Consider the following 56,082-nt stretch of genomic DNA (forward strand, 5'->3'; position numbering starts at 1 on the left):
AACTATTAAAACTGGGAATGTAAATTTGCACTTCGGCGTTCGTGACGTCACGTCTGCCAACGTCATTTCCCTGGATATCAAATCCAGCGTCATGACCCAGCGATATAACCCTGCGTTAACCTTGGTTGATGCTCGCCTGTGTCATCACCACTCATATATGCACGCCTGTGTCTACAGCATTGGCGACTTTCATATCTTAAGGGAAACATAAAGTACTGCAGTGTAGGCAAAGGGATATAAACCTCGCATTATGACACACATATTAGGCAATCCAGGAAAAATGTATATACATTATATCAAGGGCCCACAACTAAGTAATAATTTCAGGGATTAGGTTACAGGGACGCATGTTACATTCTAAATATACTAACATTACATTCTAGTTACCACAGAGCTATTTCTTACAACAAAGTTATCAATCAGGAGCAGGGTTGCCACCTGGCCGGTAAAAATAATGGCTGATCCCAATGTTATTAATAAGGAAAACAGATAAATATATAGAAAGGCCGGTATTTTTTTCCAGAAACGGTGGCAACCCTAATCAGGAGATGAATTTTTAAAGGACCAGATAAACCTTTAAGGTTGACCCTTAAAGCTGGATAGATTTTCCTTCACTGCATGTGCCAAAAATGTCCAGTTAAAAACCTAACTGGTCCTAAACCAGACAGACAAGCTGAGTAAATTGAGTGGAATAAGCAGACGGTTCTAAAAAAAAAAAAATCAATTTAGAAGGGCTGCACTGATTATATTTCACTTTAAAGGCATATCCCTGAAATGACCTAGTAACCCCATTTCTATGGCAATATTAGTATTATTTGTGTCAAGCTAGCAGCTTTGGGTATTTCTGTCTCCAGCAATTCCCTTCTTGTGGGTCATATGCTAAAAAGTCACAATGTGGCTGTTACTTCAGTAAAACTTCTCAAATGATAATGTAGAAAATGAAGTGATGTAACCCTGTGACCTATTGCCTCTTAATGTAGCCGCCGTGCTCTTGTGCTGTTTCATTATATAAGGTTTCTTGGAACTTGGAAGCCTGCACTTTGATGGGCGGGTGTGGACTTCGCTCCAGCATTGGGCAGTGTGCTCGTGCACAGCTAAAGTTGCAGAGTCATGCTTTGCCAAGCAAATTTCAGTCAGTCACACAGCCATTTTATTTCTGCTGGAAAACAAAACAACCACGCTGTTAATTCAGATAGAAAGCTTTCTCCTACTCTAAGCTTCACTCTGAGATAATAGATATATTTCTGTGCCCTTAAAACTCGCACCACACGTGACGCTTCCCGGCACGCAAGCACGGGATTGTAGAAAAGTCCAGTTCAACAGCGTCTGACACTTCACCGTATAATAATAATAAAAAGTCAGAGTGCAAGGTGACGTCACGAGAGAAGCGACCACTCAGGCACCTTCACGCGCTCATCTCGAGTTGTGTATACAGAGCTTCAGCGGGTGACAGCTAGGAGCACGTGACCCCGTTGCTGACTCACACGCTGGGGAGGAGCCTCGTGACATACCGGCTGGATACATAGGGGTGAGATGCGCATTCTGTACAATACATTGCTTCTGGAAAGTCCTCGTAACCTCTCTGGCTCTACCTGTATGTGACTTCTGTATTAGGACAGGCAAGTGCTCAGTGACCAAGTAGCCTCTACTTACCGTGTGTTGCGCCGTGTAGCTGCCTGCCTAGTGTGTCTCACCCTTCCTCCAGAGCGTAAGAAGGAAGGACAGAAGGCAGCGCAGCCGCCATGGGTCTGCTGTCACAGGGGTCCCCTCTTAACTGGGAAGAGACCAAGAAGTATGCCGACCATGTCCGGCACCATGGTATCGTCCAGTTCCTGCACATCTACCACAAGTTGAAAGAACGGCAAAAGGACGTGCTGAAATGGGGAGATGAGGTGAGTTGTTTAATGTGCATGTTCCTAGCAGTGCACTTTAGCACTAGTCTCATATCATTATATGCCATCTCCTTTCTGGCAACAGCATGGGATTTTGTTTTCCCTAAAGCGAAACTAGTGAGCCTGAGCTCTTTGGAATATATATATATATATGATGTATTGTACCCCCTACTGTCATTTATAAGGCTATTAAAGGTGTCTTGGAATGCCTTTAACCATATGTCTAGGAATGCCCTAGGATGAATCATTTTATACATTTCATGGAAATCCAAGGTTATACTGATATCATAATTTTTAGTAGGGGTTTATAATCTACATTTATACTATGTTAGTGGCAGTTTGCATTAATATGGGCACTATGATTGTGCACAGGGACAGAACTAGGGGTAGGCAGAAGAGGCACGTACCTAGGGCGCAAATGTGGTGGGGCGCCAGGCACTTTACCGCTTTTGTGCCTTGCCCCTAGTTCGGCTGCTTCTTTCCCCACCTGTAGCATCAATCGCCGTCTTCCTAGACGCACATTCTTCCTCAACATGCACAGACACGCACTCTTCCTAGATGCGCACTCTTCCTAAAGGCGCACAGACGCGCACTCTTCCTAAAGGCGCACAGACGCGCACTCTTCCTAGATGCTTGCCGGCGCTTGTTCATGCACGCACTTCAGAAGGGGGCGATGTAGTCGGTCAGGTTGCCTTGGGCGCCAGGCCGACTTGGCCCGGCACTGATTGTGCACTCTGTCCTACTCACGGAGGGCTATATCTTTATCAAAGAGTGAAGTTAGAGGTTGCCACAGTCCTCTAGAGTGAAATTCTGCCACTCTAGTCATTGCAATGTGATTTTGAAAGGCGTATTTATCAAATGGTGAACTTTCACCCATTGATAAATACTATTAAAAATCCCATAGGAATGAATGGAGAGTGGCGGAATTTCACTCTAGTGGACTGTGGTGACCTCTTCACTCTTTGATTAATATATAGCCCTCCGTGAGTAGGACAGAGTGCACAATCAGTGCCGGGCCAAGTCGGCCAGGCGCCCAAGGCAACCTGACCGACTACATCGCCCCTTTCTGAAGTGATAAATATACCCAGAGACTCGACCCACATGATGAGTTAGTCCAAGCTAGTGGTTGTTTACTGCTTGCCGAGAGGTTTGGAATTAAGTAAATGCAATTGATTTTGGCCCGTTTTTCTTGTTGGGGCTGTTGAAGTGCAGTCAACTTTTCAGCTGGAGAGACCTGTTGCATTGTGATCCCTACTGATTTCCTGTCACCCCTAGCAGCAGGCAGATGGATGGTAAGAGAGTAGGTCAACATGGGGAACAATTGATGGTGAGTGTAAGTCTAACTGGGACGGGGTTTTGGTGCTCTGCAACAATATACATGTTGGAGCCTGTCAACTGTGCTATGGGTGCTACTATAACAAAGTGACCTACACAGCTTTGCGGTGGACACTGCTAACAAGATGACCATCTACATGTGCCATTTCTAAGCATATTGGTCTTTAGAAAAATATAAATTATATGAGAATAAAGATTTGGGTGGCACATGGCTACAAGCTTATTTATATAGAAGCAAATGCTGCATGTTGTTGTTCTTTGTCTTTTTTTTTTATATAGTGGTTAATTTTTCATGTATATTGCAAAGTCCTACCACTCTTGTAGGACTTTGCAAAAGGTGAACATCCCATTTATAAGTTACAAGTGGGGGTAGATTAAGCCTGTAAAAGCAGTGTTTTGCTCTTGGCAGTCTCTCTCTTATAAAAGCTAATGGTGTGGGAGGATTAAGCTTGTAAGACCAGCCCTTGGTCAAGAGACCCTTATCCCTAGCAATGCTACTATGCTAGGAGCTGCCAGGTTATGAAAAATAACCACAGATGAATAGTTATGCCATATTTGGCATGGTATAGTGGCTTGTCAATTTTATGATCATAACTTTAACTAAAAACCCTCTTTCTGAAGGTATACACACTTGCACAGATAATAAATGAATTGTCACCATGGAAAGTGCATTGATCAGTACTCTCTTTTTTTATGTTTGAAATCTGTTGTGAGCATTTTCCCTGAGCCTGTCTGTGAAAACAGTTCTGTTGCCTACTGTTAATGCATTAGTAGACCGAGTAGGTCAGCACTTCTACCATTTGTATGCCCTATAAGACATGAGACCGCAAAGTGGAAAGCAAATCACATGCTGAATGTAAAATTGCACAAAGATCAGATGTGGTTTGGTTTGTATGCATTCAGATGGTCACATCATCCATGCAAGTAAAAATATACTGTATAAAATGTTCATCCTACTGACATTTATATTTATCGATGGAGTACAATCAAATTATGTCTTGCATAAAAAAATAATTAATTTGAGGGATGAAAAAGTCTTTTGCCTCTTTAAAGGCCCCACTTTAGTATGCAGAACAGTTTTGGGCCCCATTCTTAAGAAGGATATAGCTGAGCTGTAAAGAGTGCAGAATCTATTAATGCCTTTAACAGTGGCTTGGATGCTTTGAACAAGCACAATATCAAAGGCTATAGTAAGCTTCAGTTAGTTTAGTATAGGTATGTGTTTTTTTTAACATATGTATATATGCTGGGCTAATTTGGAGGGTTGCAACTGATGGAATACTGTCGTTTTTCAACTCATATTTGTGTGAACTACTGTTATGGTTTGCTTCTGTTTAAAATCTAAACCGATTATATCCTTTGGTAAATAAGTTAACCATGCAGAAAAACTAGCACCTGAAAAGTAAACACGGCACACTTTATGCATGAAATATTTGTATGCACTGACCAACCTGATTTGCAAACACAGAAAGAATGTAAGCTGGTCATTTATAACAACACTTCTAAAAATGATCACATTCAGTTGCATATACACGTACCTGTACTAAACTGTAGATCACTATGGCTTAGGATATTGTGCTTGTTCAGATCATCCCAAGTTAAAAGAATTAAAAAGCATGTTACTATGTTAAAAGCATTAAAGAGGTTGTTAACTTTTAGTGTGATATAGAGAGTGATTCTGAGACAATTTGCAATTATATTTTGCCGGCATATTGCCGTAATTTATTCAGTATGATTTAATATTGGATGAGGCAGTCTAACAAAAAGAGGACTGCCCCTACTATGATACAATGATTAGTTAATTCAGATTTGGCTCTAACTTGCTGGCCAGATCAGGTAAGATCATTTCTTTTGTTGACCTCACCAAAAACATGGAGTTTATGGGTGTAACTAAATCAGAGGTGATTTTTTGTGATGAGGTGATGTACATAGCCTCAAACTAAGAGTGTAGCATAAGAGTATAGGAAATGAGCTGTGCAGGCCTAGGATTTAGAATTTTTTGAATGAGAAATATATGCCTTTTGTACAACTCCAGATAATTTGTGGCAAGTACCTGCAGGTAAATACACACTGCTACTTTTTAAAGGAAGGTTATCCCTGTTTTTTAATACTTTTTACACCTTTTCTTTTTTTTATGCACTTTAATCCATGATGGACAGTTTTCCATTCTTTATAGAATGGTTTTTAAACTGGTTTATTCTGCCATGTAACTATTTCTGTGGCTACAAAGTAGAATCTGTGTCTCTGGGAAACAGACTTCAGAGAGGTATGATGATATTGGCCCTATATAGAAATAAACTGAAACGTTATTTAAAGGATAAAAAGCTGCCGTCAATTTAATCAACTTGCAAATAATAGGTTATGAAGGCCAAAGCTCTAGAACAAACATCCAGATTCATGTGCATTATACAATGAGTTTAGTGCACTCATTTACTAATTTTCAAGTGGGGAAAAAACTCAATCACATTCAAATATATTTTATTATGCAACCATGAAGAGCAGTTGTTTATAGGGTTGAACAGAATATTTTGCAAAAAAAAAACAAACGCCTGTGGACTATAATGGATAGTAAAAAAAAAATGTTGCAAGGTTTAAAAAAAATGTTGCGTGAAGAAACACCCACTGACTTTATTGAGTTTGGTAACTTTTTTGCAGGTTTGCTAGTTTTTGGCAAAGTGAAACATGTAAGATTCGATCATCACTAGTTATGAATCCTATTGAGATGTTTGCACATACCATTATTGATCCATTACAATGCTTAGTTAGCTTGTAACAGACCTTGTGCATTGAAGGGATCGTTTGACTTTCTTTAAACATAAACATGTCTGGGTGTAGGATAAAGAGTGAAAGACCGCTCATCAGACCATATTATTTTTGTATCTTTGTGCATTGGCCTGGAAAAGCAGTTTCCAAACATGAGGGCTGCCACAAATACCAGTTTGTCAAGCTTATAATGTACAGTTTGTGATGAAACTGAATGACTGAGATACTGACTTCCTTTTGTATTTTTATGAACCTGAAGTCTTAATTTAAACAGCTCAAGGGACCGTAAATCTTTGGTACACAGATTTAATATGTATATGTTTTGGTACTGTATGTGGATGTTTTGTTAGTTCTCCTTAACAATTTTACCAATCTGACATTGTATTGGAGAGAGGCAGCAAAAGTGTTTTGGGAAATCCGGCAAGCCTGAAAATGTATATCCACATGGTGCTGATTAAATGGAAGATACCCCATGCCAAAAAAACAGGTAGTAAATGAATATTAGCAGGGATACATCAATTATAAAACCTGATGGAGAATTCACAGAATAGGAGGAGAGAGAGTTTGCTGTAAATGGGAAAAGCCATATAAATTCTGAAAATACTGATTTCTTAGAAATCCATGCAATTTAAATTTTTGCTCTCTATATGATTGCAATAGCCATAAAATTGCTTACTATAGCTCTAATTCGTTTTTGTATCTTTATTTGTCAATTTAAAATTAGTTTCCTCCATATATGCATATACAGGTGTAGGACCTGTTATCCAGAATGTGCGTGACTTGGGGGTTTTCCTATAATGGATATTTCCCTAATTTGGATCTCCAGGTCTTATGTCTACTCGAAAAAAATGTTTATAAACTCCAATTATAATAGACTCCAATTATAATAGACTTCCAATTTTGCTTCCAGTAAGGATTAATTTGATCTTAGTTTGGATCAAGTAAAAGGTACTATTTTATTATGACAGACAAAAAAAAAAATTGGCTTATTTATAAAATATATGGGAGACAGCCTTTCTGTAATTCATCGCTTTCTGGATAACTGATCCTATACCTGTACATCAATATATCGTAACATTGGTTGGGAATGGGAGAAGAGAATTTGTCTTAAATTATCACATTTTATGCAGTATTCCTGTAGTTAGCATCAGCACCATCCAAAGCAGGTCTGACTGAAATCTGGGCATATGTGTTATTTGAGTGATAAAGTTGGCCAAAGACACAAAAGTTACACGAAAACTAGTTTTGGCTACATAGCAACTTATTTATATAAACCGTATTAGTCTTTCTGAAGCAAACACACAGCTTTTACCCATGCATGCTACCTGTATATTATATGTTCATTTCTTTAAAATGCTTCCAGTTTTTGGTGTTACTGGCACCAGCTCTCTTTATTCAGCTGTTCTCCAGTTTGCAATTTCACCAATCTGGTTGCTAGGACCCAAATTACCCTAGCAACCATGCATTGATTTAAATAAGAGACTGGAATATGAATAGGTCAGGGCCTAAATAGAAAGATGAGTAATAAAAATTAGCAATATCAGAACATGTGTAGCCTTACAGAGCATTTTAGATGGGGTTAGTGACCCTCATTTTAAAGCTGAAAATAGTTGAAAGGCAAATCATTCAACTATTTAAAAAAATAATGAAGACCAATTGATAAGTTGCTTAGAATTGAACCACCCCTTTAAATACAACCCACCCATTTCTAAGTATTCTTAGAAACAGAATTGCTTCTGCCAGATCCTTCTTCATAGAGGCTTTTAAATCTGATTTGATTATTTTCAGTGCTGGTATGCTCCAGGTTAAAATGATGTATGAATGTCAGGTTGCATAATGGTTCAGCAGGACTTCACAATAGTGAAAAGGCTACACTGGGCTTTATTCTTACAGCAAAGAAGTACTTTATTGTGGCTATTATCTGTGAAATAGGACATTGCATATTGTGTTTTTTATTGGAATTTAAAGTTATTAGGAGTCGGTACCCATCTCTTGTACACCGCTGCGATATATGTTTGCAACACAATTAAGGGTTCTTAGAATGGAAATGGTTAAACAGTTAATTTTTAGCAAAAGCATGTGAATATCAAGAGTATAGTACACTGTATAAAAAAATAAATGGGCATGGACCTTTAAAAGGAAAACAAACAAGTGTATGTAGAAATGGTGCATAATCACTATCCAATCTTCTAAATTCCAGACTGTAAGGGAGCCATGTTACTAGTAAGAACCAATGCAACAGACCCTCACCTTATTCCACTGTGAAGTGAAGGATTCTGGAACTTGGAGTCCCTCTGCTTTTCATAGTGGCTGGTGCACATATTCTGTTCATAACACAGAAACCTGAAGACTTAGAATGCATCTCTACACAATGGAGCATAGTATGAAAACTGTTGGATCAGTCTCGAGCCTGGGATGGTAGAATCTGGTCAGGAAGACTATCATGGTTTCTTTTAGTCTCTAAGCAAATAAGTCTGTGTAAAAAAAATGTTTTTTGGAAGTTTATGTACTGTTGATGCTCCTTTTTTATTTTTTACATAAGCCCAACTGATTAAAAACTATTTTTAAAAAATCCATGAATCTTTGGGATATACATGGTTAGCTTTCTCTAGTGATTTGCCAGAGAATACATTAGTTTTTGTACAGTTGCTTATGATTGACTTTTTTCACATATTGCTCTGAGACGCTTTGGAAAACTTTTCCCAATACAAAGCATTGTCGTTACTCATGAGCAGGATCATCCTGTTTATTTTAATGAATCCATCTTGGCTCCTGCATGGGACATACTGGCATTCATGTTAATACTCTGTAGTTCTGGGAGAAACCCTCTTTAAAAAGCCAGTCTAAACTTCATTGCAAAAGTTGTGATTATTACCACGGAAGTGATTCAAAAGGGCTTCATTCAAGGACAGTGTGGTGCATTCAGTGGTAACCATACAGAATTTCATCTTTCATCATCTGCCTTTTTTCCCATTTTATTTTGGTATAATGTCAAAAATTACACAGAATCCCTACCCCAAACAAACAACTAATTTCAATGTTTATAAACCATCAAGCAGTTAGCAGTACAATAAGTGAAGTGACAATGACAGACTGCAACCAAAATATAAGATGGTGGACCAACCTACCCCATACTGTAACTGACAGACAATACCAGACACTGTGTCAGTAGTCTTTTACCCACTGAATGTGTTGTAGAAATGTGTAGAATAGTTGGTTTGTAAACCATGTAGTTTATACATTAAGGGGGGTTATTTTTCATTATCCAAAAAGTTTTCACTACATCGGGGGTTTAATAAATCACCATAATTTTTTTTTCCCCCCACGAAAAATTGTTTTTCCTCTTTAAACATACTATCAGAAAAAAACTATTATAAATATCTGCCTTAGATTACACAGTACAGCTGCTTTGTAAATCACACGTTTCTTTGAATGATATACAGAGTCTTAGATGTAAATGCGGAGGCCTATCAATCTGCAAGTAAAAGTATTTGGTTGTGTGTGTGATCTGTCACTGTGTAAATATATTTTTATGATATGAAAAGTTATATTTTTATGGGTTTTAATATAAAAACAAGGTAGGATGATAAAATATACAATTAAAAATATTTTTTTAAAAATCCTGGAGTGTCCCTCCCCTGGTTATTGTACCATGGCTAAGTGAGTCATTTTGGGCATACCCCAAAAATGTTGGTGGCCCATAAATCGGTATTTTATGAAAATATGTAGATGCTTGAATCATTTGTAAGCCAGTTAAAATATATCTGAGATATATACATCCTACCTTTTGATATCTATGTCTTGATTTTTTTTTATATGCATGTTTTATTCTTGAGCTCAGTTGTGACATTCCAGTTTGTCATCACAGTTGCTGTAGTGCTATATCAGATGATGGAATTCACAATGTACTACTCTACAAAATGGGTTCCCACTGCCTTTTGGATAATCCCAGCACCCTTGGGAGAGAGCATTAGGCAGGGTTTACTTAAAAGAAAGCTCAATTTGCATGTTTTGTTTTACATGGAAATTCTGTACCTTATGAATTTGGTGGCAATTGACACCAAATTTTGAATATTGTTTTGTTCTGGTGCTTGAGACTTGATTTAAAATATAGCTCATCAACCTCCAATACATTCTTATTCTTGGTGAACTCTCTTGTAATTCCACTTTCTTACCATCTTTTTGTAGATGAATAGATTTCAATGCATTTTAACGCCTTGTTCTTTTACACAGGTGGAATACATGCTGGTATCTTTCGATCATGTTAACAAGAAAGCTCGCTTGCTTCTTAAAGGAGGAGAGATACTGGACACTCTCCAAAACAGAGGTGAAAAAATAAATCCAAAGTAAGTAACTATTTTTTTTTAACCTATACAGTGGCATCACTCTATGTAGCTGTTTTTCTGCATATGTGGCTGCGTAAAGGGATACTCTCATGGGTGAAAAATGTTTTTTTTCAAAGTGTATCGGTTAATAGTGTTGCTCCATCAGAATTCTGCACTGAAATTTGTTTCTCAAAAGAGCAAGCACATTTTTTTATATTTAATTTTGAAATCTGACATGAGACTAGAGATATTGTCAATTTCCCAGCTGCCTCCAGTCATGTGACTCTGAAACTTCAATCACTCTTTACTTCTGTACTGTAAATTTGAGTGATATCACCCCCTATGTTTCCCTCCCAGCATCCCTTCAGCAGAACAATGGGAAGGTAACCAGATAGCAGCTCCCTAACATAAGATAACCGCTCCCTGGTAGATCTGAGAACAGCACTGTATAGTAAAAATCCAGTTCTCACTGCAACTCCTTACATTGAGTAGGAGAAACAATAGGCTGCCAGAAAGCAGTGCTGGATCTTTCTGAAAGCACATGACCAGACAAACTGACCTGAGATGGCTGCCTACACACCAATATTGCAACTAAAAAGAAATACACTTACTGGTTCAGGAATTAAATTTTATATAGTAGAGTGAATTATTTGCCGAGTAAACAGTGTAATTTAGAAATAAAAACGACATCATAAAAATCATGACAGAATCCCTTTAATTACATCACATCACATTACACTACATAAAAATTGGAGGCACATGCACATCTATTCCTTATATTGTACTCACTTTTCTTTCATATTGTGTCCTGTTGCATGCAGAAGGTAGTATCACCACAACATTCTGAAATAATATTAAATTACATTAAAAAGAAAAAGGCTATTTCTAAGTTTTAAAAAGATAAATCTATAGGATAACAATTACTAATAAATTACAATTTGTATACACACCTGCTTGTTGATGAGCATAGCTGTAATCTTTACTTCACCTTTAATTATGGAAAAGTTTCCACATGTGTATATTAAATGTCTGCTTGATAACCATTGCAAGCTTTTAAATGTTTGATCTGGTATGTCAGTAATGGTAACATTTTATGCAAATGTAGTCATCCAACACTTTGGAGGCCTGAATATGGGAGTTACATGATTGAAGGGACACCCGGACAACCGTATGGGGGAACCATGTCTGAGTTTAACACTGTGGAAGACAATATGAGAAAAAGGCGCCAAGAAGCATCATCTTTGCTGTCAGAAAATAATTCCCTCTGCAGCATCACTTCCTTCCCACGGTAACTGATGAATGCAGTTTTATGACCCTCTATAATCAGTAAATTTTGCATTTGTTATACAATGGGTGCTTATAGCTTAAATTATAAATACCTTTATTACTATATCCTGCTTTTTTATTCTAACCAATTTCTTTTAAAGGAGAAGGAAAGCTACCAAGCAGTTTCTTGCCAAAAGATTAGCCACAATAGTGCAAGCTAGAATGCTATTCTGTAGAATACTTTACCATACCCGAGTCGACAGCTCAAGAAGCTATCTCTGTTTGTTTAGGATAACCGCTGCCATATTAGCTTGTGACATAACTTCCTGCCTGAGTCTCTCCCTGCTCATTCATAGCTCTGGGCTCAGATTACAGCAGGGAGGGAAGGAGAGAGGAACTGAAACTGAAAGAACGAAGTATGATACAGAAGCCCATGTACAATAGAAGGAAAGCAATGTGGTGTTTCTTTTGATAGAAGACTCAGACCTTTCTAATAAAACTTACTTGGTTTTAACATTCCTTCTCCTTTAAGTTTTATTATTAAATTATATTAGCCTGTATTCATTCTTTATTTATTTTCTAGATTGGGATGTCCAGGGTTCACTATGCCTGAGTTTCCTCCAACACCTGTGGAACAGGGTGCCTCCAAATCTCTGTTCTTCCCAGATCAGGCTATCCATAAACATCCCAGGTTTAGGTAAGTCAATGCTGGCTTGCAATGACCTAATCTAGATACAATGTTCCTGTGGCATGTTTGGTGGTGTGTTAGCCTAAGGTTAGTTAAACACATGTTGCAGGGGATTTCAGAAGCATGAAAAGTTCAGGCTCCTCAAAACAACTCCAATTTGAATGAAAAGTTTCACTAAAGATTCTTTTCAACCTGAAAGTGCTGTGATTGCATTTTCTGATGAATGGGGAACTGCAGAAGTTGTTTGTGAGGCTTTTTCAGCCAGCTGAAATCAATTTGACTTAAAAGCAGGACTTGTGCAATAGCCTTTATGACTCCTTCTATTTTATTGTTTGTAATAAATCAGATTAACATATTAACTTTAATCTACAGTACATTGACCAGAAACATTCGACACAGGCGGGGTGAAAAAGTTGCCATCAATGTACCAAGTAAGTAAAACAATGCAGGCTTTGTTTCCTTTGTCTTATTTATGTCTTATTCTTTTTTAAATTTCCCTTTAAACAGTTTTTAAAGACCAAAATACACCATCTCCATTCATTGAAAGGTTTCCCAATGACATGGACAATGAAGCAGTTGCTGCTAAACCAGATCACATTTATATGGATGCTATGGGATTTGGCATGGGAAACTGCTGCCTTCAGGTAATAGCCTTGCTCTCTAATTTTATACACTTTGATGAAAATGTTGGTTAGAATCGCCGTAACAAAAATGTAAAATCTTGTATGATACTGTTATTATTCTTAGCATGAACTTAAAAATCCACATACTGTAGGAACAGGTAAATAGTAGCAGATGTTAAATAACTATCTTAGTTTTGTGTGTTTATTTCAACACACAAGTGTTTGCTCTTTTGTTAAATGTGTTCCAGTCCCATGCTGTCATTATGTGTCCTGTGTTGTACTTTTGGATTCCCAATGAATTAGCTTTTTTACATTATAATTCATTGACTGTCTTTACCCCCATCCTGTGAGCTTTTCCAACATTTCCATTTGCTCTTTTTTCTCCTTCCCCTCTTGTATTTATTTTTTTTTGGTTTATTTTGTCTTTACATTTTTTCCTATTCATTTTGCTACTTGCTCGTGTCCTGTTTTATAGATCTCACCCCCCTTTTTATTACTTAAACCCACAGTTTTAATTTATCAGCCAGGGAAACTTAGCCTAATGTTGTCTGTGCATGTGTAGACTGTGTAGACATGTTTGGTGCTGTAATGTTTGTAGAGGGAAAGAGTTTACACTGTGAAATAATTTGGATAAGGAGACTGTCCATGGGTAAAGAAGGCTTCAGAGTCTGAATCTTTACAATTTTTTTAGCAATTACAGTATTGCAATACATTAACCAGTTTGCTACTCAAAAGTACATTTCAGCAGGTATAAAAAAGGTGCATTTACTATACCTGCTTCTACTTTGAACTATTGTGGTATATGTCTTAGCATAACCTGTTTTTCAATACAGCTCTGGTATGGGGCACTCAACCAGAAAGTTTTATGGGTTTTTTTTAGTTAGCTTTAATTATTTAGTTGATAACCTTAGCCTGTGACAATGGCAAATTCTCACACTGCTGCAGAGATGACCTAAATGAACCAAAATGTGACTACATCTTGGCACAGGGCACTGCATGTTTATATTGCTAATGATTCATGTAATAACTTGCACCACAACATCTACAATGATTACAGAGACCTGAAGCAATGCCATTAAATAGAGGTATTGAAGTAATTCCTTAATAATGCAAAATGAAATTCTCACGTAATATCAGCAATCATTTTTATATGTGCCAGCAATCGAGGCATATTCATTAGTGATGAGCGAATCTGTCCTATTTCCCGGGAAAATTCTCAAAACTGCGTAAAGCCAAAAATTCACAAAACGCATTCAAGTCAATGGGTGACAATTTTTTTTCACACAACAGATATTTCTCACTCCAAATGCATTAAAGTCAATGTGTGTTTTTCTTGTAGCAACTTTTGTGTCTCTGCGATTTGCATTAAAGCCAATGGGCATTTATTCTTATGGTGACTTTTTTTTGTTTTTTGTCTTGAGGCAGATTTTCGGTGCAGTTTCACAAGATAATTTGCAGATGGCGAAATGCAGAAATTTGCTGCAAATCTATGCCTGGCAAAAAAAATTGCTTGTCACTAGTATCCATTTAAATAGATTTAATTTTGCCTGGCATATCCGCTCCCATGAATGAAAATCACATAGTGGTGTTTTTTTTGGAAGATATACAGTAAGCTTGTAAAACAAGTGTGTGTTTGTGTGTTATACCAAGCATACTACAGTGTTTTTGATGGTAATGTTTAATTTACTTAGTTAAGTTGTTTTGAAAAAAAGACCAAAGTTCAAGTTCAACTCCTCCAAATGAAATCCAGCGCCCAAACATACATAGACTTGCACCAACCCCTCCATACACTCACGTAAAATATATATACCTATATCTATTAATTGTAGATTTTTAGTATCACTATAGCCTTGGATATTCTGCTTTTCAAGAAATCATCCAAGCCCATTTTAAATGCACAGAATCAGCCATCACAACATCATCCAGCGGTTTGATTCTATATAATAACTTTTGTTTAATTTGTTTAACTAGGTTTTCTTCATCTACAATTAGGACTTGTTTGAAAATCAGATGGTTTTAGGTCATATTCAAGTAAATATAGAAAATATTAAAGTATTCACAAAATTTCAACCACAACTCTACATTGCAGTGCTTGTGTGCTTCATTATAGTCTTAAGCTGGCCATAGAAGCAAAGATCCGATCGTTCGAATCATTGTACGATCGGACTTCCCCATCTCCCGACCTGCCACTAACCATTCAGAGCAAACAAAGTACAAATGAACAGATCAGCCGATGTTCTGCCTCTGACAGCAATCGTACGAAAGTTATGTCAGACCAAAGCTAGTGACAGTCTCCCTCTGAAAATCGTACGATCGGCAATACATGCATCAGCAGCTGACAGAAATCTTTTAACCTGTCCGATCGACCAAATGACCAATCTCCGCCTGACGAAAAATGTCGGGACTCTCCACACACGGTCCGAAAATCGTACGAATCCTCGATTCGTACAATCAGATCTTTGCGTCTATGGCCAGCTTTACATAGTTTTATAGTAGCAGAGATGTAAAGATTATGTTTCAATAATATCCCTTAAGTACTGTAGACCACAGCCGCACTGAATAGTTTATGCAAGAAATTATGTTGCCTTTAAATGATCAACCCTAATATCACAAATGGTTCACATTTCTCCAAAGCAAGCTTTGCCATTTAAGGGGCTCCTTTAGATTGTTGTACTAAGTTTCAGAAGGTGTTCTTGAGTTTTTTATTTTTCTTTCCCCTTGATCTTAAAGGGGAACTCCAGCTTCCAAACCAAAATCTGATAAAGAGGCCCACATAGCACAGAAACCCATAATATACGGTACCCATCAGAGTTACCTGTGTCCAGCTGTTTAACAGTTCTCTTTCTGATTCATTTGAAATCCTGGCAGAGAAGGGGGGGACTAAACACTGATGTTTGAAATTGTAACAACTTCTCCACAGCTTACAGACAGCATGCAGTAACTACATAACCCACAATGCATTGCACATGTTCTTTTCCTTATTAAATTCATGTGTGCAGGGAATTGTAGGTTTGGAGGATGCAGGCTGAGGACAGCTGGCTGTTGATACAAAGTAACAGTAGTCATTCAACTCAGCAAAGTAGTCGGAGAAATCGGCAGGATAGCAGGGGGCTAGGCTTAGGGAACTGTAAGAAACCATTAAAAATCTTGAAAAGTCTGCATATTTTTTTAAATTATGTATATTGCAAAGTTGCTTGAAATTATGTTTACTTTTCAAAAAGCTTAAGTTATGTTTTTGTGGAGTTCCCCTTTAACTTTATAAAATGACTATAAGTAACATTCATTATTAAGATCATCCTCCATGCAGAAGGTCAGTCACACTGTATGTGTTGCCTTATCCTCCCCTTTAATATACTTGTATCCATTTAACAGGATTTTTCCTTCCAGAATACGTTATAAATGCTAAATTCTGTATTTATATCTGTCTATATATAGGTAACGTTCCAGGCTTGCAGCATTTCTGAAGCCAGGTATCTTTATGACCAACTAGCTACAATATGTCCTATTATGGTAAGTAGTAATTATAAGCAAGTGTGGTAGTGCATAAATCAGAAGACATGACATTTATATTTATAATGTATGTAACATTGGGAGAAAAATATGATGTCCCGTTTCCAATTTGGAGTCCTTTTTGTGGACACTTTGTAGAACCCGTAAAGTATTTGTAATTATTCTATTCAAATACTTTTTTTTTCATTTTCAATACATCATGAAGTATAGTTTCCAAAAATGCATGATTTTGTGAAGTTAACTTGCTGCTGACACAGTATTTATATTTATACTTCTTAATTCACCCAATTTGAACCATGGCAAACAAATTGCAGTGGTTTTTTTGTGTATAACTTGCTGTTTAGGGACTTTTAGCACATGTAAAACTTAGGGGCAGATTTAATTAAAATTTTCAAGTTTCAAAATTCACACATTTGAATTTTAATCCCCTTATTCGAATGTAAATTCTAATGTGAGATATATCGGACCTCAACCCTGGAAACAGTCCTAATTCGAATACTCGCCACCTAAACCCTGCCAAATTCATGTACAAGTCAATGGCAGAGGTCAGTTGAGCCATTGGAGATGTTAATAGACTTCCTGACATTCAAGTTTTTTTTTGGGAGAAAAACTCGATTTGTACAAATAGAATACGATTCAGTTTTCGGGTCGGAATCATTCAATCGGATATTGGACATTCAAATTTTTCTTAAATAACCTCCCAGTCGAATTGTGAGTAAATTCACATTAATTCTAAATTTGACCTTTGATAAATGGGCCTCCCCATGTTTTATTGTCTTGTCTGCCATGATCATGATATGTGCAATTTGGTAATTTTAAATAGAAAAAAATATTCACCCTCTTTGAATTTTGCAGGAATCTGTGGTTTCCAAAAATATATTATTCCATAAATATCCGGGGTAACTTGTTTAGGGGGTTCAATTAACCTTATATTAGCAAATGCTGAAAACCACATATTATTGATGCTCTATAAATGTTTTGTATGAGTTCACTCCATAGTACCCTTGAGCATGTGGGAGATATAATGCTGTAAACTTGAAGTTTGTAATTATATGTGGATTTTTTAAACACTGTATGGCAAAACAGCTGGTTGTACCTGCAATACATTCTATTGTGTTCTTATTTTTTAATGTTATATGTTTTGGGGATATAATTTAACAATTTCCATCGGTTTTAGCAAAAAGTCTATGTTTTTTTTATGGTACAGTGTTTTAATCACTTTTTGAACAGGTGTGGGTTTTAAATCTATACAAGTTAATCAAAACTTGACATAATATAAATATATTTTGCAATATATTATAACCATATAATACTATATATGCTTACATTATAAAAAAAAAAAACTTGTCCTACAAAAACAATTTTATATATACAGGTATGGGATCGGTTATCCAGAAAGCTCCAAATTAAGGCCTTCTCTCATAGACTCCATTTTATCCAAATAATCCAATTTTTTAAAAAAGATTTGTTTTTCTCTGTAATAATAAAACTGTAACTTGTACTTGATCCAAACTAAGATACAATTAATCCCTCTTGGAAGCAGAACCAGCCTATTGGGTTTAATTTTTACATGATGTTCTAGTAGATTTATGGATGCAGATTATGGAAATATATGCTATCGCGAAAGCCCCAGGTCCCATGCATGCTGTGTGTGTGTGTGTGTGTGTGTGTGTGTGTGTGTGTGTGTGTGTATATATATATATATATGCTTTAACATCTTTCTTTTACCTTCATTCCTGATTCCTAAGCCAAATAAAAATATTGATGTAATGAATGTTAACTGTCCCTTTTCTATTTTTATTTCTATGAAGATGGCTCTAAGTGCGGCAGCTCCATTTTACAGAGGATATGTGTCTGATATAGACTGCCGTTGGGGAGTGATCTCTGCATCCGTAGATGATCGTACCAAAGAAGAAAGAGGGTTGGAAGTAAGTTTAAACCACAACATTAATACTTGAGCTTAAAATTTCTAAAAGAAATATTTGTCATTTGCTTGTATGGAAGCTCATCATGTGTATGACAGTGTTTGTCTCCCCAAGCTGAATTTTTATTTATTTATTTTTGCAGCCTTTGAAAAATAGCAAATACCGAATCAGTAAATCTCGATATGATTCCATAGACAGCTATTTGTCTAAATGTGGAGAAAAATACAATGACATTGATTTGATCATTGATAAAGAAATCTACAACCAGTTAATAACAGAAGGTAAGAGTTCAGTGTATTTTGTACTGAATAATATTTTCAAATGATTTAAAATATTAAAGGTTCACTAATGCTTAAAGAGGTTGTTCACCTTCAGACACCTTTTCAGTTCAGTTGGTTTCAGATTGTTCACCAGAAATTAAGACTTTTTGTTATTTCTTTCTATTTGTGACCGTTTTTTTTTTTTCACCTTCTAAAACAGCTCTGCGAGGGTGGGGTTGCAGACTCTTTAGCTGTTCTAAATTGATATATTTAGTTGATACATGTTTTTACCTGTTTTCCTGCTGAGCAGAATCCCTGTGCTTCATTGAAGGCAGAATTGATACAACAGTTGCTAATATTCCACAGATGCTGCCAATTGTATCAACTAAATGTAGTAAATTTTTATAATCCAGATGGTCCTGGATCACTGAGCTGACAGACTGAAACACCAGAGACATGAATATTAAACTTTAAACTTCAATTTTGGAAAAACAATAAAAAATGGAAAGCAACTGAAAAAAAGTCTTTTTTTCTGGTGAACAATCTGAAAACAACTCAACTGAAAAAAGTGTTCGGAATATGAACTTAAAGTGATATAATACTTGAATGCTTCCCCAAACAAATCCTTACTGCCCAAGTACTTTACTTTAGAACTGTGGATGTCTCCATACAATGGGGGTATGGTACTATGCTGCAGTTTAAATAAAGTAAGTGTGTGTGTGTGTGTGTTGTGTGTGTGTGTGTGTGTGTGTGTGTGTATAAGTGTAAATGTATAAATAAGATATGTTCTTGTTTTTTTGACATTAGGGATTGATCACCTGTTAGCCCAGCACATTGCGCATCTCTTTATTAGAGATCCTTTAACATTGTTTGAGGAGAAGATACATCTAGATGATGCCAATGAATCTGACCATTTCGAGGTAAGTGAAAGAGTGGGATTATGTGGAATATGTAAATTCTTACATACTGGTCCAGATAAGGTTTATGGAACATGCGGTTTATTTAAGTATGTTGCTGCCTGCAAGCTTTCCATCTCTGGCATGGGTATCAACAGACTCAAATGCCAGTGCACCTGTAGATCAAGAAATGATCATTACGAAGTTTGTGCACTGGTAGGGTCAGATCGACGATAACTATTGGTCGCTACAAAGCGGCTAATTTGAGAATTTTTCCACCTGCAAAGTTTGTGGGTATAAAAGTACACATTGCTATAGAGCCATAGCCCTGGGCCCTGTTGATACTGATTATTGTAAAGTAAACAACATTTTAAGTGTTTAGGGGCAGATTTATCAAAGGTTGAATTTACGTTAATTTTTTTTTTTTACTATAATAAATTCAAAATGTACTCAAAACTCGAATACTATCTTATTTAAGAACTCTAACGTCTTAAATTAACCCGATAACTCTAATCGAATTAGAATGAAACTCCATTCGAGTTTTTCTCCAAAAAAAACCCACGCATTTATGTGGCAAAATATTAGAATTAGAACTCTTTCCATGGTCGAGGTGTGATAAATCTCACATTAAGAATTGGACAAATTCGAATTTGAATTTACCATTCAAACCTTAATAAATTTACCCCCAAATGTAACCAGTCCCATGCGCGCGCGTGTGTGTATAAAATATATGAAGTGGTGAATTACAAATTACAGTCGCAAACCCTGGCGTTCAGACAAATGAGTATCCCTGGTGCACAGTGAAAGAGTACCCGCACTCTTGCTCTATTATTCGATGTCGGGTGCTTGGTCAAAGAAGTATTGTATACAATTCAAATATGGACCAGTACTCCAGTAATCTTCAAGCAAAATGTGTTTATTGAGTCATCACTCATGAAACCAACGTTTCGGCCCTCATTGGGGCCTTTATCAAGGATAAAATACAAGTGACAGTGTTTTGATATATATACCCTCATTTCCTTTCAAAAAAGGCGCCAAAATGACGTCATAAACCCCAACAAAAAAAATGTGGTTTATGATGTCATTTTGGCGCCTTTTTTGAAAGGAAATGAGGGTATATATATCAAGTAGGAAGAAGAGAGGAGTCACCTCGCACACCCTGGCCGTCCAAATCTCGTGACACTTGGTGCTCGATGAAGGAGGTATTGGCAGCCTCCACAACAATCGAAGAAGAGAAAATCACCGGCACAACAGGATATTTCTAGCAGGGAAACCCTTGCTCGTTTATTTGCGGATGCATCCGCAATTAAACAAGCAAGGGTTTACCTGCTAGAAATATCCTGTTGTGCCGGTGATTTTCTCTTCTTCGGTATATATATCAAAACACTGTCACTTGTATTTTATCCTTGATAAGGGCCGAAACGTTGGTTTCACAAGTGATGACTCAATAAACACATTTTGCTTGAAGATTACTGGAGTGCTGGTCCATATTTGAATTGTGTGTGTGTATATGTATGTATATGTGTATCAAATACAAGAGTCCTCTGCACTCAACCCATTATCAATATATTTAAGACGTTTTGTGCATACTGCTACTGAAAAATGCCTTACCCTTTAAACATAACAGGGATTGCAATATATTTAAGATGGCCAACTACGTCTTTGTCTATATGTATTTTGTGGTCACACCCTCATTGCACCCCCACCTAATGGTTTTAAAAAAATAGTGGTGAGCACAACTTTCCCTTGTTTGTTATATATAGATATATAGAAATAAGATATTGATAATGATTGAGAGTCTGCAGTCTTCAATTCTTGTCTTTTGCTGAACATTTGTGTATTGTTTTTTTGTTTGTTTTTTTAAATAAAAAAAACTTCTTCTCTTAAAAGAACATTCAATCAACAAACTGGCAGACTATGAGGTTTAAACCTCCCCCACCAAATTCTGACATTGGATGGAGGGTAGAATTTCGTCCAGTGGAGGTAAAAAGTTACACCTAGTTATTGAATATGTCAATAATGTTTTACTTGTTATAACTGACCCCCTTTAACTAAAATGATAGAAATCTGAAAGTCTGCTCTAGCAAAAGAGCAAGGGTAAGGTAACGGCAGGTACATATGTTTACAGAAGGATTGCACTACAAACCAAGCACATTTCTGCCACCTCTTTAACTTCTGTTTAGGCAACCAGCACTACAGAGCTAATTAATGCACATAGTACTTTACATTTAAATTAGATGTGTAATATTTCTAAATGTTAAATCTTATGTCCAAAAGTATTTATACATTATTAACTACTATGAATGTTAATATAAATTAAAAGAATTAAGGTTTAGATAGATGTAACAACTAATGATGGGAAGTTGATGTTGCTTCATGTTTGGACTATAAGTTAGATAATTAGATACACTGATTTTCTCCCTGTATAATGAACTCCTGCTAATAAAACGGTCACAAAAAGCGTTATAAGAGGAGGCTATTTATCGGTAATCTAATGATCTACCTTTCAAGGATCTCATGTGTAGTAGCTCCCTGTTTACCCCAAGAAATAAAAAAAACCTAGCCCTATTCATTGAACCCATGTTGAACAAGGGGCATATTATCCCTTTAAATATAACCCATTGTGTGTGTCTTCATACCCATAGGCATAATACTGAAATAAGATATCATTATTTTGTCTTATTAATATATTCCTTTTATTGAAAATGACTTGTTTTGGTGACTATTCAGAAAACAAATCTAAAATCCCTTCTTTTACGATGATCTTATTTTTAGGTCCAATTAACAGACTTTGAAAACTCTGCATATGTTGTTTTTGTGGTGCTGCTTACCAGAGTAATTCTGTCCTACAAACTGGATTTTCTCATTCCTTTGTCAAAGGTAACTATCATTTTGGAATTCTTTTCACTGGATTCCTTTTTATTAGCTCGTGTATCATTTTCTGGGCATTTGGTCACATTTTCAATTAAGCTATTGCAAAGTTACTATGGACAGTTTCACTGATCGCTGAGCTATTGTTATTAGCTTTAATTAAAGCAATACCGACACATCGCTTTAAAAAAATCCATAGGTACATGTCTGCATTACTAGATGTGCTGAGACATTTACATCTTGTAGTCCAAAAATGCCCCAGCTTCTTAATATTGTATCTACTAGTTAACATAAGGGTATTCAATATTCCAGTATTTTACACAGGAGTAGAAAACATAACCTTCATATATGGTATTAAAAAGTAAAAGAAGAAACTATGGTACCCCACACTAAGGTTTACAACTTTATTATCTATATTGTATATTATCTATACGATCAGAGTGATCCTGTATACTAGTCCTTTATACCTATGCAATTTATGTTACAAATTATGGCAGCTGTGCGCGGAACCAATTTCTAAGACCCCAAACCCGCAGCCCGCGACCCGCACCGCAACCCGCATATTTAACTACTTTGATCTGCTACCCTGACCAGCAACTGCCTTATCCACAACTCGACCCGCAACCCCCCGGCCACCATCAAACAGGAAGATGGTGCTGCAAACCGATAGTGACGTCATCAAAAGTGGCCTGGGGCAGAAACAAGTTTTGTAAAACTTTAAAAGGAGTAAAATATAGACAAATTTACATAAGATAAGAAATTTAGATGAGACCCGACCCGCGGCTATACCCGCACCTGAAAATCCTCTTCTCATTCCGCAGGGTGCCCGCTTTTTTTGCGGGTAACCCACTGGTACCCGACCCGCTGCAGGACTCTACAGCTGTCTATACAGCAATTGCTACTATTTATACTGAAGACACTAAAGTGGAGGCGCATAAGTTGGATTCCGTTATGGATAGAAACACTAAGTGAAAGAACTGTATAAAATCTTCTTTTATTGAATCTTCATTAAAAGCACCAAAATCTGGATGAGCAGAGCAGGGGAGTGCATGGCTCAACGCGTTTCGTGACTACAACGGTCACTTTATCAGAAGCTTCATCAGGACTGAATTGTCAGATGGTCCCTAACTGCTGAGCAGGGAAACAATCATACTTATGAACAGCAGGCCCCGCCTTACTTCCCAGCCATGCAGAACTCAAGCAGCTTTGTCTATGACGATCCCTAAGCAGCCCAGACCACACTGAGCATGTGCACAGTCTTAGTCTTGCAAAGATGTTTAACAAAGTTACAAAATTATTTGCTTGATTAGGCTTGTGGTGCAGTAAGTTTATATTTAGTATACAAAATACAGCATTTCTAGCCTTATTCTATTTTAGACTTTACATGCCCTTTAAAGGGCCATAGTAAGATACAAATCTTAAAAATCGAATTTAAAATTTTTTGAAAAACTCGAAGCATTTTGGATAATAGATTCTATATCTGTACCAGCCTCTTCTCCTTTGGAAATGGAGCATGTGCAAGACGATGTATTGAAAATTCTTGAATACAGAAGGTGGGAAAATACTGTATAGTATTGAAATTCTGGAAGCTTCTTTTTATGCTTACAGGCAAGCTTTGCATAAATATGTGCTTGGTAATGATGGTTAATATGTTTCATTGTGCACTTTTTCATTCATTTGAGCCATAGTAATAGGACAAATAGTTCCCTTTTTTTTTTTTTTTTGAAATAAAGTAACATGAAGATCATTTATCTGTAGGTTGATGAAAACATGAAGATGGCACAGAAGCGAGATGCAGTGAAACAAGGAATGTTTTACTTCAGGAAGGATATCTCTAAAGGTACATTATAAAATCACAACTGCTACCGTGTAATAAATTGGAATCTCCAAGATGAAACTTGATCACCAAGATTTTTGGTTTCCTTTATTTGCAGCTGGAATTGCGGTCGTTGATGGCTGTTGTTCTGCACAAAATGGAATGGAGAGTGACCCAGAAGAATACACATTAATGAGCATTGATACGATAATCAATGGAAAGGTAATTTACAGTCAGCTTTATCAGCCTTTGCCTTATAACACTGATTACATGGTAGATACTGTACATGGTAGGGGTACAGAAATGAGCCACTGTTACTAAAATAAGGCATCAATTTATATATCTTCCTTCTCTTAAAGCTTAGAGAAGTTACTAATACTAAAATTCAAAAAGTGCACATCATTTTCATTTCTGATTTAGGACTAATACCAAAAGCACTTGGGAAAGACAGGAATGTTACAAACCTTGGGGCAGATGATCATTTATGGGATACAGTATATTAACAGAACCTGCAGAAACTATAGTGTTCTTATAATGTATTTTGAAAAACAAATAATGTGGTTGAAGGGTGGAAAGATGTACTAAATTCAGGGTGGCAGTTGTTTTTTAAATATTGTGTTCTTTTCTAAATATGGGGTTTGTATAAACCTATTCATTGCATTAGGCGCTACTGATATAAAGCCCAGATGTAAAGTTCTTTGACCACCTTCCATCTGCGATTAACTCTTATAAACTGCATTTTTTATTTTTCCAAAGGAAGGTGTTTTTCCCGGTTTAATTCCAATACTTAACTCATACCTTGAAAATATGGAGGTGGATGTTGATACACGCTGCACCATCTTGAATTATCTTAAACTCATCAAAAAAAGAGCTTCAGGTATCATTTTATTATTTCTTCCTTCAAGCATATCTTGTGAAAAGCTGCATGCAAAGCTTGCTACCACTCTTGCAACAAATGATTCAACCTAGCTAAACTACGTGTTTTCAAGCCCCCTTTTATGTTACCATACTGTATTCGAGCAATACCTCCTCATCTTATAATAAACTAATACAAATTTAATAATACAAAAAAAGTTTCTTTATAAAGTATATAAAAACAAACACTTGGAGGCACATTTATCAAAGGTTGAATTTTAAATTCACGTGTTTTTAAAAACTCCCATGAATTCGAAATTCGAACAATCAAAATTTGTTATTAAAATCTATTTTTTTTAAACTCAAATGAATGGAATCGAACTGAAAATTCAAATCGAATTCAATTTGAATTTTATAAACTCGATTCGCGTTTTTTCTCTGAAAAAAACTCGAATGTCAGGAAGGCTGCAAACAACTCCAAATTGATCCCTGTACCTCTCCCATTGACTTAAACAGCAAATTGGCAGGTTTTAGGTGGCGAATAATATGATAAATCTTGAAACTTGAATTTATTTTTTTTTAAAAAAACTCGAATCAAATTTAAATAATTCCCTAGTCGAATTTGACAGTTTTGACCATAAAAAAATTTTTGAATTTTCAATTCAAACCTTGATAAATCTGCCCCTTAGGGACAACTGTGTTTTCTATTACAAGCATAACATATTTAATAAAAAACTCTGCAGCTTTCTTTCTGTAATATGGTAAGAAGGCCTCCTGAAATTATTTTGCAATGGAACAAACTATTTAAACAAATGATACATATTATCCATAAAATCTTTGTTTCAATATCCCTAGTTATTACTCCATTCATATCTTGCTTCTGTACAGTTTTCACATTTTATCTACCTTGTCTTGCAAACAGTCTGGTTCATTTACAGACACTGGGCAAATTTGTACATGGCTATTAAGCCATAGCAACCAATCAGGAAGAACAGTAAAAAGCAAAATGGGAATGGTTGCCATAAGTTACTATTTAGGTTTAGATTATCAGGGTATCGGCTGTGTGGAGATCCAGTTTGTCTTCCAGAAGGGCTGTTCAATAATGCATGGACTTGCCACATGTAAGCCTATCAATAACATGTGCGATAGGGACAGAGGGAGCCACCCAATGAAGGGCTATAACCCAGCGTGCAGCTGCTAGTAGTTGAGATACCAGTTTACAAGGATGAGTAGCAAGTCTAGGGTAGGGTTGTGACAGTAATGCAGACTCTAAAGATGGTTCAATAGTCACCTCTATTATCTGAGAAGTCACACTTCAGTCCATAAAGCTGACACATTGGGGCATTGCCACCAGGCATGAAGATAGTCACCCACTGTCGTACATCCCCTGAAGCAGGTGGATGGAAAGTTTAGATTAATGGCATGTTTACGATGACGAGTAAAGTACCAACGGAACATCACTTTGTATGCAGTTTCCTGAACCCCAACATTAGGGGAGAGCTTTCTAATTGAACATCATATTTTAGTCCAAGTCTCAAATGAGATAAGGGTTCCCAAATCTGTCTCCCATGCTGCCATGTATTTATGTGAGACTGGAGAGGGAACCTCCATTAGTTGAGAATAAAGTAATGAAATTACATTTCCGGTACAAGTGGGTTACGACAGCAGAACTCATGTAGTGAGCCCTCTAGCTTAGCTCGATGTACATACTGCTACTGAAAAATGCCTTACCCTTTCAACAAAACAGGGATTGTTTGTCCATATATTGCAATATATTTAAGCTGGCCAACTACGTCAAAGTCATCCCATATCTGGCCAGTCCTATGCTCAATTTTCATCTGATTCATTAAGAATTCTATTTACTTAAGCTGTTTTATGGTAGGCTAGCCTGGATAGAGCTGAGAAGTTATATGTATCTGTTTTCTTTTATCTTGTAGGCGAATTAATGACTTGCGCGAGATGGATGAGAGAATTTGTTGCAAGCCACCCAGAATACAAGAAGGACAGTGTCATTACTGACAGAATGAATTATGATCTAATTATGAAATGTAACCAAATTGCAAATGACCTAACTGCTTGTCCAGAGCTTCTTGGGGTTACTGTCAATAAATCCAAGCCAAGTGGCAATCAGTCTGTTCCTGTATGATGTGTAGTTCAGAGCAAATCAATGAAGCTCAAGAAAGGAAATGTTTCGGGGTGATGACCAAACTGTTTATGCTACACTAAAACAATGGGCTCCTTTGCCTTCATGCAGCAGTAGTAGTAGTAGCATCTCCAATGAACCTGTTTCTGTTTAACGTTTATACAGTGTATCTGTGTATAGTAAAATATTTTTATGGCAAACATTGTATATGCTACCAACAGTGTATGATTTCACTGTGAAATTAATTATATATATATGTGTAGGAAAAATAATGTTCTTTGTTCTGTATGGTACCACTTTGTGTGTTTTTTATACTTTTCATTTCTTTCATTTAATTGATACCGAATGTATGCCATCATTCATTTTCAATACCTGTTAGCTGAAGTACCAGTATACTTGTTCTGGAAGAAGAGTACAGATTCCCTGTATATTCCAGATACTTGGCATAGCATGCTATGGTTATTTGCTTACTCTATTCTCTCTATGGAGCATTCATTTTAGATGCCTGTGTGCATATTTAAAGGAGAACTAAAGCTTATCCAAAGAAGTAGGCTTCAAATGTTGTACATTATGTTTTGGGCTTTTCTACCAGCCCAAGGCAACCACAGCCTTTTAGCAGTAATTATCTGTGCTTCTAAAGATGCCCCAGTAGCTCCCTATCTTCTTTTCTGCTAATATACTGCACATACTCTGTGCTGCTGATACTTAGGGACCGACAGCTGCTCAAAGCCCACTGAGCATGTGAGTGTCACAGACACTTTCCAAGATGGTGACCCCCTGTGACAAGTTTGAAGTCCTGGATCATTGCTGCTATTGACAAGCTGAAACTTTAGGATGGTGCAACAATTTAAGTATATAAAATATGGCATTTTTAGCCAAATAAATTTTTAGGGCTTAGTTCTTCTTTAAATACATTGTGCAAGAGCTTATATTGTTCAGAGGGGAGCCCAATTCCAGAGCATTCCGTTTATCCCATAGCATTTCATTTGTGCAGTCTGGTTTCTCTCATCACATAATCTAATATATTTTAATATATGCTGCTCCATAACTTCAAATATGTGCAAAATTCCAAACTTTAAGCAAAACCACAACTGTAAACTGTGATAGATAATATTCTAAACTGCTATGGGTAATTGTAATTTATAATATATTGTGTGCATTTCTACCTAAATTCCTGTTTTACTGGAAACCTCATTGGCCTTAAATATTTATGCAGAATGTAAAAGATCTAAAAAATATTGCTTGTAATAATGCACTGATCCCTTCCAAATGAATCCAAATGAATGCAGCTTCCAGAGCGAGACTGGATTTTTCAGTTTGGGACTTTCTGATAAAATGTCCATGTGTGATTCATGGCCTAGGAGTGGATGAGGCAGGACCAGTCAGATCTGCCTTTAGTTCGGAGTGTTGAAATGTTTACCTTCTTCCAAATGTCATATGCTTTTGCAACCTGAGGATGCCAAATTTGTCATTCAACACTGTTTTGATCTGGATGTACATGAAAATTGGGACTGAAATGGGCTAAAATAAAATATAAATTCAAATTTTAATGTCGTTTTGCTATATTCATTATTCAGAATGACTACTTAACCAGCTAATATCATATCACCTGTTACAGAAGCATACCATATTTGCATATATATTACTCCACTTTCAGCGAAAAAGATAACAGTGGTGTCTTTCATTTCCCAGGAACATCTGAGTACTGGGGTGTTTTCTGAACAAAGATTATAGTGAAGCAGTATTCAGTTGTATGAAATTAAATCAAATGTGAAAAAACTGGCTGTGCAAAAATTTGGGTAATTTTGCTAATTTGAATGCATGTAACTGCTCAATACTGATTACTGCCAACACCAAATTGGTTCATTAAGCCTTGAACTTCATAGGAAGCTGTGTCCAATCATGAGAAAAGGTACAGTATTTAAGGTGGCCTATTGCAAGTTGTGCTTTTGTTTGACTCTCCTCTGAAGAGTGACAGCATGGGATCCTCAAAGCAACTCAAAATATCTGAAAACAAAGATTGTTCAGTGTCCTGCTTAGGGGAAGGCTACAAAAAGCTGAGAGTTTTGGGGGAAGTAGCCGCTCCAGACTTACCCCTCACGAAATTACCTCCTCCTCTCCATTCCACACTAAATCCGGATGCTCAGCCACCAGTGCTCTACCTGTAAATAGAGCATAAAATATAGATTCAAGTTCAATTGCAACATGCAATGGATCTTTCCCAAAACGCATTAGGCGATGTAGATCCACTGCATGTTGCAATAAATGCTCTCTAATTTTACTCGCGTGCTGCCTGAATCTACATTTTATTGCTGTCGGAGAGGTTTAAACTGTCTGTTTCAACTGTAAGGAATGTTATCAGGAAATGTAAGGCCACAGGCACAGTTGCTGTAAAACCCAGGTCTGGCAGGTCATGAAAAATACAGGAGCAGCATATGCGGAGGATTGTGAGAATAGTTACAGACAACCCAAAGATCACCTCCAAAGACCTGCAAGAACATCTTGCTGCAGTTGGTGTATCTGTACATCGTTCTACAAATCAGAGCAATTTGCACAAAGAACATCTGTATGAACGGTGATGAGAAAGAAACCCTTTCTGCACTCACACCACAAACAGACGCTTGTATGCAAAAGTTCATTTAGACAAGCCACAGTCATTTTGGAACAAAGTGCTTTGGACTGATGACGAGACAAAAATTGAGTTATTTGCATGGCAGAAGAACACCGCATTCCAAGAAAAAAACCTGCTACCTACTGTCAGATTTGGTGGAGGTTCCATCATGCTGTGGGGCTGTGTGGCTGGTTCAGGGACTGTGGCCCTTGTTAAAGTCGAGGGTCGGATGAATTCAACCCAATATCAACAAATTCTTCAGGATATTAAGCATCAGTCACAAAGTTGAAGTTACACAGGGGTTGGCTATTCCAACAAGACAATGACCCTAAACACACTTCAAAATCTACAAAGGCATTTATGCAGAGGGAGAAGTACAATATTCTGGAATGGCCATCACAGTCTATGGGATGATTTGAAGCAGGCTGACCATGCTCAGCAGCCATCAAATTTAACTGAACTGGAGAGATTTTGTATGGATGAATGGCCAAAAATACTGCCATCCAGAATCCAGACACTCATCAAAGGCTATAGGAGGTTTCTAGAGGCTGTTACATTTGCAAAAGGAGGCTCAACTAAGTATTGATGTAATATCTCTGTTGGGGTGCCCAAATGTATGCACCTGTCTGATTTTGCATATTTTCTATTAATCCAATAAACTTGCTGAAATACTACTGTTTCCATAAGGCATGTTATATATTAAAAGGAAGTTGCTACTTTAAAAGCTCAGTCAATGATAAACAAACTCCAAAGAATTAAGAGGGGTTCCCAAACTTTTTCATATGACTGTATATAGAACATGGAGGAGCACCAACCAAACAAAAACTCGGCATGCCTGGGTGCAGGTAAAATGTGTACAAAATAATAAAAAAATACCACCCTCAACAGGCTCAGTTAGAGTAACTTATTTTAATAAACAAACAAGAAATTCCAACATTTCAGTTACATCATAGTGATCTTCGTCAGGGAAGAAAACAAACTAGTGTAAGCAGTGCAAATCCTTAAAAACCCTCTCCCTGTGCCAAACATGGCACCAAAAACAGGAATCCAATTAATTACCATAGAAACCAAAATTGGGTGTAAAAAACTAAAGAAAACCAGCCTAACAAAATATAGGAAAAGTAAATAATATGAAAGCAAGTGATAACTGTAGTTGTGGAAAATGATTAAAATCAAGCTGCTGTAGTTAATACAGTTCCTTGGAGATAACCAAAGATCCAAGTGCGGCATATAGGATTAACTAGATATTGTATAGCAGGTTGAGGATTGTTGCCCAGACACTGGGTCCAAAATTGGCAAAAATGAATAAACAAGATAAGGCAGAAGGGTCTTATCCGGAACGAAAACTGAGCGCAGTCTAAACTATTAAAAATACGCAGAATGGACTGTACCACCCGAACAGAAAAGTGACAGAACTGCGTAAGGCTCTGAGATTAGAGCTGAGGATAGTGCAAGAAACATATATCTGGGAATGAATTAACAAACATTGTATCCACTAGGGGTCAGGCTTCCTAAACCCAACAAAAGAATAGGGATTGGTTTAAATTAACTTTTGTTTGTCTATTAAAATCAGTTACTCTGTATTTGTATTTTTTTGACATTTTTTTATATATACGGTAGAACCCCCATTTTAAGTTTTTCAGGGGATCAGGAAAAAAAATATGTAAAATCCGGAAAAAATTTAAAATCCGGGAAATGCGGATTAAGAACCAAAAGGATATAAGCACAGGAGTCCGCTTTACTTTGAGATACAATATTATACTGTGATAATAACAGGGGTTAAAGGAACCGTAACACCAAAATATTAAATATTTTAAAAGCAATGAAAATAGAATGTACTGTTGTGCTGCACTGATAAAACTGATCTGTTTGCTTCAGAAACACTACTATAGTTCATATAAACAAGCTGCTGAGTAGCAATGGCAGAAATTGAAAAAAGGCTATATGGCACAGGTTAAATAGTGGATAATATTATGTTCTACTGAGCTTATCTGCTGTGTAACCTAAGCCCTTTCTACTTTGAATAGCTACCCCCATTGCTATACAGCAGCTTATTTATAAAAACAATAGTAGTGTTTCTGAAACAAACATGGCAGTTTTACTAGTGCAGGGCAACATTGCATTATAATTTTATTACTTTAAAACAATGACATTTTTTATGATACTGTTCTTTTAAGCATTGCAGCGTTAATGTTACAGTATGGGGGTCATGTGCAAGGCATCTCCGTCAGTCACATACACAACCTGAAGCAATAAGTGATTGGTGCAGGATTGTGTAAGGGACAGACTAATTGGAATTGACCATTTACAGGCAGAACCAAGGCAAAATATACATCTGGTTAGTATTTTAAATCTCTTTATTTCACAAATAATAACATTCATAGATGGAAAAAAAGCAGTTTTTGGTAACATCAGAACAAAATTTTGACGTAAAATCCAGGAAAACATTACTTATATTCAGGGAAAAGCACCCATTGAAATGCATTTCAAATTGGTGGGACCACAAATAAAAAATGTAAAATGGAGGAAAACTTAAAATCAGGGTACTTAAAATTGAGGTTTCACAGTATATAAAATCAGAACAGGTTATCAGTAGCCCAGTTCATCCCACAATATAACATGCTTTTCAGCAATCATATTATTTATCTATAGTATTCTAGTTCTCATGAACTATATGAACAGACTGCTATAGATTGGAGCATAATGTGATATACAGTAAAGTCTAATTGTAAACTGTACTATACAAGGCTTTTGGTATGTTATAGATGAACCTTTACTAAACAACTTTTCAGTTTCTTTTGATTTTCTATGTTTTTTTAATTTTCAACCTTATTTAGCTTATCCTTTATTACATGATACATTTAATCTGGTTGTCACTCCATCAGCCAAAAAACATGCTGATTCAAATTTACATCTGCTCATGTTTCTATTTTGTCACTCCCTTTATCTTCCATTGTGAGTGGCAAACTAATCTGGTAATTAAGACCTAGCAACTATAAAGCAGCTGAATGTCAGGTACTGCTGGGTTTCTGGCTCGATACCTTAATCATTTGGCCAAGTAAGCAGCATGTAGGGTTGCTCATATGTTACCTGGCCTCTAAAGCCCCAGCCCAGCAGCAGTCCGATTGGTTGCAGTCAGCCAATCAGGGCTGACTCTGCCCTATTTAAGGTCAGCCCTCCAAACACTCCTTGCCAGAGCATTTGGTTCCCATCCTAGCAGTATGGCATTGTCCCTAACTACGGGTTCCTGTTCTAGCCTCCTTCCTATTCTGCCTTGCCTTGCCTTATCTTGTCTTGTCCGAACCCTTCCCTGTCTTGTCCTGCCTGGCTCTGAACCTTGTCATGTCTTGATCTGCTTTATCTTCCCCTTCCAGTTCTGCTCCGGTCCTGCTTTAAACCTTGATCTTTCCTTGCTTTCCTTGCCCTGCCCAGCTTTCCTTGCTAGTCTGAACCCTGTACCCTGTCTATATCTTCCCTCGTCTTGCTTTGCATCTTGCCCTGCCTTTTCCAGTCCTCTCCTGCTATCCGCTTCAGTACTCTCCTGCCTTCTGCTCCAGTCCTCTCGCTATCCAGTCCTTTCCTGCTATATGTTTCAGTCTCTTCCCGCTATCCAGGAAGATCTCAAGTCTGCTCACGAGCTACACACGCACCGTCCTTTCCTATACTTCTAGTCTGCTCCTGTCTCCTGATCTACGCCCGCTTCATCCTGTCTTGTCCAGTCCTGATCTTCACCCTCTCCATCCTGTTCCGTTCTGCATCTGTTCCAGTCTAACTCAACGCCCTCTTAAACCTCTGTTCCTGTCTTCCCTTTACGTGTTCCCGAGGCACATACAGCTCCTGCCTCAAGGACTCACCCTTCCCTCATCAGTCTCCACAGTGCCCCCTACCTAATCCTTGACACTGAAATTCCACAAAAAAATCCAAATATTTTTTAAAAAATCATAAATTGTCTTAGTATTCCAATGTCTACATCATACTAAGAGTGAATGAATCCCATTTAAAACTTTTCATAGCCTTCAATAGTGCTGTGCCATGATATAATTTGTTTAGGCCTCTTTTTGGTCTATTGGTTTAGTTTTTGAACTTGAGGAAAGGCTAATGTAAGCCTGAAATGTTGCTATATATCTGTCAAAGTAATAAAGGCTTTTTAATAAAGGCTTTTTAAGAAAAACTTCATTGCCTGGTGCTGTCTAATTGAAAAGTGTATTAGTATTTCACACTGATAGGTGTCTTACACATTGTTACACCTTGTTTGGATCGCTTTGTATTTTATAATGCTTGATGTGTTTTTTAAGGACTGTGGATTCAATAGTCAACATTTTGTCAGGGATCTCCCTTTGCTTCTAGTGCAGTTACAGATTTATACATTAAGCAGCAACCATGTTATATTTGCAGAAATAAAATGATCATCACTCTAATTGCCATATAGGCTGGAACCTATTGCTCTGAGCACATTCTTTGCTCTGCAAAAAGCAACCACTGGAGGGCACAGTTATATAGTAGATACTATTTAGAAAATAGTCCATTTTTACTGGGTTTATAGTTTGCTTTATTCATTAAGGAAAATTAAAATAATTTTTATATGTTGTATAATGTCTTGTACAAGAATGGAATTTCAGTAAGTGCTGAGTTTTTTTTTTAAATCCTTACAGTGCCATGAAAATAGGATTGGAATGCCAGGGGCTGGCATTCATGTTGTGAGTTTCATGTAGGCCACAAGGTGGAGATCATCTAACAATACGTTCCTTTTCAATCATGTTTACATAGGCAGTCAAAGGTTATGGAACGGATCAGTAATGAGGTTTTTTTTTGGTTTTTTTATTTTTTATATATATATATATATATATATATATATATATATATATATATAGTTTTTATTTTTGCATTTTAAAAGTTAATAATAAAACAAAAACAATACAAAACATAGAAAAGGAATTTATGACATAATTGACACGGTTGTATGGGTGGGGAGGGTTACGAAGTGGCTATCTTGTTCTACAATTTTCCAGATGGTCTATATTGGATCTCTGTCAGTAGTAGTTTCTTGGCAAGAGGTCCATGCATCCCAGATTTTGTTAAATTTTTCAGGACATCCTCTACCCATGTATGTTAATCTGTATATGGGAAGTGCATTATTAATTTGTTTCTTCCTTAACTTTATTGTGGGGGATTCCTGGAGCTTCCATTTAAGCGCTATTGCTTTCCTTGTATAGAAAAAAAAAGTATGCAAACCAGTTGTCGTTTGTGTTGTTGTGGGATTAGTTGGTCATTGTGTCCCAGTAAAAATATCTTAGGCGACTTAACAGGGGGAAGATAAGATGGGTTTGCAGGGAGGTGGCAACATTGTCCCAGTAAGAATTGATCACAGTACATGACCAGAAGGCATGGATGAAGGTACCCAGTTCTAGTCGGCATTTATAACACAGGTTATATGGAGTTAGACCCATATTGTGCACACACACTGTTGTGTAGTACATCCTATGTATCATCTTCTATTGTATTATCTTGTCTGCACTGCAAATCACAGTATGTACAAAAGTATCCGTTATATCGTCCCAATCATCCGAGTCTATTGTAGGAATGTCTTCACAGACTTTGGAAATAATTTTTGCAGTTGGAAGTAGTTTCCTGATTAGCAAAAACAGATATCTCAGTGTTTCAGATCAAAATGTTGTAGCTAGATTATTAGCTAATTACTTTCAAACTTCAAATTCACAAAGTTTTATCTCAATTTACCAACAGTAAATGTAAAATTTGAGTTTATAATTTTGCAGTTTCTTTATTTGACCCTCCCTATTTTCAATACATTACTAATGGATTTAAAATTGGCTTCATTAAAGCACTTTAGTTCTGAAACTATAAAATTATAATTCAGAGGAGCTCACAATGGGTGGGTTTTTTTTTAGTAAGGGTTCTGCCTTTTTCTGCAGGGTTTTGATTCCGGTGAATCCAAATACCTGGCCAATCCGAATCCTTTATATCATGTTACTTTTTTTGTGCGCACTGTTATTTTTAAGCCTTCCTTGTTTTAATTTGCATATGCAAATTCGGATTTGGTTCAGGATTTGCCCGAGTTCTTCATGAAAGTTTTGGGATATGGGTGAAGGCCAAAATAGTGGATTTGGTGCATCTTTGGCAATATCACCTCCAAGGAAGCTAGGTAAAAGAAAGGAAAATTGATATCATCAGAAACACATCAGACAAATGCAAAGGGAAAATTACAAATGACAAAGGGAAAATAAGAATGGAAGTCGTAGTTGTCCTTTAAGAGACCATAATATTAGTATATAATGTACTGTATGCATAGAAGAGAACATTATTTTTCAATACAATTTGTATTTACCAGTATGAATTAAATTAAGGTTTTCATATACTGTATTTTGCTTTACAATGCCATTTTCAAAATCTCCCCTCCCCCCAAAACCCAATCTAATTCAATCAATTCACCTCCTTCTGGCATAAAATGTTCTCCAAGATTTCAAGCTAGACAGACGTGCTGTGATGTGTGGGTTGGTCCGAAGCCTCCAGGACCTGGGCGGGTTTGGGCCAACTTGCAAACCCTTCTATGACCTTCTACTGTCCGACTTCCATCTCTGTGTTTTTTTTTATACTTGCACCGTTGTTTCTAGCCCCTTCCATGACATTGGGGCAGAGAGGGCATGTGTATATAAATAAAGAAGCACACCGGGTTAGGGTTGGGTGCGGGCTTCACTGGGCTGTGTTAGGGTCGGGAGCCGGGTCGAATTTTAGTTAACCCGCACATCACTACAGGACTCACTTTTGTAGAAAGAAAAAGCAGGAGTGAAGTATAAAGAGTGCGGTACTTTTGCACAAACGAGGTAACTGATACAGTGCAAAGTGCTAATAAATCATTTTGTTGCTCATGAGCTTTGGAAGAAAGGGATTTTTGTAAGCAAGGTAGTAATCATTTTGGAGAGATACCTATGAAGTATATTAGCAGGGAACATTGACCGTTGGATAATATCATGATTTCCTGTGAGAATATATACCCTACACCTAATCTGAGAGAGTTGCAGTTTCAAGAACTCACTTTTGTGTTAAGAATGTCTTAGCATTCTAGCAGAAAAAAAATCATTTCACTGTTTGCCTCTTTGGATGTATTTTGCTTTCATTTTCAGTTCAAATTGTCTACATTTTGGAAACATTTTTTCTTTATCACCTCTTGTCTTAATCACCCTCTATGATACTGATTCTACAAGCTTTTAAATAATTTCCAAATTTCTTTATTTTTGCTTTGCTTTAGTGTCATGAATGACTGACAGTGGGGACAGCATGGAGAGGAGTAGATAGTAAGACGTTTGGGTAGTACTATAAAAAGCAATGGGGCAAACAGGGGAAGGGGGGGTTGCTCACCAGTCAGAATACTGTCAAATTATAGGAGATGATGTTTTAATTAGTTCTGACAAAGAATTCACTATCAAAAAGGGACAATCAAGACCTAGGACAATTCTGCCACTGTCCAGCAGGTTCCATTACCCGTATCCGTTCCCTCACACCCCTCCCTGGTCTCTGCCACTATGGAGTCAGTAGGAGAGTATGGAGTCAGTGGGAGACTAGAAATATATGCACAATGTGCATCAGAGATGGTTTGGGAGCAGTGGAGGACAAAAGACCAAATGGTGGTATGTAACGCCATTGCAAACAGGCTAATAATTAAGCTGGCCATGCGACTTTCCCATCTCCCGACCTGCCACTAACCATTCAGATCAAAGTCTTACCATTCAGATCAAATAAAGTACAAAAGAACAGATCAGCCGATGTTCTGCCCCTGACAGCAATCGTACAATAGTTATGTCTGACAAAGTTAGTGACAGTCTCCCTCTGAAAATCGTACAAAACACGCAGTGACATTATCAGCAGCCGACAGAAATTTTCTAACCTGTCCGATCGACCAAACGACCGATAACTAAAAATGTCGGGACTCTCCACACACGGTCCGAAAATCGGATCTTTGCGTCTATGGCCAGCTTCAGACAGATGGTTGGCAAGAATGGCAGGGCCCATCGGGACTGGGGTCTATTGGGATTTTTCCTTGGATCTCAGTGGTCCTGTCTGACTCTGACTGGCTCTAACAAAGATCAAGGATAACAAGAAACATCAAATCAGCATGCATGCCAATTCTGACCCAAAGGAGTGACCTCTTATCTACCATAAAAACTGTAATGGGAGAAGAAGGCAAATGATGTTACAATACATATTCACTAAAAACAAATCAATAGACAGAGAACATACCAGTGCTTTATACTAACATATAGGACTCATGTAGAAACATTGGTGCTAAATTGCACCAGTACAGTTAGTAGCAACCAATCAGGCCTTTGCTCTGATTTTCTTTGTTCTCCAAAGCTGAGTGCTAATTGGTTGCTATTGAAGACTGCAATTCTATCACAGAGAGCACCCATGTCTCTAAATTAGTTCCTGTAATCAGGGCCACCATCAGAAATCACAGACCCCCGTACGTCAAAATTTCATGGGCCCCTTGGGTTGTGCCCACCGTAAGCCCCACCCACAATTCCACCCTCCCCACCCCACAGGTCCACCCCCTACCACACAGTAAAAAAAAAAAACATTGGTGGCTAGGGTCCCCACATGTTAATAAAAAAATATTGGTGGTCAGGGCCCCCCATTAAAAAATATTGGTGGCTAGGACCCCAAACGGTAAAAAAAATTGGTGTCCAGGGCCCCCCCCACATTATAAAACATTGGTGGCCAGGGCCCCTTAAATGTCCATGTAAAAAAATATTGCCCCCCCCAGAAGTTTTAAAAAAAAATTGGTGCACAGGGCCCCCACACACAACAGGGACCACAAAAGGTTACCTTTAGGGGGGCCCTGCCATGTTGTACTTACTTCATTAGCGTAGCCCACCTGCTGTAGGTCAGCTGCCAACTACAGAAGGGAGGAGGGGAGCACAGGTGGCTGCATCTTCTTCCAGTGACAGCATTTTCTTCCCTTATTGGTCACAGAATTTCAAGTCCAGGTAAAGCTGCATGGTGATTGGATGAGCTGGAGGGGAAGTTCAAACCTCAGCTATCCAATCCCTGAGCAGCTCAACTGGGATTTAAACTCTGTGACCAATAAGGGAAAGGAATGGACAGAAGATACCCCCCCCCCTGTGCTCCCGCCTTGCCTTCCCGAAGTCGGCAGCTCTCAGAAAGCAGGGGCCAATCAAGTAAATGTGGCGTGGCCGGGGCCTCCCTTACCCTCGGGGCCCCTTACAACTCTCCCCCCTGTCCCCCCCTGATGGCTGCCCTGCCTGTAATAGATTCACCATTGTCAATATTAGTAGAGCTATACAATTCTCTCACTCTCTGTGTGTAGTCCTATGACAAACAGGGACCTCAGTCTTTAGGATGAGGAATTGCATTCCTGTAATCTTTAGGATAAAAAGTTAGCATATACTTTCCTTGGTGGTGAAGGATCAAGAAGTGCCCTGGGGTGCATATGAATCTGGTTAAATGTGTTCTGAGATTGTTGAATAGGAAAGAATTAGATTCAGTCATCTGAAGGACAATTCTAAATGCTGGCAGAAAAAAATGACTATTTTAAATAAATGTCAGCTATTTCCATAATTACTCTACTATGATTCACGTATCAATATTACATATTATATTCATTCATAACTAAAAACTATTTTAAGGACAGTTTATCTTTAATTAAAATATGGTAACCCCGGCAGCTATTGCACATGGTTTACCTGATTAAAATGAGGTGACTGATCAAGAAGAGCTGGCAAGTAACATAAGGTGTCTGTGAGATAGAGGCATATCTTAATGAACTTTGTAATACACACTTATCAGTCTTCTGTTTTCAACTCTGTACCACAACACTGACTGAAAACGTCACACAAATTACATGGAGTGACCGTGCAGCCAGCCTGTCAGGTTGACTTTCTCAATCTGCTGAATTCTGGGGAGTAAATGTTGTATTCTGTTGTCAGGAACTACTGTATATGGCCTTTATGCCCTGTCCAATGTGTCCTTTCCTACCCTAAAAAAACAACCTGTATTCGAAACTGAACACCAAGGTCCGACTGACTGTGTGAAATTCTATAACCTGTGCAGTATAGAGAGAGAAAAAGCAGACATTCAGCTTAGCTGAAATGTTACATTATCCTTGACATTGATCTTATTAAATAATATTGGTTGACAAAAGCATGGGGAGATGTACAACAGGAGGTCAGTGTTTTGCACCTTGTGGCAGACTGGGCCATGCTTACAGCCCCCCCCCCAACCTCTGAGGGTTCCTACAGACCACTGTATGCTTAGAGGTCACTGTGCACCGGAAGGGATTGGCTTCTGAATAGTCATATATTTAGACTGCTGTTTGAATGAGTACATGAGGGAGTGGCTGGAAAACCATAACTGCAAATGTCCAAGTGTTTAAATTGGCACTGATGGAAGGTATTTATGAGAGTAGTGGGTTCTGATTCTATTACGATTGGTATCTCAAACCCAGAACAAGCCCCAAGGTCCCGGTTGCGGCTAAGTCTTCAGCCTATAACAACCACTTTTTGCTTCGGAAGGAGCCCTCCCCTACTCAGGTGCCACCAGGTCTTAGCATGAGAGGACCAGGGAGAGAGTTCTGGGCAGGCAAGGGACCCGCACGTCACAGGAACGGAGAACAAGGAACTTAGCGGGGTCACTGGCCGGGTCAATACACCAAACAGGCAGGGCAGTACAATAACAAGAGAACAAAAGCACAGTCAAGATCACAGGCCGGGTCAGAATACCAAAATCACAGAGACGAAACAGGTTCCGAAACAAAGGTCAAAAAATTAAGCTAGTACGTTAAAAAAACGCCTCACATACAGGCAGAGGTCAGGACAGGCACCAGACAAGACAACTTAAAAGTACATCGAATTGAACTGTGCTTTTGAATAGACCTTTACGTTAGGCAAAGAAAACTGCACAGCGAGCCCTGAATATTCAAACTTCGCGCCACCTGATGACGTCACATTCTACGCTTACCGAATATAGCCGAAAGGAGCCGAGCTGCATGAACCCGTAAGAGATGTGCATTCAGGCGAACGTTGCCGAAGAGATTGGACGCCGCGGACGTGCCCGTCGCACCCCCTCTAGACCACCAGGGGGAGTTCTTACAGATTCACAGTGCAGAGGATGGTTTGCGTATTATAAATGTCCCCCTTTTTGTTGAGAAGTTAGTGATCTGTGATAACAATAGCTCCAGCGAAACCTTTACATACTGTAATGAGAGGAGTTTTATTATTAATGGCTCATGGTAATACTTTGATAGAAATATAAGACAAATAACTGTTATCAATGGTGGCTTATTGTAATACTTTGATAGAAATATAAGACAAAGAACTGTTCAACTGCTACACCCAATTTGGTATAAAAGACAGCTTTTTTTATAAAACCTATAATCCTGTATAAGGAAGCTTTGAATGAGAGAAACTATTACTAACTATTACTAACTCAATTAGTCAATGACCTAATACTCGGATTTGTTCCTAATATGTTTATGACTTCTATTACTTCATAATATGTTTCTGAGTTATAGAAAGAAATAAAAGAAACCTTCCATTCATTCTAGCCAGGGACAATATGTACTCAAATACTAATAAACGATAAGATAAGATCTTTGCTTCGGATGTTCTTGTTGGAAGCCTGGCCAGCTCCTGATGAGCGCATGGGAAGCAAGATCTGTTGTTGACCGAGTGGTTTAATGTATATAGGCTCATTGTTTTTGAGGATATAAATGGGCGTCTCCATTTTGTTCTCTTGAGACCTCTCTGCTGACTGATCCAGGATCTCCCACTCGCTTGGTGCAGCTGATGATGCTGATGCAAATGGTGATGCATTCCCTTGATTCCGGCTTGAGACCTCTCTGCCGACTGAAACTGGATCTCAAAGTCACTTGGTGCAGATGATGATGCTGACTAAAATGGTGATGCATTCCCTTAATTCCAGCATGAGACCTCTCTGCCGACTGAAACGGGACCTTCTAGTTGCTTGGTGCAGATGATGATGCTGACTAAAACGGTGATGCATTCCCGATTCCTGCTTGAGATCTCTCTGCTGACTGAAATGGGATCTCTCAGTCGATTGGTGCAGATGGTGATGCATTCTTGATTATTTTGCTGATTTATTGCTGATTGATGCATTCTTGATTGTTTTACTAACCTCATTGGTAATAAAGCACACTTAATGCACTGAGTGTGGTCTATGAATTATTTCTGAGAGACTCATAGAACCTCAAGTAAAACACATACTCTTTGAATATGGCAGATGTTAAGTACTTCTTTGCACCCCTTAGTACTGCATTATGTGCCTTACACTGGATTTGTAAGGTGGCACGAGGCACAGAATTCAGCTTTGCACCAAGAAATTGCTTATGCAAGTTAAAGGGCTATAGTGCTCATTTTGTTGTAAATATTTAAATACTGCATGAGATTATTCCAGCACTTTTCTGCAAAATAGAGCCCCTGCAGTTTTCCAGCACCAGGGCTCTAATATCATATATAACAACTATATATATCAAGTGCTATTTTATAACACGTGTGCCCCATGGTACTAAATTATTCCTAAAGACTCTAGTACAACATAGATTAGGAATTGTTTTATAAAGGGTTACAACTTTTAGCACTTAAGGACATGCCCTTAGTATTCATGCATGCGGATGTGCATGTTACACAAGTGAATAAAGCATAAGTTAGTGGAAAAGTGGGAATGTATAAGTGCTCCCCCCTCCACCTCGTGAATACAGCACACAGGCAGCAGAGTATTCATTGGCGTAGCTACAGGGGCTGCAGCAATTCGGGGTCAGAGGAAGGCAGTGTCAAAAATGGGCAATTTCTGTTGGTTTTTTTTGCACTTGTCACATTGCCTTTCTAACAGTAAATTACCTCTTCATCTAGTTTTCTTGATTCACCTGGACCACAAATAGATATTTGGCAGTGGCACAGTGTGCACCCCAGCCCAACACTAGAACCAAGTTTTAAGGAATGAAACACAGTACAATAGAAGGGTGTATAATCAAACATAAAGTTTACATACAAATACTTATATGTTGTAGATACAGGCGTTAAAGAGTGTTCTGCTCATTGGAGCTGAACTATTGATAATTGATCTTGCAGTAAGCCTGACCTCATGACAGCAGGTATTACATAATGTGCAAATGCAGCTACTGGAATTGATCATGGTGTACTTTGATTCATTATTAGTCATAATCACTTTTGGCAGGTTTTTTCACAGTCAGTGCCAACATGTCATGACACCTTGATTTTTTGTATTAAGCAATAATTGAAAAACCATAGGCTATTTCAGCTGTCTTTGAGAAGCAGTCCTGCTCTTCTTAACAGTGTCCTCCATGTATCTAAAATGTGAAGGGGAGTAAAGGTGGAACATCTCTATACCATGCGTCAGTGTATTCACAGGACAGGAAAGAACAGGAAACCTGACTAAAGCTGGAATGGGTGGGAGCTATAATATCTTACATATATTGATAATGGGTTGAGTGCAGAGTAACTCTTGTTTATGTCTGTTTGAATTTTGTGGTCACAGCCTCGTTGTGCCCCCGCTTAATGGTTTAAAAATTAGTTGTGAGCACAACTTTCCCTGCCCTGGAAAATCATCTTCTGTTCACCATCCCAAAGACATAAAGGGGTGATTTATGAAAGCAGCCATTCCTTTTACCAGTCTAGCTGTGCTCTGATGAGCTTATTGACTCAATTCATTAAAGGTATATGTGTTCAAACACCATCCTTGCACTTCCTTATAGTTGCACCAAGTGCCAATTAATAATTATGATTATGGGTAAATATATATATATAATGATAATTATGCATAGTGGGTAAAAACATGGGGATTAACCTCCTTTGCACACACTTGCATTCATACATGACCCTTATAGTGATATACAGATTATAGTCATTTCAGGTTTATCCAAAGACTATAAAAATCTGAATAATGCAAATGAGTTGAATAATAACACTGACTGTGCTGTGGACAAAACCCTGTGGCCATGTCTACAGTAGTGATGTGTGGGCTGGGCCACAGGTTTGGGGTGAACATTCTCCACCCCCGCAGCCTTCTTCTGCTCCACTTCTGCCCCATTATACTCATGCAGGCCCTGCCCCTTTAGTAATATCACAGCAGTCTGGGCACAGGTATATTAAAGAGGGGAGCATGCCCGATTAGGGTCGGTGTAGGCTGGGGCGCATGCAGTGTTTTCCAATCAACACGTTTAAGATTGTATAAAGATTCCGTTTTATATCATGAATTCATACAAAGCTGAATTCTTAATCTATGATAAAGGTATAGATTTTGCTGTTATTGTCCTTGTTTACACTCCCAACATTCATTACATACATCTCAAATTGTGAAATGTTCTGCATTAGTTTTGTGACATAAGTCTACCAAATTAATACATTTGGATAAATATGATCAAAGCTTCCTATAGAAACAAGAGGAGAGTTATAAACCAAGAAGCAACAAAATATATGCAAATGGAATCCTTTTACCCAAAGTACACAGTTGCATTCGAATGTCATGCAAGCAGCAGGTGTAGCACATACTTATCAGGCAGTATTAGGGCTCTTACTCACGAGCGTTTTTACCTGCGCTCCCCTGCGTACCGTTTTTCGGCGTTCAGCCGCAGGGGAGCACAGGAATAGACGCATTTCATTATTTCAAATGGGGCTGTACTCACACAGGCGCGTGTAGGCGCCGAACGCAGGAAAAATGCAGCATGTTGCGTCTCAACCTGCGTTCGGCGCCTACATGCGCCTGTGTGAGTACAGCCCCATTTGAAATAATGAAATGCGTCTATTCCTGCGCTCCCCTGCGGCTGAACGCCGAAAAACGGAACGCAGGTGAGCGCAGGTAAAAACGCGCGTGAGTAACAGCCCTTATAGAGACAGAACTTACAGCTAGGATGGGCAGATATAGGATTAATGTGTGATATATGTGTATGTAGTAATTCAGGGAGCTTTGTCAGTTGTGCCCATTGCGCTTGTTTAACCATTTGACAGGAGATTGTTGCCTGAATATGTGGCAGTTTTTAGTGGCAACATGATACCAGTACATTACATTATATACAGTACCTTTCTTTAGCACCATGAGATATCACAATGGCTGTACACAAGGGGCTGCAGCAACCCCATGACAATGGTGGAACCCATCTGTGTCGCTTGGTTTACAGCAGCGTAAATTGTGGATTAAAGAAGTATTCCCATTAGGTTAGATGTTGCAGAATAAGGACAATTCCCTGAGGAAAATTATACAACTCCTACAGAAATGAAAAGAGGATTGTGAAATCCTGGACAACTTTTAACCTTCTTTTAATATTTGATAAATGTCTCCCAAGTGCTCAAGTTTGAGCACCCATGCCATGATCAATTTACATTTTATTGATTTTCTACCTCAAAAAATAACACAACCTCTGCAGGGAACAAACTTAAACATTACACATTTTTGCAATTTAGTATGCAGCTCCTATATTCGACAGATTGAAAATATAAACAATATGTGGCATAAGCAAAAGTGTGGGCATCCTGTTAGTCAGTACAGTAACACCCACTTACAACCTGTTATCCATAATGCATTATCATACCTTAAATCTACTAGAAAATCATGTAAACATTAAATAAACCAAATAGGCTGGTGCTGCTTCCAATAAGGATTAATTATATCTTAGTTTGGATCGAGTACAAGGTATTGTTTTATTATTGCAGAGAAAAAGAAATACTTTTAAAAATGTTTTAAAATTATTTGGATAAAATGGAGTCTATGGGAGATGGCCTTTCCATAATTTGAAACTTTCTGGATAATTGGTTTCTGGATAACAGATCATATACCTGTAGCTAACTAAACCTCTCTGTATTCTTTCTTTGGGAACTTTTTCCTGTTTCCTCCAAACTATTCTTGTACGCAAGAATAGAGATTTACAAACATACTTTTAATTATATGCAAACCTGGCAACTGTTAATGCTGATCCAAAACCTTTAATCGTTTGATTGATTGTCTTATTGTAATATCTAGCCTCTGTGCAACGAAGTGAGACATTAGCTTCCAGGATCTGTTGATTGTGTAAAAATCAATACATTCAAAAACTCTCATTGACTTTCCTTTGGTCAAGCAGTGCACCACAATGCCAAATCAGGTTTTGAAAGCTTTGTAAAGTCTAATTACTCCTGTAAGTCTAGTTACTAACCTAGGACTCGGTGTTGATGCATTGTGGTGTGCATTTAATCTCTGTTTTTCTACACGGCTTTGTAAATAGGCCTCTTAATCTAACTCTCTCTATAACATAAATTTGAATCGCTAGCATTACATAGCCTCAAATTCTTGAAAACTGACTTATCCTCACATTTAACATTAATCAGAATAAGAAGCTTGTACATTCTCCCTGTGCACTTGTATTAATCATTGCTTGCAAGTCAATAAAGAAATCATCTATTGTTTATACTTCATATATAGTTTATATATTGGTTGATACCAAAGCCCTAACCTGTATTAAATGCACAGGAAATATAGAGATTGTATTATTGTACTGAATAGAAGCAGTGCTGTGAATGATATTCTGGGAGACAGAATAGGAGTATGTAACGGATATATGTGGGAAAGAACTATTGGATAGAACAGGAGGAGCCACTAGATTTCCTTAATAGGACTTGTACAGGGGTGAAAGGATAATTTGCCTTAAAATGAACTTTCAGCATTATGTAGAGAGCAATATCCTAAGACAATTATTCTGTTTTTTTAAAGGAGAATGGAGTGCTAACTCCCTCCCGTGATCTGCCTAGAATCTAACACTGCCTGTAACAGGCAGAGCTTATTTCAAAAGAGAAAAGAAACAAACGGACTTTGCTTAGTGCAGAGCGCAGCAGGCAGTGGGGCACAATTACAGTTGCCACCTGTCCTGAAAACTGCCTGTCTGCACAGGAATCTAAAATGAATGGAGTGGCAATCAGCCAATTGGCGATTGTCACATCATAACCACCCCCTAACGTCATGGGCAAGTGTAGCGTCATGGGCACGCCCCCAGACCAGCACTTGTGATATCATCTGCCTTCCCCCAACGTTAGCGGGACCGCCCCAGACGTCATCTTACTCGCTCTCTGTCTGGTCTGCAACTCTGGAGAAGGTGGCAACCCTAGGCGCAAGTGCTACCCAAATGAGCAAGGGGTAGCACCTCATACTGGTCTTGCACTTGCACCCCCAGGGTTCTAATAAATTAACTAATATGTTCTAGTGTTTTATTTCATGTCACTTTGCTGCAGCTCTGGGATCTCATTAGCATCATTCATCACCATCGCCCAGCCAAAAAGTCTCACTCAAGGTAGGTAAGGGAAAAAAATATTCTTGGAACTTTGTGAATCAAAGCAATCATACTACTAGTACTAGTGCAGGCTTGTCATGAATCATGAGATGTACTAGTGCAGGCTTGTCATGAATCATGAGATGCCATTGCTGCTGAGCAGAAGTAGGTGTACCATACTAATAAAAACACTTGGGGTACCATTTTTAATTTTCTGAGGCAGCCCCATCAAGTAATATAGTACTGTTATTTGGTCCAAAGTGTTTTTGATGGAAAAGGCAGCTTGGTGGTCAGTGACAGTCTGGGACTGAGATTTTTTTTTAATTTGTCACCTGCAGGATATAGCAGCAAGTGCAGCTAATGGAAACAAAACCATTGTCTGAAAACATTTCAGTGAAAGAGGATGGTTCAACAAAAATGTAGCAAAATTGTACAATTTGCTCTTTAAAATTATCTTGATATGACAAGGAGGCAAAACAATATACCACATCATCAGTGTTAAAAAATCTACGTCTGAGGCATTCAGCAGAATATTAAAAATTCTATGTTTTGCTCCAGGTACTACTACTACTACCACCAAAAGGGTCAGACTGGGCCAGACTGGGCTGGTGGGCCCAGCTCACTTAGACCCAGCTCCTGCACTCTGGCGTCCCCCGTCCCCCGTCCCGCTAGAAAAAAACAAGCAGAAAAAGTTACGCACTCGTGGGGGAGCAGGACAGAGGGGTATTTGCATCTTGGGTGGGAGCCCCAGTACCCCCCAGTTTTACGCTGACTACCAATATCACCTCTACAATGACTGGCAGCACATCTGCAGAGGTTTCCAGTACTATACCTCCAAGTCCACCACAACACAGCCAGAAATTAACTTGTGTCCAAACTGCCAACCTAAAGCAAGCAACATAAAAATGTCCATTGATTTTAATGCATTTGGAGTGAGAGAAAAAAGTACAAAACTCCATACCTTCATTTTCTCTTACAAAGTAATACCTGGCATGTGTGATAAGGTAATAAAGCAATTTAGATCTGCAATTGACAGAGTAAATACCCTAGCTTTTACATTTGACACATGGACCTCAGCATACACTATCCAATCATAAATTAGTTTAACAGAACATTGGATTGATGTTGAAATCAGTCGCAGAAGTGCAGTTTTGCAGTATAAAGTAGTGATGAGCAAATCTGTAAAACGGTGAAAAATTCACAAACCACATTAAAGTCTATGGGTGACTAATTGCAGATTCCATATTAGAAAAAACGAGAACATGGGACATTCCCACAAGAAAATGCCATATTATTGTTGACAAATACAATGCTGCTAACATGGTTCAAGCTATGTCTGAAGCTCTGCTTCATAGCGCTGGATGTTTTGCTCACATGCTCCACCTCTATATCCGTGACAGTGTTTTTTTCACAGAGCAGTGTGTCTGATATGATAGCAGTGTGCAGTTGGTCATTTTTAACCCTCATCAGGTGCAAAAGCAAGATTTACTGATTTGCAGTCAGAGTTAGACCTTCCAAATCATAACCTTATTCAAGTTCAGATATCAGATAAGCCTTTCCATGGGGGCAGGCAACAAGCAGAGGATCTACTCTTTTAATTTTTATTTAATATGCTTGCAGTAATGTACATTTCTTTTTATTGTGCTACACTGTGACTATATTACTATTTATTATTTAGAACTTTGACTAAGTACATATATATCATATGGCATATACAGATACAAATCTGGGATTTGAACGAGTTGCCATTGTCTCAAAATACATAATTCTCAAAAAGTACCACAATAAACGTATTCTTTTTCTTACATTTTTTAAAGGAGGAGGAAAGTGTAGTGAGGTCACTACTAGGATACCTGGTAAAGTCCAGGACGGAGCTTATTTATGCCCCTGAGGAAGTATTTTTAGATACGAAATGCGTTGGGCTCTGTGAATCTAATTTTTAAAAATACAAATAAAATTATTTATTTAACTATTTAATAGCAGTATTTTACTGTGGCACTAATCCCCAATGGTACCTAAGAAGGGATAGCTGAATAATATTACATCCACCAGCGTATAGAACGAGGAGGAAGCCGACCCCCGGAAGCACTCATCGACACTGTGAACCCCAACTGGCGACTGTGCTTCAGAGTCTCTTCTAGAGCAAAGAGCCAGCACCGGGAACACTACACCAGCGCAAAAAGGGCATCACGCAAGGGTGATTCCACCTCCGGATCGCCATCACACTGATCCCAGGCGCTTCTGAAACAAAGCCGTCCGGTAAGTATAACCTGTGGCCCTCCCCCACTCACACTCTGACAATGCTGCACTATCCAGATCATTTTTTAGGTACTGGGCATTAAACCACTACACTAGCGCACCATCCTTTTATTATTTATGCCCCAGGTTCCTAACAGAGTGGTTCCGGGACTGCGAGTCCAGGCCGGGTGTTTTGAGTTGTCCTGAGATATCTCAGGTGGTTAATTAAAAGGCAGCTCAAGCCAGAGTGCTCCTGGCTGGGGAAAAGACACATGAAAGCTGCCTGTGTGAGCTGAGTGAGAGGGATTGAAATCCTGATGAAGGGTGGTGAAAACCCCCCGAAACGTTGATGTGTGGTGAAAATAACAATAAATAACCTGCTGATTATGAAGTGTGTGCGGAGCCGTGATTATACTGCAAGGGATTGAAATCACCACAAGGTTTGGGATTTTGTATATTCCTGTATGTTCTCTGTTTTTGAGGAGACAGGTGGTAGGCCTCCTCCTGGTTATTTAGGAAAACTGACCTGTATTAGTTAGAAGCCAATTAAGTGGCAAGGATTTTATTTTGAATTGTTTGTTTTGTTTATTTTGCTGCAAGAGACAATAAACTGCCAAAAAGAGAGTACACTCTCATGAGTTGTGCTTGTGCCGTGGGCTGTATTACCCTAGGAAAACTGATCCCAGCTACCCAAACCCTTACATAAGTTACCGAAGCAGTTTATTATCAATAGATTAGCCACAATAGTGCAAGCTATAACACTATTCATTCTGTAGAATGCTTTATCATACCTGAGTAAACAGCTCTAGAACTCTCCGTTTGTTTAGGATAGCAGCTGCCATATTCACTTGGTGTGACATCACATCTGGCCTGAGTTTTCCTGCTCAGTCATAACTCTGGGCTCAGATTACAGCAGGGAGGGGGAGAGAAGCAAACTGAGCATGCTCAAGCCCTAGCCCTGGAGGTTTAAGATGAAAACAGGAAGTCTGATACAGAGCCCATGTGTACACAATAAAAGGAAAGAAACGTTGTGGTTTTTTTTTAACAGAGGACTCAGAGCAGCACTACTTTGAGGGTTTACTGGTGTATTTATATAAACCTTTCTGATAAAGCTTACTTAATCTTAGCCTTTCCTTCTCCTTTAAGTATAGCACATTAGTTAGTCACCTATACATTTCTTTTGGCAATTAAAAATTGCTTACCATGTTTTACAATCATTATATGTGCTGTATGCAAATGTTTGGTGTCTATAATACCATAGCCCTGGTCCACATATGTTCCCAATTGCTTCTGTAGCTTTGGTAAATGTTTTACTATCTATTCAATAGGATTCAGTTCCGTTACTTGGCTGAATTCTCTATGAAGGATTGGGAATGAATACAAAAATTCCGAATTCTGTGCATCCTTATTAAAAGTTGGCAAAACTAGTTGTAGCAGTAAAACAAAGGGAGTCATGTTAGTAGGGTTGCCACCTTTTTCTTCGAATATTAGCGGCCATCACTTGGGGCCAGAGCAACATCACGTGGCAGGAAAATGGGTGGTTCAAGGTGGACCTGTCAGCAGGGAGGGTGAAGGAAGAAAGGGATTTATATGGTATTAAAAATATATCGGCACATAATTTCAGTCCCGGCTTCAGTTGATGATTAACAGGGCAAATGACTGCTGGGTAGGGCTGCCACCCGGTCGGTATTTCACTGGCCTAGCCGGTAAAATACCAGCCAAGGTCGGTATTGCACATTTACCAGCAATGTACTTGCTCATAAATTTGTAATTACCAATCAATCTGCCCCCAGCCTGCCTCCAATCCACCCTTTTCTAGCTCCTACACTTACCTAATCCCCAGCCGATTCCACTCTTTATGGCAGGCTCTGGCACCTTAACGTCATGACTCTGCCCATGTGTTGACACAACCCCACACCCTTGACATCACGGCTTGCCCCCTTATGGGAGCACCCCCACCCAGGCTGGTATACTACGGCTAAAAAGGTTGCAACCCTACCTGTAAGTAACACCTCCTCAAGGCATCTGTATGCCCTGTACTTTCTTATTTTGAAAATGTAATCAACCAGTATTAAGACACAAATCATATCTATTGAAGCACAAATATTTAGACACAAATCACATCTATTGAAGCTCATGACTTGGTTGAAGTAACGCACAGTATCGCATAACTGCAATTATGCAAACATTTTCTTCTTACCTTTATAAATAAGCCCTGAGGCTGCTCCTAATTTCACAAACCTTATCTGACATCAAAAGCATCCCAAAGAAAGCCCAAAAGATGACACACTGTAATAATAATTTCCTTTTGTGCCGCCAGTATTGCTAAGCAAATACTTGGCCTTCATTACAAAAGTAAAGTACTACAGTATTCATATTTTGGTTATCTATAAGCTGCATTGTTTAAGCAATCATATGACTACAATGCAACAATTCAGAAGACACAGTATTTCTGATATTTTGTCTTTCTATCAAAGAGCATGTTGGATCTGCAAGATTTAGTACACAGATGAGTGTTTTTAAAAATGAAACCAGTAAGGGGCAGATTTATTAAGGGTCGAATTGAAAATTCTTATTCGATTTTTTTTTTTTATGGTCAAAACTCAAATTCGGATTGTGAATTATCCAAACTCGATTAGAGTTTTAAAAGAGAAGTAAATTCTTCTTCCACTTGGGGGTGCCAAATGTTAGGTACCCCCGAGAGAATGTATTTACTTACCTGAAACCCCAGGCCGGTGCTCCTATTCAGCAGAAAACTGCACTGGCCCGGGGTTCTTCCAGTGAGCACCACAAAGCAATCATCTTCCGGCTTCTTCTTTCTTCTTGTGGCTGTACATGAGCATTAGAATGAAAACTTTAACTAAAACATCGGCTATTTCGTTCTACTGTGCATGTGTCTGTCCCGGGAAGCTTGAAGTAAGAAGAAGCCGGAAGAGGATCACTCCGTGGTGCTTGCTGGAAGAACCCCAGGCCAGTGCAGTTTTCTGCTGATAGGAGCACTGGCCCGGGGTTTCAGATAAAAAAAATACAATCACTTGGGAGTGCCTAAGATTTGGCAACTCCAAGTGGAAGAAGACTCTCCTTCTCCATTAATTGAAATTTAAATTTGAGATATATCATACTCTGGCCCTTTAAGAACTCAAATTCAACTATTCACCACCTAAAACCTGCAGAGTTAGGGGCCGATTCACTAAGGGTCGAATATCGAGGGTTAATTAACCCTCGATATTCGACTAGGAATTAAAATCCTTTGACTTCGAATATCGAAGTCGAAGGATTTAGCGCAGATAGTTATAATTCCTTCAATCGAACGATAAAATCCTTCGAATCGAACGATTCAAAGGATTTCAATACAACGATCGAAGGAATATCCTTTGATCAAAAAAAGTTAGGCAAGCCTATGGGGACCTTTCCCATAGGCTAACATTGACTTCGGTAGCTTTTAGATGGCGAACTAGGGGGTCGAAGTTTTTTTTAAAGAGACAGTACTTAGACTATCGAATGGTCGAATAGTCGAACGATTTTTACTACGAATCCTTCGATTCGAAGTCGTAGTCGAAGGTCGAAGTAGCCCATTCGATGGTCGAAGTTGCCCAAAAAAAACTTCGAAATTCGAAGTTTTTTACCTTCGAATCCTTCACTCTAAGTTAGTGAATCGGCCCCTTAATGTATAAGTCAATACTAGAGGTCCAGGGACCAGTATGTTAGTAGCCTACCTGACATTCCAATTTTTTTCAGAGAAAAAAACTCGAATCGAGTTTAATCAAATTTGATTCAAATTCAAGTTTTCGAGTCTGTAAAATTGTGTGAGTTTTAGATATTCAATTTTTTTATCCAATAACCCCCCCAATCGAATTTCGAGTATATTCGAATTTAAAGGAGTTTAAAAAAACTCACATGAATTTGAAATTCGACCTTTAATAAATGTGCCTCCCCAATTGGCAGTATGCTGTGTTTGTCTACATAAACATCTTAACCCATTTTTGAATTTGTAAGAAACTGTACTTTCAAAAAATATATGTGCTTAATGGAAAAAAATATATAAATAGGGTATCTGTAGAAATAAGTCAAATCAACTGGACTTGCTGTGTTTTTCTTGAAGACATTTCATCAGCCGTCCGACTGGCTTTCTCAATTCAGAATTGAGAAAGCCAGTTTGATGACTGGAGAAAAGTCTTTTGGCAATTAAAAAGTGTGCTTACCGTGTTTTACAACCATTATATGCGCAGTATGTCAAGGTTTGGTGTCTGAAATACCATAGCCCTGGTCTACATATGTTCCCAATTGCTTTGGTAAATGTTTTACTATCTGTTCAATAGGATTCAAATTGGTTACTCGGCTGAATTCTCCATGAAGGATTGGGAATTCGCAGAATTCAAAAATTTTGAATTTGGTGCATCCCTATTAAAAGTTGGCAACACTAGTTGCAAATCAGTTATAGTGGTAACACAAAGGGAGCCATGTAAATAGGGTTGCCACCTTTTTCTTGGAAAATCACTTGGTCATCAGGGCGATAATATCACGTAGCGGGGAAATGGGTGGACCTATCCTTATAAGGCTTAAACTGTCAGCTCTGAGGGTGAGGGAAGGGAGGAATTTTTATGGTATTACCAATCTATCAGCAAGTAATTTCAGTCCTGGCTTCAGCTGGTGATTTACCGGTCAAATGCCAGCTGGGTAGTGTTGCCACCCAACCGGTATTTCACTGGTATTAGGGTATCTATAGAAATAAGTCAAATCAACTGGACTTGCTGTGTTTTTCTTTTTCTTGAAGGAGTTTCACCAGTCATCCAACTGTTTTTCTGAATTCAGAATTGATCGTAGAAAGAAGTCAAATCAACTGGACTTGCTGTGTTTTTCTTGAAGACGTTTCACCAGTCGCCCAACTGGTTTTCTCAATTCAGAATTTATAGTAGAAATAAGTCAAATCAACTGGACTTGCTGTGTTTTTCCTGAAGACGTTTCACCAGTCATCCAACTGGCATTGAATTGAGAAAACCAGATGACTGGTGAAACGTCTTCAAGAAAAACACAGCAAGTCCAGTTGATTTGGCTTATTTCTACATGTATATCATGACATGGATTTATATGAATCTTCACAAACATATAATTAGGGGCTTATGCCTAGTGGTGAAACTAGATGTTACTGAGCATCACAGCAAGTTATTTTTCAGGCCCCCAAAATATCTAGGGGTTGACCTGTTTTACCAATATTTATTCAAATTGTACACAAATTAAGGCCTCATGGGGGGTCCCTATACCTCCTGGGCCCCCCTGCACCACAAGGTCTGTTTCCTCTGTAGTTACACCACTGTTAATACCAACATACTGTATGTAACACCCAAGAGCCATGAATATGCCATAAATGATATCTCTATAAATGGAGCTCAGTGATTTCATCAGTTAAAATCAGTGATTGCTGAAATAATATGATGCACATGACTCATTGCAACTTGTGAATTATGAAAAGTAATGTACCCCCTGTTGTAGGGGGATATTAAAAGTCACCTAAGAGTTTCATGACCTGTATATAAGCAGTCAGCCTGCAGCCTCTTGTCCTTAGGCATGGTAGGTACCTTCTAATATCCTGATATTTGACAAAAGGGAACACAAGTGGTCCATATATAAAGTAAGTGTGTGTGACGGCTGTAACTGAAGTGTTGAGATATACAGGCAGTGTGTCAGCCCTGGGTTTACTAGGGGTTTACAAAGGTGCTGCACTTCAATCTGTCATGCCTTTACCTCAAAATCATTTGTGCCAATGTGATCAACAAGAGCACAGCCAGTGGCTTGAAATGGGGGACTGTATTGTACTCCTCCCTCCTACATTAAACTTCACCACTGTGCACAAACTAGTAGTGATGGGCACGTGCAAGAAGGCAGGGCCGGATTTACATAGCTGGCGCGCCTAGACCCGCTGTCTTTCGTCGCCCCCCATTCCCTCCCTCGCTCAAGTTTTCATTTTCAGGAGCAATGCTGATTGGCGCATGGGAAATTAAAAAAACTAATATATCTCCTGCGCATCCCCAGTGTTTCTAAACCAATGTGGGTGTGGTTGGGCAACATGCTCCCGCTAAAATCCTGCCGCAAGGTCCGTACTGAGAATTAAAATAGGCCCTGGCATTTCTGGTACACAGAGGCCCAATCAGCCCCTACCAGCCCACTAAATACTGACACCTGATACTGACACCTGACTGATACTAAATTCTATGGCACCTTATAGCACCCTTTCTGGCATTTGCCAGAACCCACGGATTGCCAGTCCGGGCCTGCCTGCTGCCCTAGGCCCGGGCCTTGATGGCCTTTCCACAAATCCAGGCCTGTGAGTAGGTTGTAGGCCGGAGGCTCTGTGCTGCGCGGGTTCCTTGGAAGTTTGTTTGCAGGGTGGGGCATCACTTTGTAGTTATACTAAATGGAGCATTCCACAGTTTTTTAAATTACTTGCCAGAATTGCCTTGCCAAAAGAAAAGAAAAAAATATGTATCTAGTGGTTTTGAAAAGCGATGAGCTTGAATCCAATGAGATTGTTGTACAGAGAAATGTGATGTTACTAGTCTACAGGGATGTACAATGAGATTTCCTGGAAAACAGATAGTATCAAGTGAAGGGCTAAGAGTGACATTGTTGGCTACACTACAGGTATAGGCCCTAAGAAGTAGTACAAAGTACACACTCCAGCCCCATGGTAGAAACATTACAAAGCAAGCCCGGGGCAAATCTCCAGTGTGTAGGTATCAGAGGGCCCGCAGAGAGCAGAGAGGGT

At 38.4% G+C, this 56,082-nt stretch overlaps 1 protein-coding gene across 1 annotated transcript; it reads left to right on the top strand.

Annotated features, from left to right (window-relative positions):
- The first annotated feature begins 1,572 nt into the window (after positions 1-1,572).
- gclc.S (glutamate-cysteine ligase, catalytic subunit S homeolog) lies at positions 1,573-28,718 on the top strand. The gene is given in 16 exon segments (NM_001114770.1): positions 1,573-1,892; positions 10,224-10,336; positions 11,421-11,603; positions 12,165-12,278; positions 12,642-12,700; positions 12,777-12,913; positions 16,328-16,402; positions 18,214-18,330; positions 18,470-18,608; positions 19,395-19,507; positions 21,374-21,466; positions 22,259-22,363; positions 24,113-24,194; positions 24,289-24,392; positions 24,927-25,047; positions 26,963-28,718. Coding segments are annotated over 16 exon segments (1,914 nt in total). The 5' UTR covers positions 1,573-1,742; the 3' UTR covers positions 27,172-28,718.
- Positions 28,719-56,082: the final 27,364 nt, after the last annotated feature.

Source organism: Xenopus laevis, chromosome 5S (genome assembly GCF_017654675.1).
Source record: "Xenopus laevis strain J_2021 chromosome 5S, Xenopus_laevis_v10.1, whole genome shotgun sequence".
Lineage (NCBI taxonomy): Eukaryota > Metazoa > Chordata > Amphibia > Anura > Pipidae > Xenopus > Xenopus laevis.